Consider the following 72,089-nt stretch of genomic DNA (forward strand, 5'->3'; position numbering starts at 1 on the left):
CGAGTTGACTCATTGAGTTAGATCCAGGTCTTATTCAGTGGCATTCAAACAGGTGAGTGATCTCTACAAATTCATTACATTCCTTTTTGTTAAATTTGTTTATCGAATTCCTTTGGTATTATTGAACAGTCTGATTTCCAGTTCCTCATTGATAAAGTGGATATAAGGATCAATGGCTGGAATGCCAGATTTATTTCACAGACAGGTAGAGTGACGTTGATCAACCACATTCTAAGGAGCATCTCACTCCATGTTTTGGCAGCCGTCCACGACCCCAGGCAGGTCTTAGCAAAGCTGAAATAAAAATTTGCTCAATTCTTTTGGGGAAAATTTGCAGATAAAGTTAGATTCCATTGGGTGGCTTGGAAAAAAGTTTGCGCCCCTGCTGATGAAGGTGGGCTCGGTGTGAGAGGCTTCAAACAAGTCACCACAGCTCTCCGGATGAAAATAGCTTGGGCAGTTAAGTTTGAGGACAACACGAGACCTTGGGTGATGCTTATGCGTGCCAACCACCGAGCAAATATAGATAGTACGGATGGGAGCTTCCCCTCTAACTAGGCCTCTCTCTTGTGGAAGAAAATCAGAAAATTCTTGCCTATGCTGTTGGAGATTGCCCAATAGGATGTGGGCATCGGTGACCTTAACCTTTGGAAGATCAACTGGATGAGCCTGGGCCCCCTTCAACACATCGTTGTCAGCCCAATTCCTGATGCCCTTCTTTCGCTGAAGATCAGTGATTTTCTAGGCCCAACTGGCCCGCTCCCTCCATCCTTGGTCTTCAACTTCCTGCTGCTAGAAGCCACAACATTCATCTTTCATGGAGGGTTTGCCACTTCAAAAGAAAATCCCTCCTGCTTCTGGCTGCACACCTTGACTGGTCCGTTCTCGATTAAATTAGCTTGGAATCTGGTTAGAGAAAGACGCCCTTTCCAGCGATGGTCAAAATGGATCTAGCAGAAAGCCCTCCAGCCAAAAGTCTCCATCTTTATGTGAAAATTAATTTATGGTGTAGTCCCCGTAGATGTCAGGGTCCAATCCAGGGGGATCCACCTAGCCTCCTACTGCAGCTGTTGCACAATGACCTCAGACGGTCTGCCCTCTACAGAATCCCTTTCGCATTTGTTCCTCTATAGGCAGCATGCTTCCATTATATGGCAGCACTTCAGCCCCCTATTTGGCATTCCCCTTCTGTAGCAACAGTCAATCGAAGGTAGGCTTTTTCAATGGCGCAGAGCCTCTACCCTTAGCATCGCTTCCCCTCACATCCGCAACCTCCTACCCATGCTGATTCTATGGGAAACTTGGAAAGCTAGGAATGATGCAAGATTTGAAGGCAAACCCATGAAGATCGAGGCTATCATTGCGCCAATTAAGGCTAGTCTCAATTTGTTGTTCGGCTCTTCGCCGCTCAGATGGCCTTCTCTCACGCTATCCAGGGATGGTCCAGCAAATCAGCGCTTGTCTCGCCAAACCTTCCAGACTGAAATTATCAAATGGGCCAGGCCGGCTATAAGTTGGGTTTAATTATATGTGGATGGCTCGGCTAGAGGTAATCTGGGGCTATCTGGAGGTGGAGGGGCATGCAGGAATGAATATGGTAACCTGATCTTTGCCTTCTCGATTGGATATGGTACGGGTTCAAACAATCGTGTAGAGCTCCGAGCGATTCATGACGGTATTGCTATATGTTTGGAAAAGGGGCTGAACAAGGTGGAGGTTAAATCGGATTCAAAAGTGATGGTAGATATCCTATTGGGTAAGTCGAGTATTGCTTGGATTTGGAGACCATGGGTATCTAGGATCCTGTATCTAGTGAGTAAAAGCACCTTCTCCTTCAAGCTTATTAAGAGAGAAGGAAAAGGTCCAGCGGACGGATTGGCCCGTTATGGGAGTGAAAGGCAATCTTTCTCCTTCTATAACCACATGAGCGACCTCCCCACTAATGTGAAGGGGTTGCTTTTTCTGGAGAAAGCTGGTTTAGGCTACCTCAGGTCTTTTTCTTTCCTCATTTAGTCTATTTTGTTGTTTTCTTGTTAGCCCTTTTGGGCAGCTCTTTATGATAGGCGCCCCCCGCTCTTTTTGTCTGGGGCCGCCTGAATGTCCATTCCTGTAATTCTTCTTCAATTAATGGATCTTTCTATTAAAAAATAAAAAGAAAAAGAAAAAAAGAACTATATCACCCCCCCCCCAAGTTCTTGTTTTGCATTTTTCTTCCTTAACTATGTGTTTCAAGATCCTAGGTAAGGGATCTTTTATTGTCTCTCCTAATTTAGATTTTAATATATATTTAAGTTGCCTCTTACCTCGGGTCTAGTCACTTATGGAATCATCGTTTCCTTTTCTTTCGATTCAGGGGCTTTCCTTGGTTACCTTTACTTGATTTCCAAAGGTTTAAATATGTTCCTGGCATTGTTCGTCTCCTTTAGAGTTAGCCTCTTTGATTGCCTATCTTAAATCTTGAATTTCTTATGTTATTATCTTTGAAAATTCTAATCTTGTTATGTTTTCTTAGACTATATTGTAATCTTTCATTTTTTCGATCCGCTGGATTGTGAATTCCTCATTTAAATTATTGTTAAGTATAGATTAATATAAAGTTGTCTATTCATGAATATTATATATATCATGATTATGATGTGCTTGAATTTGAACCATTAACTACATTACACCTGTCTGAGAATTGATTTGATTACATCACCATGAAATGCATGTTATCGGGTTTGGATATTAGAATTGAATTTTGGATGGACAAAAAACTAGTGAGTATGGTTGATTTACTATCAGCATGCATGGTTGATTTATCATCGTACTGGATCAGTAGGTGAGCATGATCAATTTATAAAAGATTCCTAATTTCATAGCTATGTGAGATCTTATTTCTCCGTTGAATTATTGAGCATGGTTGATTTAGTTGGTTGGATCGATGAGTATGGTTGATTTACTTATCGGTGTGCATGCTTGATTTGCTACCTCGTTGGACCGGTTAAGTGAGTATGGTTGATTTGCAAAAGGTTCTTAATATCAAAGTTGTACAAGATCTTGATTATTGTAGTCATTTTACCAAACCAGTTAGGTGAGCATGGTTGATTTGTAAAAGGTTCCTAACATTTAGAGCCATGCAAGATTATGAAAATGTGAATTTAGGTTGATTAAGTGAGCATGATTGATTTGTAAGAGGTTCTTAATTACTATTGTCATATGAGTTCATGGAAAATTTATTATTTGAATTTAATTAAGATGGAATATACAATTGCATACACTATTGCATTCATGGCATTATGGCATCATAATTCATTCATGACATCTCCATGTGAATTTCATTCATGATATTATTTCATTGATATCCTATTTTGTCTTGTCTATTAGTTAATCATTCTATTTGGTATACCTTTTTGAATTCAACCATGGTGGATATATGATCTCACTGGACTTGTAGATCACCTAAATTTGACGACTCCTATAAATTTACAGGATGCAAGAGGAGTAGAAGTTAAAGAATTCCTAAATTGATACTTTTAGATCGATAGTCTTTGTTTTATTTTATTTATTTGAGAAATTGTAAAGAAGTGGAGAATTTTAATTAAGTGGTGGAAGTAGTAGTTAAGTAGAATCTTGAATTTATTAAGTTTAATTTAAAGTTTATTTTATTTTATTTTATTTTTTGGTTTGGATAATTTAATTATCACATGATTTAGATGTTTGATTAATCATATGTGAATTTGATGAATAAATGTACAAAATATTAGTTCACACTTTAGAACCTTGGATCCTGGTCGCCACACTTGGGTTTCGGATTACAGAGCATGGCATTGACGTTAAAAATATGGCTGTAGTGGGCTTATAATGTACTAGTTAGGCCATTATGATAGAGTAAATAGTCTCGGTCTTCAACACAACATTGAATTTTCAGCTGAATTGAGGATCCTTGGTTGGTACCTCTCTTATTTGGGGTTCCCATTAAAGCCAAGCTTTGATGGATAATTGGGCTAGTCATTATGAATGGCTCAGATTTTTCATCTATTGAACCTACCGATTGGCTAATCTCCAATGAGTGATTCAAAGATCTTGGCAATGATGTATGAGCTAGGAGAAGTAGAAGATCATTTTCAAGAGTTTGATTGGTGAAGATTATCTTAGCTGAGGTAGAGTGACAATGTCTGGATTCTACAACATTCACACTTGGACATGATTTTTACTCCAACCTTTTACATGACAGCATTAACTAGGATTGCCCCATTAATGAACTTCCATGTGAAGATGAAAATCTTTGTTGGCATTCATTTGCTCCATATCCATTTTCCCAAGTTTTAATTCTTTGGTTAGTCTAACTTAATTCCATGCTACCTTTGAAGAGAATTTACTTGACGAGGTAGCTATCCAAGTTAGACGATCATCTCTATTGGTGATCGAGATGTCTAGACCTCTCAAATGAGCTAGAAGATTGTTTAGAACACAATTAACAAGATCATCAAAATTTTAACCTTGTTCGCTGACCATCGCTTCTTTCAAATCATTTAGGACTTTCGCACCTTCCATTGATGATGTCAAGGTAGCATCGGACCAATTCTGGTCCTAAAAGTTTACCTAATCCTTTTTAACTAGTCATCTTGATTGATTTTTAACAAAGGGCAATTTTCAGGTTAAGCTTCACCTGGACTTCAACTAAACAATCTTGGTGGAATGAGGCTTATGAAGAAACTTAGATAAGTATTTGGCTCCCATATATCTACCAAGTTAATGTGCCTTTTAGGGGAGCGAAACTTGTCTCGATTCTTACACTAGCCATGATATCCTTAATTTGGCTAACCTCAAGCCTTCATTCTAAAGTGTGGATGCATAATTTGGTCCATCGAACCTAGTGGTTCTTGTTCTTACTATCCTTAACGCCTTAAAAAAAAAAATCCATAAAAGTTGATTAATTCCATTTTCTAACAAATTGAGGACAAGAGATATGTGGCTGCTGAAAGATGGAGAGAGAGAGAGTAGCTGGCTAGGACATGTTTTATAAGTCTTTTTGTAGGGAGAGAACTTTGGCCTTCCATCCATCTTCCTAGCATTCTTCTACATGAGGGGTTGAGAGACTAGTTCACACTTTGGCTTTAGATAAGGGAACTCCTAAGTAGGATAGCAGGAGCTTACTCTACTTAAATTCAAATACATACTTTATAATTTGCACTGCACTTGAGATGGGGGAGTCTTTAAAAGCATTACAAAACAACTTTTGGCATTGTTGATTCATTGGTGCTTCGTTGCAGTCTTTCAAAAACTTTTTTATTCTTTGCATCAATGATTTCTTACCATTTAAGAATAAGATTGTATCATTAATGAATAATAGTGAGAGGCAATTAGATTGGAAGGCGATAGGGGAGGCATGTCCCACTCCTCACTAATTGGGAGGCCACCTTAAAACCTTCATGGCTAAAATGAAGATAGAGCATGTGACATTGGGTTCCCTGGATGAAGCCCCCTTGATGGCTAGAAGAATCCAAGTATTTGACCGTTCACTTAAATGGAGAATCAATTGAATTTCCAACATTTTTCCACATTGTTATAAATGAATATGAGAAGCCAAAGTAGTGAAGAACTTGGGTGAGGAAACCTGTTCAGATCTGATATCTATAAGTCCCTCAGTTTGTCAATAACATGTCTTTGCGTGTCTTGAGTCAGTTAAGCCCCATTGGAAGCTAAATATAGATAAAGACTTGAAGATTTGCACATTAAGGCATGAAGACAATGTAAATTGAGGTGCCTTGGTGATCATAACCCTAAACCTATTTCGTTCCAAAATAACCTACCTCTAAATGATTCACTTAAATAGGAAAACTTTTTCTAATCATCCTAAGCCTAAAGACTTAAATATAAAAAAGTTCGGCTAGGCTTTTAGAGGTTCAAAACTTATGATAGTTAAACATGTAAAACAATAAAATCAGAGCTCTATCGATTGATTCGACAGACTCTGTCGATTTGATCGATAGTAGCTAAAATTGTTAAATGACCAAATTACTTAAATTAGAGTATTGTTGATTGATTCGATAGTCCAATCGATAGTGTCAATTCGAGTCGATAGAATCGATAGAGTTGTCAATCGAATTGACAGTAGCCATTATAGATCCGTTGGTGCTATTTTCTTATAAAATGGGAACTTGGACCTTTGAAAAAAATGATGGGGTTTTAATGGTTTTGAAGCTTCTATGCATACAACTCTTATCCTCCTCACTTAGGTTGTAATACATTGAGTTCAAGTCATCTTTTGTTGCGATTTAATACTTTATGTGAGCATTTCAAGCTCATCTTGAAGATATATATGTTCTGTTGTATTCTTTATAAGTTAGACACTAATCCCGTAGGTAAATCCTTTGTCTATCATCCTCTAAAATGTCCATATAAATGAATCCCCAATTATAACTATCTCATTAGTTTAGGATATTCGACCAACCCACTCTCCCGTTACCTTAGCATTATCATAGAAAGATTATTACAAAGAGCTGATTGTTAAAGCTAAATAAGATCCACTTCAAAGATTAGGAGAGCTAAAGAGAAGGCGCATCAAGATTAATTAAGTATCTCAAGACAAGTGCTGTCAAGTGACTCATCCAACTAGTAATATTTTTTATTTAGAGTCTATTGTCAAGTCATTTCTTGTGTAGATTTGAGTAAGTCTCTTTATGAGCCATCGTCATGGGTGTGTAGGTGTAAGACTTTGCATGAGCCGCTGATATGGGTGTATACGTGTAAGTCTCTATGTGAGCCACTGATAGGCATGTATGTGTAAGCCTTTGTGTGAGCCACCGATGGGTATATACGTATAACTCTCTGTGTGAGCCACCGAAAGGTGTGTATGTGGATCCTTGAGTAGGACTATAAAGGTCAATGATGAGCCTATAGAAATCCATATAAGATAGTGAAATCTGAAAAACTCAAGTTTGAGTTCATGATCCAGGAGTGGAGTTGAGATTTAATCGAATCACTATATATCGTTGTGTCTGCGATTATTGATAAGTGTATGCAATTCTACTTATTCTTGTAATTTGATTTTTTTTTTTTTAATTTTATATGATATATGAATGCATGAATAGATTGTATAATAGGTGTTTAAATTATTGTATACATTAGTTATTTCTATCTCACACCATAGGCTAATTAACATATATGGTTGTATCTTGTATAATTTATGATCTTAGACCCATTCTACCTTGTGGCTTAATTGTATGAAATTGATAAATATTATTAAATGGTTCTTATTCTCCTCTTGTTTAGGACTTAGCCATAATTCTAAGCTTCCAAGCTTTTGTTTGTGATATCATCTTAGCTAACTGCACAATTTCAGCATCCAAGCTTAGTTTCTTAAAACTTCACCAAATTTATCATGATCAAGGTGAAAAATATGGGAGCCACCATTTACACTAACTTTAATTGCCCATCAAATTTAATTTAGCAAAAGAGAAAACTTCGATACTTAAAAAGAGTGATGGATGATACATGTGCATGTAAAAATTGCACTGATGGTATACAAGTAGTCAAATTAAACAGTACTCTAAATTACAATACCTAGTGTAGATGCACCATGACCAAAAAAAAAATAATCTTATTTGATCCTTTAACCATCAAATTGGTGGACATTTATTGGACACTTAAAAATGAAAAATATCCACCACTTCTATTTCCATGGACAAGGGTCCTAAAATTAAAGGTTAGAATTGTTCAACCCATTTGAGAGTGGGATTAAGACTTGGTGATAGTAGGCTATACACTCTTTTTATTTTATTTTATTTTATTTTTATTTTTATTTTAGGAGTTAATATGTATGGGGTGTACAATTTCTAAGTGCCTGCATCTCAAGCATCGTGAGCAGACCAAGCATCATATAATTCCTTTTAGGACTCACAAATTACTATTTACTAATTACCATTACAAAGGAAAAGTGTCATCTATAATGACCCAAGATTTTGATGTGTGTGTATACATGTGCATACGTGCACACTGCATTTATCTAATCATACATGCATAAATCTGTCCATTCATTCATGCATTTATATATATGCGCTTCTGTAAATTTTTACAAGGTGACCATTGATATGTGTGGTATATATCTGCTTACTTTTAGCCATTGATTTTTATAATTAATGAATATATGACTCTGTGTGTATATAAATAAATATATTTATGTATATGTACACTTTTGCCTATAATACATGCAAAATTGATTGTTCACTAATAAAATCACCCAATTCTAAACAGTTAAGCATACCTTAAACTCACTCAATCTTCCACCTTCATGTGATCAACATATGCGACTAACCGCTTGTCTATCCATTCATATAATCAAATGTTTAGTCACTTAAATTAATAATGTAAACTATTCATTCGATGAATTATCAGACAAATCTATTCAACCCACTTCATATTTATTCATTCGTAAAATTGATTGTTCATTAATCCATTAATATAATTAGGTTTGTAACTATCTAACTATTTTACATGCATCCAATTATCTAATTGTACATAGCATTTATATCCTCCAACTAGATCATCTAAATATTGAAGCAATAAACCATCAATTTCATTACTCATAGGATGAAATTTTAATCAAATGGTTAGTTTTAATATGAGATGCCTTTGCACGTCACATGGGACCATAGAAAAGAGGAAACCATTAAAATTTATTTCTGACCACCCCTGAGGATCATAGATCAAGATTGTGCTCATTGGATAGAGCACGACAAGCTGAGGTGGGGCGTCAAGTTTTATCCCAATTGGACGGTCTAGTCTTGAACTACACATGATTCAAATTTATATACTAGAGGAATTGAGAAGTAAACCCAAACTCACTGGATTGTGTTAATTGAGGTTATCATCCTAACAAACTTAAAATATAAAATAAAATAAAATAAAATAATAAAAATAAATAAATAAAAAGTTACTTGCAAGGGGATGTGGGGCCACAACTCTAGCTCATGATATAAACCATCTAAATTCTAACTACTTATCCCTGGGTAAAATCTAATAGCTCAAATTATACAAATCTTAACCAAAATTTTGAGACAAGATACATGCAAAATCAAATGGTCCAAGCTCTAACCATCTGGTAATCAAAACCCAAAATCCAAATCCACTAGTTAGTATCCCAATGGAACCTTTGTGCATGTCACGTGAGATCTAGAGAGAGGGAGCCATTGAAATTCTATTTTCGGTCCACCATTAAGGATTATAGGTCGATATTAGACTCATTATGTAGAGCTTGTCGAGTAGTGGGCCATAGTCAAGTTCTACCCCAATCTAATGTTCGAGTATAAAATACATCAGATTAAACACTGAAAGATTAACTTGTAAAGTAAGTTGGTGTAAAAGTAATTTTAAAAAATGAAATAGAGAAGTATACGTGAGTGTTGCTCATGCACCCATTTCATTCATATCTAGCTATCCATTCTTCGATCCCATCAACTATCCCAACCATTTATCATCAAAGGCAATTCAACTTAACTTAGTTCTCCAACCACCCTTCAATCCAATCCACTTATTCATCTGCCCATCTAAACTATTCATATGTCTCAATCATCTATCGAAACCAAGTTTTCATTCTAAACCACTCTTTCACCTCATTCGTTCTTGCATGCTTATGTGCATTACACCTTATATGAATTTGTTACACACATGTACACTAATTAACCAGTTAATCACTATATGAGTGCGTGTGTCCATGTATAGCATACGCATGTGCTCACTTGTCAAACCAGGATGTGGGAGTCCATATCCCTTATTTTCCTCCAGCTCAAAACGATTTCTCTTATTATTTTTGTATTTTTTTTAAATAAGAAGAAGAAGAAGAAAAGAATGAAGAAATGAATGGTCACCCTGCCCAATTTCTCCCAACGTGTGGCCCACTTAAGTCTTAGACCTTCCTCATTTTTAGACTCACACCCTATCTTAATATGATAAATTAAGGGGATAGGCTGAATTTTTTTAAATAAACATCATAGTGGGTCATTGATTTTAATTGTAAATAATAATAATAGATAAAACATTCACAGTAAATATCACATGTTATCGCATGATGAGGAGAGTTTATAACATCCTAAAAAAGTCCGTACTGAGACCTGAGTTCAACCATGGATAAGATTGCCTAAGAGCTATACTCGACTAGGTGTGCATTATACATAACATTAGAGAAACTAAGTTCGGGCCTCCATTCCTACCAATAAATACAGCCCAGGATCACAAGTGCACTAGTGCACCACCATCCGAAAGCTTAAGGGAAATCCCGAGGGCCCGTCTCTCTTGGGAGTACCCTGAAACTTCATAAAAGACCTAGACCACACATTAGGGGTCCACTAGCCTTTAAACTATAGAGCAATGTCCGTCTTACTGGGCTCGACGACCATCACAGGAGTTAAGCTTGGATGGTGTCCAGGACGGCTCAACTTGAGCCAAAGGACTGGTGCATGAGAAGCGCGAATGCCCTAAAAGAAGAAGCTAAAACTTAAGTGAATTGAGTCATCCACTCTTACACAAAGTTGAGAATTTTGGACCGTCAGTTCATGACCAAACTTCACACGTAGGGTAAGAAAATTTTTCCACATACATCTGTATAACCGTGGCCCCGATTGAACATTTCTAATCATTTATCTGACACAGGCATCCCACGACTGATCTGTTTCTCCAATCACACCAAAATTGTATCCTAGCATTGATCCATTGATAACGAACCTATCACATGGTATAGATAAGCCCGCGGGCCCTCGTAAAGGCTCCGTTAGTCAGAAATGGTTGCCCATAGGGTATAAGTATCAAATAAAGTGGCCTTAGGGCCATTTACACACCATCTGGAGCTATAAATAGTTCCTAATTCACCCCATCTCCTCCAAATACGAATTTGAAACCCTAAGGTGAGAAAGAGAAGAGAAAAGAGAGAGATAAGGAAGAGAAATTGAAGGGGTGCTTGCTACGAAGGGTGATACTCTTCCATTGACTCACAAGCCTAACTACCATCACTCTTGCTACCGGAACTTCCCCGACTACGACCTAGCGTAAAGACTACAAACTCCCTTATAGATGTAGGTCTATAAATGGGCTTTCTCTAACACTAACTAACCCGTGTGCTCATTTAGGCGGCCAACGATTCTTCCTTGGAAACCTATTGCAAGCTGTAGTCAGCGTTGTCTATGTGTTCGATGAAATGCCTAAATGAGTAGTTTGTCAAAATTTGATTATCAAATGTTAACCCATGTGTTGTGAATATTTGTTAACATGATTTGAATAGGAATAAGACTACGAGAGTAGTCTAGGTAATCGGTAAATTTTCACATTTGGGTGGTGGAATTAGGTTGGCCACCCCGAGTAAATTCGAATGACACATGTCAGACATTGATAATTGACAGTGGCTAGGCCACATGAGGCACTCACATGCTCCATGCCGGTTATGTTAGTGTGCGCATGTGCCAACTGAAAATGACCAAAAAACTGATTGTCCCATTGTATGTTCACCTTCTATGAACGCAATTGCTTGAACCTAAGGTACCCCCTCACTATTGTAAAGATCCATCATTAACCATTGTACCGTGATCTTCAAGACTCGCGAGTCGGGCATGGTGGTATGGGACACCGTGTCCGTGCTATCGGCCTATGCTAGGGTGACAAGCCTCCCCATAGTGACCACAAGCATCACTTTTTACAACTTGCCTATCGTATGTATTTATCTAAGAGTGACGAGCCTATATGGATCAAGAACCTAGGCGCAGGACCGCTGTGGTCGTCCCATGCCTAGTGATTTTGTTGGGATCGATGTTTCAAAAGGAAGTATCTTAGCTTCTCCAAATTGCCAAATGAATAGGTATAATTAATCACTCGGCTAACATAATCATTCACCGCATTGCATTAGCTTAAAATGTGACAAAACATGTGTGATTGTTGCGTGATGAGGAAGTGTTGTCATTTACGAAACAGGTGGTCGAAGACACGTGTTGAGGGAATGTTGTATGGTAAGGGCATGCATCATGTTATGAACCCTATTTTTTCATTAAAAAGAGTAGTTAGGAAGTGGTTGTTTTATATTGCCTTATCATTACTATATTGATTGACTTGATAACATGTATAACTTTTGTTTTATGGAACCACTGAGTTGATCACTTACTCCCACTCTGGGACGGTGTTTTCAAACACCAACTAGATGCTAGCGTAGATGCAAGTACTGTGGATACCGACACACTAGAACAGGCGTTCATGGATGAGGAGGTGGAATTATTCTCCTATTTCTAGCTCTTGGATGGGCCGACATAGGCCATGCTGCTGGGCTTATGGGCTTAGCTAAATGTTACGTTACCACATTTTGGTTTTTTTTTTGGAATTGTACACACACACATACACACACACACACACACATTAAACCTAGCCGTGGACCCGTACTCTGGAAGGAACTTCAGATATATGTATATTTTGGTTTACACATCTGCTTTAATCACATTAAACCTGGAGTGTAGTAAGTTGTTTAGTATAATTCTATGCATGCTCAAATGCCAACGTGAAAGAAATCAGGATATTAATTTCCGCAAAGCATAAGTGATGTTTGAAAATATCGGGAGTCGAGCTTTGCTCGACCCTCGAAATTCGGGGTGTTATAGAGTCTTGCCCGAATTTCTCTATCGTTTTCGTCTTCTTCTCACCATAAGCTATTCGTGGGAACCACTACATCTTCATCATATTATGGTGGGGTGCAAACCAACGATCTGGACCATGATTGGACTGCCCTTCCTATATATATATATATATATATATATATATATATATATATATATATATATATATATATATATATATATATATATATATATATATATATATATATATATAACATGCATGTTTTCCGTCAGCATGTTACTACTAAGACTGTCCTTTCCACTATCCTTCCTCACATCTTTATGACAGTAATGACAAAGTAGATACGACAACTTAAAAAAATAATATCATCCAGAAACTGTCGGGAAAAACAAGATAGAGAGAGAGAGAGAGAGAGAGAGAGAGAGAGAGAGAGAGAGAGAGAGAGAGACGGTGCCATGAGACCATCGATAAGGTTATTTTTAAGATCAAATCCGAATCAATTATGGGACAGGTTCAGATAAATCCAATGAACCAGGTTGGTGATCCAATGCCAGATGTGAACTTTTTAGATACTTGTTTATATATATATATATATATATATATATATATATATATATATATATATATATATATATATATATATATATATATATATATATATATTTATTTTCCCTTTGAAATTTTCAAGAAATTCAAATTTATTTGATAAATATATTTTGTAGATGGGCACATGATTTTTTTTTTTTTTTTAAGAAGTGGGCTCTTACCACGATTTCATTAATCACAAAAATTTAGAAGCTCTTATGGAGGGACCCAACAAAAAGAGACAGGCCACACCTATCATGTAGCTACTAATTGAGCTAATTACACTGAAAAAAATGGAAAATGGCTGAAAAACTAAGGCTGATCTAACCACTCTAAGATTTAAGTTGAACCACCCTAAGACCCAGCCTATCAAGGAAAAGGCTACCTCTAACTTACCTCGGGAGGAGCGACGAGCGATGAAAGATCGAGGAAATCTGAGACTCACTTCCCTTGCGAGCCATTTCATCTGCTAGGCCGTTACCTTCTCGATAAATATGGCCAAAAATAATTTGACCAAACGATCGCCATCTAAGAATTCTCTCTATCCAATAGGCCCATTTCCAGGAGGGGCATGTAGTGCCATTGAGGAAGTCAACCATGGCATATGAAAGTATAATGATTATGTTAATCTCTTTAGAATAAATGAAAATTCTAGATTATATATTTTAATATATAAGTTTGTAAATGAATGAATTTATTTAAATTAGTAAATTTGAATTAATTTCAAAATATTTTTAATTAATTATTATGTTAATTATTAAATTTAATTGTGTAATTGATCTGAATTATTTATAAAAAAAATCAAGTTAAAAAGTAAATCAAAATTTAAATTCCAATAATTTATAATACTTAGAATTAATTATAATTAAAAAATTAAAATTTGAATGTATAAAAATAATAGTATCCAAAGTTCAAATTAAGTTTTATATATATATATATATATATAAACTAAATAAAATTCTGAATTTAGAATATTTGATCTAAAATAATTAGATTAAATTTTTTAATTTAATTTAGGATAGATTGACTTAAATTATTAAATAATAATTTAATTACATTGTTAATATTATAAATTTATGGAATCGGTGTAATATTTTGTTTCTGTAAATATTAAAATATGAATTTTAGTCCTAAGATTTTAAAGAGTTAATTAATTTAAATTTTAAATTAACTCAAGTTCAAGAAAATTTTTAAAATTTTGGAATTGAAGCTAAATTGTTTAGATTTTTATACTTTTGAATTTAGTGATTAATATATATTTAAACTTTATTATATGAAAATTTTAATAAAGTATAATATTAAATTTAAAACTTATAAATCTTCTCCCTGTAGTTCAAAATTTTTGTTTAAATTAAAATTTAAATAAATTTATCGATTAAACCTAAATATACGTTCTCAATGAATTATCAAAGAGATTTTTTTTTTTATATATAAAATAGCAAGTTATTTCAATATATATATAATTAAATTAACTTAAAAATCAGAATTTCATGACTTAATTATAATTTTCAGCAAATCAAGGGACTAAATTTTAACAACACTGAATTTCTGCAAATTTTGTATGAAACCTGTATTATTGTATGGAAATATAATTTACTGAATCATTTTATTAATGATTTTGAGTTCATTTATAACATACATGCATTTTTATTTATTATGGAACTGTGGAAAAAAAAAAGAGAAGAAAAAAAAGATAATGTTAAAAGCAAGCCGGGCGATCGTGTCCCTTAGGTGAAAGATCCTAAAGTTAGTAAGTAGGGCAATCGTGTCCCTTGGGTGAGAGACCCTAAAGCCAGCAAGTAGGGCAATCATGTCTCTTGAGTGAAAGACCTTGGAACCCGTTAAATCCTTAAGAGTCTCCTTTGTGTATAACGTATGAGTACAATTGTGTGCGCAGACATACGTCAGAGGTACAATTGGAGTAGTAGTCTGACCAGGTAACGTATAAACGGGTCCCTCACTACGAGGTACCAGTGTGTGCGCGTTAATTCAATGTAGTCATCCACTTGGGTACAGTATTGTAAGAGATGATAGTTACTTGATTTCATTATTTATGGAATTCATGGAAAGTATGGTATTTAGAATAATCTTTATGATTCCAACATTTCATACATGATATTCTTAAGATTTGTATTTGATTCATGTTTTGATATGAACTTTAAGCAAAGTATTTCATGGTTTATACATATGATTTAATTCTAGAAATTTCAAATTTGGGTTGGATAAGATTCTAAAAGCTGTTATGCTCATACCCAAAATAACAGTGTTTCAGGGCTCAGAGTTTAATCACGACATAGCGGAGCGAAGATCTAACAATTGGCTTAGTTGTAGTTACCTCTCTATTTGTATTTGAATATATATATATATATATATACATGCTCCCCTACGCACCTATGCACGTGCGCACCTTTGCACACGTGTCATGGGTGTCTAATCTGAATGGTCCATGTGATGCGGAATCCCATGAAACCTCATGTGAGAAATTTTGACCTTGATCTAAAATTCTAGTGGGCCATAGCAAAGAGAAATGCAAATCAAGGGAGGAAACTGTTTTAATTTTTCATGGCCCATCAAAGTTCTAGATCAAAGTAAAACTTGGTCTTGGGGGGTTTCACGAGGTTCTTCTTCACATGAACGGTTCAGATTTTGGATCCACATCACGTATGATGGGTTCTCAAAAAAGTTTATATGTAATATGTACGAACTAGTTCGCAGGTAAGCGTTTCCGTGTATATATATATAGATAGGGAAAAGGTACTATGCGCTATAGTACCATTTCCCAATATATATATATATATATAGATAGGGAAAAGGTACTATGCGCTCGACCTCACGAGTCTGTCCCATGAGGTCGAGCTGTGTGGGCCCCACCGTGATGCCTTTCGAACATCTAACCCATCAGTCAGATGCACCATTCCATTGTGGGCCTAGATCTCAAAAATCAAGTCAATCCGTGACTTGTGTGGGCCACACCACATACAGAAGTGGGGAGGGGCCGTGCACCATTAAAACATTCGTAATCAGTTTTTTGGGCCCACCGAGATGTGGTTTGCAAATCCAGCCCATCCATTATGTGTGTCCCACTTGCATGAGGGTTCAGACCAAGTTTTAGCAGCATTAAAAACTCAGGTGGGCCCCACCAAGTGCTTTTATATGTTTTAACGGTGTTTCACATGATTTTAGATGGTATGGCCCACCTGAGTTCCGTATACGGCTGATTTTTTGGGATATCCCATAATTTAGAGGGTACCCATCAAGTGCACGGTGTTGATGGTCGGCACACATCACGGTGGGGCCCACACAGCTCGACCTCACGGGAGCTAATCGTGAGGTCGAGCGCATAATACCTTTTCCCATATATATATATAGCAGAAATTCAGAAGTGAGTCTAGATTTATAGTGTTATACATTGTGTGTGTGTGTGTGTGTGTGTATATATATATATATATATATATATATATATATATATATATATATATATATATAGATATATATATATTAGTATATATAATCAGAAGTGAGTCTAGATTTATAGTGTTATACATTGTATTAGATTAATGTTTCTGTATTATAATAATTTTTTATTTTTATTTTTATTTTATTTTTAGTCAAATGCAATTGTGAATGTATAATATTAAATCATGATCTGGGATTTGAAGTTGGATCTGGCCAACTCGGGCATTGAATTTTGGAGCATGACATCATTATTACAGTTTTATCATAGCTAGACCAAACATGGGATGTAATGCATCGAGAGGTACATAAGTGAAGTAATCGTTACACTTTTCATGGCATTGCTGGAAAAATTTTGAATATGAATCATGTCATTAGCATATGAATGTAATAATTTGACATTTATACTAACAAAAAAATCATTATTAAAATTTTACTACTGGCATTTATACTAACAAAAATATCATCATTAAAATTTTACTACAGTTAAACCACATATAAAAATTGACTGCCAAATGTGGATGTTATTTGAAGAAAGGTAAAAGAATTTATAATAATTACACTGTTTCTTTACATTATCATCATAATTAGTAATTTAAATGGGCATTTAGTATGAGAAATTTTGAAAATCTTGAGATATTGATATTATTATAACATTTTAAAAATATCGGTAGATTTAAAATATCACATTGTTATTGTGATATCATCCAGTATTAACTCGAAAATTAGTAAAAACCTTACAATTTGTTATATAAATATTTATTTAAATTTTAAATTTATTTAATAATTTGCAATAAATAAAATTTATTTTTAAAAAAAAATTGGCAAGATTTTACCGGTAATATCTGAAAATAATAATAATAATAATAATAATAAAACCTTCAATTTTGAAAAATCTCCCAGGACAATTATGGCTAAAATGACGTTTGCCACAATGCTTAGGGAAAGATGGGATGTTTATCATTAATAAATGCTGTTGTGATTCATGCGATGAGAGATGGCAAAACGCAGGTCTAAGATTATTTCATTAGGTGTACCGGAATTGCCTATAACATTTCTTTTGGGCAGCACGTGAAACACCCAATCTCTTTGTGGCCCACCATGCTGAAAATATGAAATCCACTTCCTCCATCAGGTGATAAACCTAATAATCACAGTTCATAAGAAATATTAATTATCATGATAATATATGTATTGTGGCCTACTCGAGTTTTTGATCAGACTGATTTTTGTAATGTCCTTTTCACAGCCAGTCACACATGATGAACGAGCATTCCCATTGTTCCATGCCGTGTGGCCCACCTAGTTTGTGGATCTAACTTATTTTTTTGCCACAAAGCCTAGCATTGAGGAGCTAACCTGATGGACGGAGGTGATAGTACATATGCAACATGGTGGGCCAAAACTGCTTGATATTACATAGCATAGAGGATTCATGTAAGTCTCACTGTAAACAGAAATCATAAAATTCAAACCAGTCATTACTCACGTGGGGTTGTACGTGTGGGATTAAGTTATTATTAAACAAAGATAAATTATAATTATAAAATAAAGAATGAGATAAATTTGGAAGTGTTTTTTATTTGTTATTATAGCATTCAGGTTTTTTTTTTTTGGTCTAATTCAGGAACCTCCAATGTGATGTAATCTCTTTTCTAGCCGTCCATTTTTCTAATACACATGCGGCTTACCTAGTGAGTGTGTCAGCCTAACTTTTAGGCCATGGTATGTTCATGACGAGACCAACTTGATGAGTAGCTCGGATAACACACGTGTGACACATGTGCAGCGTATTGCTACTTCAATCTCCAGCGAATTGCCGGTGCAATAAAGCTCAGGTGCACCCTACGTGTATGCCAGCATGGGATATGGGTGCGAGATCCAATCCATCCATCAGGTTAGACGGACCTTGTACATGTTCTCCCTGAGTATGTGGGCCCCAATATTAAAACAGGTGGGTCCCAACAGCAAAGTTTTTATTTAGAGCCGTATATTCTTTTGGCAAACTGTCGCCCACCTGACCAGTGGATCATCCTGAGGTGCGGTCATAATGGATAGGTTGGATCTCGGACATATCATGCCTTTCTGGCACAGGTGTGGTCTGTACGCGAGCTTTCTTACACGTGTGGAGCTCATCAAAGCTAATTTTTCAGCTGTTTTCGAGAATTCGACAGAAAACCACCTAATTAATATGGAATTTACACTGTAGCATCTTTTTCAGAAAGATTTTCAAACAACTGCCTCATTAATAGATATCATTATCATTCAACCACCTTCGGTTGGGGCGCGGATTAGCCTGACAGGTTGAGTAGTGAGACTCCCTACTGAAGTGCCGTCACCAAGTTCTGTGGACCCCCACCATGATGTATGTTTTATATCCACACCTTCTATCCATTTGGAGAGACCATTTTAGGGCAATATTCAAAGAATGAGTTAAATCCAAAGATCCAGAGGACCATAGCTTAGAAAACAGTGGCGACAATGATGCCTACCGTTAAAAACTTCTAAAGGCCACGAAAGTCTTAGATCAAGCTGATATTTGTGTTTTCTCTTATCTCATGTCTTTTTTAACTTTTGAACAGGTTGGATTTCAAATAAACATTACAGTAGGCCTTAGGATAGTTTCAGCGGTTTTCTCCCCGCTGTTTTCTGTGGTGGGTCCACTACAGATTTTTATTTGCCTCATTCTTTGGTTAATGATTTAAAATGATATCTCAAAATGGATGTACGGTGTGGATATAACACATACATCATAGTGGGGCCATGGAACTTGGTGACATCACTTCAGTAGCACTCAGCAACTCAACCTGTCAGTGTCTAATCCGCGTCCCTTCGGTTGCACTTTCTCACGGGACAGCTGGGTGGGCATGTTAGCAAATGGGTCGGCTGCTTGGGGGGCCACCACCATAATGTTTATGTAAAATTCATTTGAACTGCTGGGTGCATCATCCCGTATTAAACCAAACGTCCAAAAATCACCCCATTAATGATTTAAGTGGTTGACATGCATGATTGGAAACAGTAGTGATTAGGCAACTATCACTTTCTACACTGTTTCCTTTGGTATGGGCTGCTGATGAGCCTGAATTTGAGGCCATGAGCTGAAAATTTTGTGTGGCATCTAATAGTTGAAGTGAATTTTACGTATTCATTTCTCTGGCTCTGTCTAAATCAAGGATGAATCTCTCCTAACTTCTTTCTTTGATGTAGCCTACTTGAATCACGAATTATCTTCATTTTTTAAGTTCAATACATTAATTGAAATTATGCATCTAATGGTGAAAATAAATCTCATATAAACATCTTGAAAAGCTTTGCAAAAGAATCAAGCAAGCATTTATTTTTATCACTACGCCAAAACTATGAAAAAAGGACGGTCCAAAACCGTCTCAAATGACCAAAAAGGACTGTCATGGACCGTCACAAGGGCCGTCAAATTTTGACGTGTCGTATTACTTAAAGGACGGTTGAAAACCATCATTTTTATTGACGAAAAAAGGACGGTCATGGACCGTCCTAAAAAAGGACAGTCTCGGACAGTCTCTTATGAGCCTTTACAGGACGGTCATGGACCGTCCTTAAAAAAGACTGTCGTAGACCGTCTCTAATGAGCCTTTTAAAAGGACGGTCATGGACCGTCCTTAAAAAGGACTGTCATGGTCCGTCTCTTATGGGCCTTCAAAGGACGGCCACAGACCTTCCTTTAAAAGGACGGTCATGGACCGTCCTTAAAAAGGACTGTCATGCTCCGTCTCTTATGGGCCTTCAAAGGACGGCCACAGACCGTCCTTAAAAAGGACTGTCATGCTCCGTCTCTTATGGGCCTTCAAAGGACGGCCACAGACCGTCCTTAAAAAGGACTGTCATGAACCGTCCCTTATAAAAGGGTCAATATACACCTGTTACATTATCATATTCTTCCTGATATACACCTGTTATATAATATATTTCATCATATTCACATTCACATCCATCTAAACCTAAACTACGTAAATCCAGCATAAATTACATTCATCCAAACATAAACTACATCCATCTAAACCCAAACTACGTAAATCCAACATAAACTACATTCATCCAAACATAAACTACATCCATCCAAACACAAGCAATCTTATCCACATTACATTCATCCACACATAAATACATATAAGTTTAACATCATAAATTAAAAAAGAAAAAAAATCAGTAATAATTTTCTTTTTGTCTTTCACCTGAAAAAAAAATTAAACCAATAAAACATTATAATTCAGAATCATGAAGAATTGCATAAACTTCTTCCAAAAAAGTGAGCACTTTTTAAAACTAAAACTGATCATTAAAATAGGTTTAGGTTTAGGTTTTAGGTTTTAGGTGTTAGGTTTAGGTTTAGGTTTAGGATTAGGTTTTAGGTCATAGGTTATAAGTTTAGGTTATAGGTTATAGGTTAAGGTTTAGGTTATAGGTTTTGGTTTAGGTTTAGGTTAAGGTTTAGGCTTAGGTTATAGGTTTAGGTTAAGGTTTAGGTTTTAGTTATAGGTTATAGTATATAGGTTATAGCTTTAGGGAGTTGAGAATAGGTTAAGGTTAAGGTTTAGGTTTAGGAAATCGGGTCCGAGTTCGGGATCGGGTTTAGGTTTGGGTTATCAAGTTTAGGTTAGGGAGTTAAGATTAGGATTAGGTGTAGGTTTACGTTCAAGGATTTGAAAATACATTCGATTTTAGGTTTAGGTTTAGGTTTTAGGCTTATGTCTAGGTTATAGGTTTAGGTTATAAGTGCAGGTAATAGGTTTAGGTTTATGTTAGGTTATAGGTTAAGGTTTAGGTTTAGGAAATTGGGTTTGGGTTCGAGATCGGGTTGAGGTTTGGATTAGGGAGTTGAGATTAGGATTAGGTGTAGGTTTAGGTTTAGGGATTTGAGAATACATTTAGGTTTAGGTTAAGGTTTAGGTTTAGGTTTAGGTTTAGCTTATAAGCAATAGGTTTTAGGTTTAGGTTTAAGTTATAGGTTACAGGTTTAGGTATAGCTTTAAGCTTAGGTTTAGGTTACAAGATAAAAGTTTATGGAATTGAGAATAGGTTAAGGTTTAGGTTTAGGAAATTGGGTTCGGGTTCGAGATCGGGTTTAGGTTTGGGTTTTCAAGTTTAGGTTTAGGTTTAGGTTAGGGAGTTGAGATTAGGATTAGTTGTAGGTTTAGGTTTAAGGATTCGAAAATACATTTTGGTTTTATATTTAGGTTTAGGTTTAGGTTTAGGTTATAAGCTATAGGTTTAGGAAATTGAGAATAGGTTAAGGTTTAGGTTTAGGAAATCGGGTTCGGGTTCGGGATCGGGTTTAGGTTTTGGTTTTTAAGTTTAGGTTTAAGTTTATGTTAGGGAGTTGATATTAAGATTAGGTGTAGGTTTAGGTTTAGAGATTTGAGAATACATTAAGGTTTAGGTTTAGGAAATCGGGTTCGGGTTCGGGATCAGGTTTAGGTTTGAGTTTTTAAGTTTAGGTTTAGATTTAGGTTAGGGAGTTGAGATTAGGATTAGGTGTAGGTTTAAGTTTAGGGATTTGAGAATACATTTAGGTTATAGTTTTATGTTTAGGTTATAGGTTATAGATTTAGGTTAAGGTATAGGTTTATGTTTCGGTTTAGGTTATAAGCAATGGGTTTAGGGAATTGAGAATAGGTTAAGGTTTAGGTTTAGGAAATCGGGATCGGGTTCGGGATCGGGTTTAGGTTTGAGTTTTCAAGTTTAGGTTTAGGTTTAGGTTATGGAGTTGAGATTAGGATTAGGTGTAGGTTTAGGTTTAGGAATTTGAGAATACATTTAGGTTATAGGTTTATGTTTAGGTTATAGGTTATAAGTTTAGGTTAAGGTATAGGTTTAGGTTATAAGCAATAGGTTTAGGGAATTGAGAATAGGTTGAGGTTTAGGTTTAGGAAATCGGGTTCGGGTTCGGGATAGGGTTTAGGTTTTGGTTTTCATGTTTAGGTTTAGATTTAGGTTAGGGAGTTGAGATTAGGATTAGGTGTAGGTTTAAGTTTAGGGATTTGAGAATACATTAATGTTTAGGTTTAGGAAATCGGTTTTGGGTTCGGGATCGGGTTTAGGTTTGAGTTTTCAAGTTTAGGTTTAGGTTTAGGTTAGGGAGTTGAGATTAGGATTAGGTGTGGGTTTGGGTTTAGGGATTTGAGAATACATTTAGGTTTTAGGTTTATGTTTAGGTTATAGGTTATAGGTTTAGGTTTAAGTTTAGGTTTAGGTATATATTTAGGTTTCGGTTTAGGTTATAAGCAATAGGTTTAGGGAATTGAGAATAGGTTTAGGAAATCGGGTTCGGGTTTAGGTTTGGGTTATCAAGTTTAGGTTTACGTTTAGGTTAGGGAGTTTAGATTAGGATTAGGTGTAGGTTTAGGTTTAAGGATTTGAGAATACATTTAGGTTTTAGGTTTATGTTTATGTTATAGGTTATAGGTTTAGGTTTAGGTATAGGTTTAGGTTTCAGTTTAGGTTATAAGTAATAGGTTTAGGAAATTGAGAATAGTATAAGGTTTACGTTTAGGAAATCGAGTTCGGGTTCGGGATTGGGTTTAGGTTTGAATTTTCAAGTTTAGGTTTAGGTTTAGGTTAGGGAGTTGAGATTAGGATTAGGTATAGGTTTAGGTTTAGGGATTTGAGAATACATTTAGGTTTTAGGTTTAGGTTTAGGTTATATGTTACATGTTTAGGTTAAGGCTATAGGTTATAGGTTTAGGTTAAGGTTTAGGTTTAGGTTTAAGGATTTGAGAATATATTTAGGTTTTAGGTTTAGGTTTAGGTTATAGGTTACAGGTTTAGGTCTAGGTTTAGGTTTATGCTATAGGTTATAGGTTTAGGTTAAGGTTTAGGTTTAGGAAATCGGGTTCGGGTTCAGGATCGGGTTTAGGTTTTAGTTTTCAAGTTTAGGTTTAGGTTTAGGTTAGGGAGTTGAGATTAGGATTAGGTGTAAGTTTAAGTTTAGGGATTTGAGAATACATTTAGGTTTTAGGTTTATATTTAGGTTATAGGTTACAGGTTTAGGTTAAGGCTATAGGTTATAGGTTTAGGTTAAGGTTTAGGTTTAGGTTTAAGTTTAGGTTATAAGCTATAGGTTTAGGGAATTGAGAATAGGTTAAGGTTTAGGTTTAGGAAATCAGGTTCGGGTTCGGGATCAGGTTTAGGTTTTGGTTTTCAAGTTTAGGTTTAGGTTTAGATTAGGGAGTTGAGATTAGGATTAGGTGTAGGTTTAAGTTTAGGGATTTGAGAATACATTTAGGTTTTAGGTTTATATTTAGGTTATAGGTTACAGGTTTAGGTTAAGGCTATAGGTTATAGGTTTAGGTTAAGGTTTAGATTTAGGTTTAAGGATTTGAGAATACATTTAGGTTTTGGGTTTAGGTTTAGGTTATAGGTTACAGGTTTAGGTTTATGCTATAGGTTATAGGTTTAGGTTAAGGTTTAGGTTTTAAGCTATAGGTTTAGGGAATTGAGAATAGGTTAAGGTTCAGGTTTAGAAAATCGGGTTGGGGTTCGGGATCGGGTTTAGGTTTGAGTTTTCAAGTTTAGGTTTAGGTTTAGGTTAGGGAGTTGAGATTAGGATTAGGTGTAGGTTTAGGTTTAGGGATTTGAGAATACATTTAGGTTTTAGGTTTTTATTTAGGTTTTAGGTTACAGGTTTAGGTTAAGGTTATAGGTTATAGGTTTAGGTTAAGGTTTAGATTTAAGTTTAAGGATTTGAGAATACATTTAGGTTTTGGGTTTAGGTTTAGGTTATAAGTTATAGGTTTAGGTTTAGGTGTATGTTTATGCTATAGGTTATAGGTTTAGGTTAAGGTTTAGGTTAAGGTTTAGGTTTAAGTTTAGGTTATAAGCTATAGGTTTAGAGAATTGAGAATAGGTTAAAGTTTAGGTTTAGGAAATCGGGTTCAGGTTCGGGATCGGGTTTAGGTTTGAGTTTTCACGTTTAGGTTTAAGTTTAGGTTAGGGAGTCGACATTAGGATTAGGTGTAGGTTTAGGTTTAGGGATTTGAGAATACATTTAGGTTTTAGGTTTATGTTTATGTTATAAGTTATAGGTTTATGTTAAGGTATAAGTTTAGGTTATAAGCAATTGGTTTAAGGAATTGAGAATAGGTTAAGGATTAGGTTTAGGAAATCGGGTTCGAGATCGGGTTTAGGTTTTGGTTTTCAAGTTTAGGTTTAGGTTTTGGTTAGGGAATTGAGATTAGGATTAGGTGTAGGTTTAGGTTTAGGGATTTAAGAATACATTTAGGTTTTAGGTTTATGTTTAGGTTATAGGTTATAGGTTTAGGTTAAGGCTATAGGTTATAGGTTAAGGTTAAGGTTTAGGTTTAGGTTTAGATTTAGGTTTAAGGATTTGAGAATACATTTAGGTTTTAGGTTTAGGTTTAGGTTATAGGTTACAGGTTTAGGTTTAGGTTTAGGTTTATGCTATAGGTTATAGGTTTAGGTTAAGGTTTAGGTTTAGGTTTAAGTTTAAGTTTAGGTTATAAGCTATAGGTTTAGGGAATTGAGAATAGGTTAAGGTTTAGGTTTAGGAAATCGTGTTCGGGTTCGGGATCAGGTTTAGGTTTTGGTTTTCAAGTTTAGGTTTAGGTTTAGGTGAGGGAGTTGAGATTAGGATTAGGTGTAGGTTTAGGTTTAGGGATTTGAGAATACATTTAGGTTTTAGGTTTATGTTTAGGTTATAGGTTACAGGTTTAGGTTAAGGCTATAGGTTATAGGTTTAGGTTAAGGTTTAGGTTAAGGTTTAGATTTAGGTTTAAGGATTTGAGAATACATTAAGGTTTTAGGTTTAGGTTATAGGTTACAAGTTTAGGTTTAGGTTTATGTTTAGGTTATAGGTTATAGGTTTAGATTAAGGTTTAAGTTAAGGTTTAAGTTTAGGTTATAAGCTATAGGTTTAGGGAATTGAGAATATATAGGTTAAGGTTTAGGTTTGAAAAATTGAGTTCGGGTTCGAGTTCGGGATTGGGTTTAGGCTTGAGTTTTCAAGTTTAGGTTTAGGTTTAGGTTAGAGAGTTGAGATTAGGATTAGGTATAGGTTTAGGTTTAGGGATTTGAGAATACATTTAGGTTTTAAGTTTAGGTTTAGGTTATAGGTTACATGTTTAGGTTAAGGCTATAGGTTATAGGTTTAGATTAAGGTTTAGGTTAAGGTTTGGGTTTAGGTTTAAGGATTTGAGAATACATTTAGGTTTTAGGTTTAGGTTTAGGTTATAGGTTACAAGTTAGAGGTTTAGGTTTAGGTTTAGGTTTATGCTATAGGTTATAGGTTTAGGTTAAGGTTTAGGTTAAGTTTAGGTTATAAGCTATAGGTTTAGAGAATTGAGAATAGGTTAAGGTTTAGGTTTAGGAAATTGGGTTCAGGTTCGGGATCGGGTTTAGGTTTGAGTTTTCAAGTTTAGGTTTAGCTTTAGGTTAGGGAGTCGAGATTAGGATTAGGTGTTGGTTTAAGTTTAGAGATTTGAGAATACATTTAGGTTTTATGTTTATGTTTAGGTTATAGGTTATAGGTTTAGGTTAAGGCTATAGGTTATAGGTTTAGGTTAAGGTTTAAGTTAAGGTTTAGATTTAGGTTTAAGGATTTGAGAATACATTTAGGTTTTAGGCTTAGGTTTAGGTTATAGGTTACAGGTTTAGGTTTAGGTTTATATTTAGGTTATAGGTTATAAGTTTAGGTTTAGGTTTAAGTTAAGGTTTAGGTTTAGGTTATAAGCTATAGGTTTAGGGAATTGAGAATAGGTTAAGGTTTAGGTTTAGGAAATCGGGTTCGGGTTCGAGTTCGGGATCGGGTTTAGGTTTAAGTTTTCAAGTTTAGGTTTAGGTTTAGGTTAGGGAGTTGAGATTAGGATTAGGTGTAGGTTTAGGTTTAGGGATTTGAGAATACATTTAGGTTTTAGGTTTTTATTTAGGTTATAGGTTACAGGTTTAGGTTAAGGCTATAGGTTATAGGTTTAGGTTAAGGTTTAGGTTAAGGTTTAGATTTAGGTTTAACGATTTGAGAATACATTTAGGTTTTGGGTTTAGGTTTAGGTTATAAGTTATAGGTTTAGGTTTAGGTGTATGTTTATGCTATAGGTTATAGGTTTAGGTTAAGGTTTAGGTTTAAGTTTAGGTTATAAGCTATAGGTTTAGGGAATTGAGAATAGGTTAAAGTTTAGGTTTAGAAAATCGGGTTCGGGTTCGAGATCGGGTTTAGGTTTGAGTTTTCACGTTTAGGTTTAAGTTTAGGTTAGGGAGTCGACATTAGGATTAGGTGTAGGTTTAGGTTTAGGGATTTGAGAATACATTTAGGTTTTAGGTTTATATTTATGTTATAAGTTATAGGTTTAGGTTAAGGTATAAGTTTAGGTTAAAAGCAATTGGTTTAAGGAATTGAGAATAGGTTAAGGATTAGGTTTAGGAAATCGGGTTCGAGATCGGGTTTAGGTTTTGGTTTTCAAGTTTAGGTTTAGGTTTAGGTTAGGGAATTGAGATTAGGATTAGGTGTAGGTTTAGGTTTAGGGATTTAAGAATACATTTAGGTTTTAGGTTTATGTTTAGGTTATAGGTTATAGGTTTAGGTTAAGGCTATAGGTTATAGGTTAAGGTTAAGTTTTTGGTTTAGGTTTAGATTTAGGTTTAAGGATTTGAGAATACATTTAGGTTTTAGGTTTAGGTTTAGGTTATAGGTTACAGGTTTAGGTTTATGTTTAGGTTTATGCTATAGGTTATAGGTTTAGGTTAAGGTTTAGGTTTAGGTTTAAGTTTAAGTTTAGGTTATAAGCTATAGGTTTAGGGAATTGAGAATAGGTTAAGGTTTACGTTTAGGAAATCGGGTTCGGGTTCGAGTTCGGGATCGGGTTTAGGTTTTGGTTTTCAAGTTTAGGTTTAGGTTTAGGTGAGGGAGTTGAGGTTAGGATTAGGTGTAGGTTTAGGTTTAGGGATTTGAGAATACATTTAGGTTTTAGGTTTATGTTTAGGTTATAGGTTACAGGTTTAGGTTAAGGCTATAGGTTATAGGTTTAGGTTAATGTTTAGGTTAAGGTTTAGATTTAGGTTTAAGGATTTGAGAATACATTTAGGTTTTAGGTTTAGGTTATAGGTTACAGGTTTAGGTTTAGGTTTATGTTTAGGTTATAGGTTATAGGTTTAGATTAAGGTTTAAGTTAAGGTTTAAGTTTAGGTTATAAGCTATAGGTTTAGGGAATTGAGAATAGGTTAAGGTTTAGGTTTGGAAAATCGTGTTCGGGTTCGAGTTCGGGATCGGGTTTAGGCTTGAGTTTTCAAGTTTAGGTTTAGGTTTAGGTTTAGGTTAGGGAGTTGAGATTAGGATTAGGTAAAGGTTTAGGTTTAGGGATTTGAGAATACATTTAGGTTTTAGGTTTAGGTTTAGGTTATAGGTTACATGTTTAGGTTAAGGCTATAGGTTATAGGTTTAGATTAAGGTTTAGGTTAAGGTTTGGGTTTAGGTTTAAGGATTTGAGAATACATTTAGGTTTTAGGTTTAGGTTTAGGTTATAGGTTACAAGTTAGAGGTTTAGGTTTAGGTTTAGGTTTATGCTATAGGTTATAGGTTTAGGTTAAGGTTTAGGTTAAGTTTAGGTTATAAGCTATAGGTTTAGAGAATTGAGAATAGGTTAAGGTTTAGGTTTAGGAAATCGGGTTCAGGTTCGGGATCGGGTTTAGGTTTGAGTTTTCAAGTTTAGGTTTAGGTTTAGGTTAGGGAGTCGAGATTAGGATTAGGTGTTGGTTTAGGTTTATGGATTTGAGAATACATTTAGGTTTTAGGTTTATGTTTAGGTTATAGGTTATAGGTTTAGGTTAAGGCTATAGGTTATAGGTTTAGGTTAAGGTTTAAGTTAAGGTTTAGATTTAGGTTTAAGGATTTGAGAATACATTTAGGTTTTAGGCTTAGGTTTAGGTTATAGGTTACAGGTTTAGGTTTAGGTTTATATTTAGGTTATAGGTTATAAGTTTAGGTTAAGGTTTAAGTTAAGGTTTAGGTTTAGGTTTAAGTTTAGGTTATAAGCTATAGGTTTAGGGAATTGAGAATAGGTTAAGGTTTAGGTTTAGGAAATCGGGTTCGGGTTCGAGTTCGGGATCGGGTTTAGGTTTAAGTTTTCAAGTTTAGGTTTAGGTTTAGGTTAGGGAGTTGAGATTAGGATTAGGTATAGGTTTAGGTTTAGGGATTTAAGAATACATTTAGGTTTTAGGTTATAGGTTACATGTTTAGGTTAAGGCTATAGGTTATAGGTTTAGTTTAAGTTTTAGGTTAAGGTCTGGGTTTAGGTTTAAGGATTTGAGAATACATTTAGGTTTTAGGTTTAGGTTTAGGTTATAGGTTACAAGTTAGAGGTTTAGGTTTATGCTATAGGTTATAGGTTTAGGTTAAGGTTTAGGTTTAGGTTAAGTTTTAGGTTTAGGTTTAAGTTTAGGTTATAAGCTATAGGTTTAGAGAATTGAGAATAGGTTAAGGTTTAGGTTTTGGAAATTGGGTTCGGGTTCGGGATCGGTTTTAGGTTTGAGTTTTCAAGTTTAGGTTTAGGTTTTGGTTAGGGAGTTGAGATTAGGATTAGGTATAGGTTTAGGTTTAGGGATTTGAGAATACATTTAGGTTTTAGGTTTAGGTTTAGGTTATCGGTTACATGTTTAGGTTAAGGCTATAGGTTATAGGTTTAGGTTAAGGTTTAGGTTAAGGTTTGGGTTTAGGTTTAAGGATTTGAGAATACATTTAGGTTTTAGGTTTAGGTTTAGGTTATAGGTTACAGGTTAGAGGTTTAGGTTTAGGTTTATGCTATAGGTTGTAGGTTTAGGTTAAGGTTTAGGTTAAGTTTTAGTTTTAGGTTTAAGTTTAGGTTATAAGCTATAGGTTTAGAGAATTGAGAATAGGTTAAGGTTTAGGTTTAGGAAATCGGGTTCGGGTTCGGGATCGGGTTTAGGTTTGAGTTTTCAAGTTTAAGTTTAGGTTTAGGTTAGGGAGTCGAGGTTAGGATTATGTGTAGGTTTAGGTTTAGGGATTTGAGAATACATTTAGGTTTTAGGTTATGTTTAGGTTATAGGTTATAGGTTTAGGTTAAGGTATAAGTTTAGCTTTCGGTTTAGGTTATAAGCAATTGGTTTAAGGAATTAAGAATAGGTTAAGGTTTAGGTTTAGGAAATTGGGTTCGGGTTCGGGATCGGGTTTAGGTTAGGGAGTTGAGATTAGGATTAGGTTTAGGTTTAGTTTTAGGGATTTGAGAATACATTTAGGTTTTAGGTTTATGTTTAGGTTATAGGTTATAGGTTTAGGTTTAGGTATAAGTTTTGGTTTCAGTTTAGGTTATAAGCAATAGGTTTAGGGAATTGAGAATAGGTTAAGGTTTAGGTTTAAGAAATCGGGTTTGGGTTCAGGATCGGGTTTAGGTTTGGGTTATCAAGTTTAGGTTTAGGTTTAGGTTAGGGAGTTTAGATTAGGATTAGGTGTAGGTTTAGGTTTAGGGATTTGAGAATACATTAGGTTTTAGGTTTAGGTTTAGGTTATAGGTTATAGGTTTAAGTTTAGGTTTAGGTTTGGTTTTGGTTTTGATTTAGGTTATAGGTTATAGGTTTAGGTTAAGGTTTAGGGAAAGGTAATAGGTTTTAATTTAGGTTATAGGTTATAGGTTTAGGTTTTAGGTTTAGGTTTAAGTTTTGATTTATGTTATAGGTTATAGGTTTAGGTTAAGGTTTAGGTTTAGGTTATAGGTTTTGAGATTTAAGAATGGGTTCGGGTTTAGGTTATAGGTTTTGGGATTTGAGAATGGGTTCGGGTTTAGGTTATAGGTTTTCGTTTTGGTTTAGGTTATAGGTTTTCGGATTTGAGGATGGGTTCGGGTTTAGGTTATAAGTTTTGGTTTTGGTTTAGGTTTAGGTTATAGGTTTTTGAATTTGAGAATGGGTTATGGTTTAGGTTTAGGAAATCGGGTTCAGGTTCGGGATTGGGTTTAAGTTTGAGTTTTCAAGTTTATGTTTAGTGTTCACTCCCCAAGTGTAGGGTTGTGATGTAGTAATAAACTCGGTAAGACCGAGGTCGAATCCACAGGGACTGATACCTGTACGTTATCTGAAACCAAGTAGAACTAGAACTAGACTAAGATGCGATCTAAACAAAAATAGAATTTAAGAAATAATTGTGGAATAATTATCTAAAACTTTAAGTAAGTCAGAGGAAAGAAACTAGGGATTCAGAGGATCCACTTGTAGAGATCAGGGAGATCTTATGCCTGCATCAAGGATTATAGAATTCAAACTGAACTTACTTGATCTGATTTTCAAGAGATGAAAGGTATATGAATTAGAATGGATTCCATCATCAAACCATGCCCAGGAGACAAAGTAAACAACAGAATTAAACTAATTACCAACCAACCAACAACGTATGAAGATCAGGAAGGGTACTGTCATCCTACCATGCCCATGGAACAATGATGAACAACAGGGCTTCCTGACTTCATAAACATAAAAAGGGGAAGAAATAATTAAAGCCATTGCAAACCCATTGTAATTTCAGTCACAACAGACCATTAAAGACTAAGAAAACTATTCCTTGAATAATCAACTTAAACTCAGTTCAGAAATTTAAAGTGCAGGGAATTAGACTCTCCCATCTCGCTACAGGCTTCACCTCTTAGCCCTAGCTAAGAGGATTAGCCGAGCATGATATGGGCTAAATTCTAATTAAGAAGAAGAAGAAGAAAAAAAAACATTAAAGGAAAGAATTACAAAAAAAACCTCTCTCCTCAGCCTTTTCTCTTTCTGTTTTCTCCCTTCCACGTCCAGCCTTTCTTCAACCGTCCAAAACGAGAACTCCTCCGCTGCCTCCAACTCCGAGAGCTCCAAAGCTTTTCCAGCCTCTTCCCAAGCCGTGCACAGCAGCAGCAGCAAAACTCCCTGTTGCTTCCAATCCTCCAACCGAGCACACCCCCCCGTTTCTCTCTTTCACACGCTCCTTATAGAGCTGTCCTCCGAGAGTCCTACCGGAAATAGGACGCGGAGATACTCCTTACGCAGCCAGGACCGGTGGAGAGCTGGAGTCCGCAAACGAGCCAGCTGCGGAAGCTTTCTCTACGCAGCGTGCGAAACAGGGCCGGTTCCGTGTTCGACGCTGGTGATGATGGGCCCCAATTATAGTATTTCTTTCAAAAATCAGAGCCGTTTAATGTATTTGTAGGACCGATTTAGGCCATGAGCGAAAATCTGGAATGAATCCAAATCTTAGGTGGGCCGCAATATCAATCAACGTGGCGTCCTTTCCTCCCATCTTCCAATCTTGCTGTTGTGCATGGTTGCAAAAGAACACCATGGTTCTTGTTGAAATCATTCCTTGGACCCACTGGACAGCTCGGATCATCCATCTAGATGATCTTTGTGGGCCACAAGAATCCAACCCGAGCCCCTGTTTATGATTTTCGTCTCTGCTTCGGATTCCACGGAAGTGCAATAATCAGTGGGGCCACTATGGAAATCTTCTAGAAAATCAGCTCCGTCCATTAGCTTCCTCATGAAAAACCGGTCAGTCCTGATCAGTTTTGGATCAAAAACCGTGGTAGCCCACCTGTCGGATCTTTCGACCGTCTAACCTGCGTTTACACGGTTGAGACGCCATTGTCGCTGGCATTTTGAAACTCTTCCACCTAGGCCTTGGTAATACGGACCTATCTGGTCTAATGGACGGTGCTGATTAGTCCTTAGAATCGTGCTGGCGGCCCACAATAGAGAACCGCGATCCCTGTTTCTTCCGCAGGAGAAAAAATTCGAATTGGAGAGGGAGACTCGGTCAAACTTGTTGCCGTGCACGGCGAGTGCACCTATGCTGTACATGTGCAATGCACATGTGGGTCCCACGCTGATGTATATGAGAGATCAGCTCCGACCAACCTGGTTGCCTTATAATTTAAACGGTTGACACCAAACTTGAAGTATTTCAAGATAGCAGGCGGGCCCCAGATTGATAATTTGTGGGCTAATTTGTCTGTTGGGACATTTCCACAAAGATCCACTGGCTGATTTTTGACGTGTACGGTTAATTTATGGTCTTCAGGCCGTGTATGAAGTTTTGAACCAAGCAGATGGCGGAAACCCAATGATCTTGCATTTTGGCTGACTTTCAGGCCGCTTGAGCTTCAGTTTCTCAATTTTCGCGGATCCCAGGAGTGTAATTCCGTTGATCCTGGTCCCCTGGAGTCCGTCCCTTGCTCTGATGACTTCGGAGTGTCAAATTCATGCTTTTGATACTATTTTTCAGTCCACGCTCCTGATTCCACCTTGCAACAGAAACATGATTAAAATGAGATATTAAATGGTACCATGTTTATAAATCTAGGCAACAACTGGGTCCGATATGCAATATTTGACCCTCAACACAACCCCCAACCAGCATTTTGCTAGTCCCGAGCAAAGTATGCGAAAAATAAGTTGAGAAATACAGGACAATTTTTTTATGAACTCAAGCGATTTTTTTTTTATTTAAAAAAAAAAAACAGTCTAGATTCGAAAATTCTAAGATGCATGAATGTTGGATATTACTTCCTCCTGGAATCAAGTGCACAATAAATTTCATAATCAACCTTAAAGTATTTATGCATTTAATTAGAACAATTCTAAACAATGAGTATCATGAGTGTATAATAAAATCTCGGCTTATCATCATTAAGAAATCCAATGGATAATTTTTATGATAACATTGATAATCAAAACAGTATTTAGAACACTCAAAACTTTAAACCAGAATTTGCCTTTCAGTTCTTTTTTTTTTTTTTCTTTTATCGAGGGAGAGGAGAATTGAATCCACACCTATAGGGAGCAAACCTATGGTGAAAATTATTCGCCTCACCTTTTCCAAAGGTATCTCTCTCGCCCCTCTTTTTTTTTTTTTTTCTTGACGGACAAATTTTCCAAGCTGGTTCCTTACATGCTTCGTGATTACCAAGTTAACCCTTTAATATCAAACTGAAATCTTAATGTGGAAGCGAGATGCGACATGTGAACTCATAACTCAATCAATGTTTAAAACTTCCAATTATAGATTAATACTTCAAATTAACTGTGAAATCTAATATAATAGATAACTGAATCTAAGAGTCATAAATTACCAACTTCACTTATCTTGTAATTTTAAATCCAAAATGGTTATCAAAATCACTTCAAATTCAACAAAATGTCAGAAAATTTTTAAAATTTTTCACAACTTTTGTACAAGACCAAGAAAATGCTGATTAGGTGACCTAATCTCCCACCCCCAACCTAAAATCTACATTGTCCTCAATGTAAAAGAAATAAGCATGCGATGCACATGGGACAAAAAGTAAATGAGAAGTGATGGAAAGATAATACCTGGATGAAAGAATCAAGAAGCTTTTCAAAGATTTCTACGTAAGAGCGGTCAGCACAAGGGAGAAACCAACAGAAGTAAGATAAAATAACAAAAATACAATCCTACCTATACCACTTTCGTAGGTGCTCTCGATTGCATTTAGCGTATGCAACAAGCCTTTAAACCCCTAGGTTACCCCTAGTGGACGAGTTGTAGTCTCGTGAGGGTTTGCAGCAATGTTACCCACAAACATTGAACTGACTAATGATAAAAATGATATGAAATGAAGAACTGGGTTGCCTCCCAGTAGCGCTAAGTTTACCGTCTTCAGCCAGACAAATAAAGCAATTACCCTAGTCCTAAGAACACAGGAATCCTACCTATACCTCCATCAGACTAGGAGATCAATCCTGGTAAACAGGATCAGTCAGAGGCATGGACATGTCCTCTGAATCAAATTTCTCGACAAACGGTTTCAATCGATGTCCATTGACTTTAAACTCCTTGCCATTGTCGGGATCTCTTATCTCAACGGCCCCATGCGGAAAAACAGTGACAACAATGTAAGGGCTGGTCCAACGAGATCGAAGCTTACCCGGAAAGAGATGTAATCGAGAATTGTACAAAAGGACCTTACCAGGCGTGAATGATTTTCGCAAAATATGTTGGTCATGAAATGCTTTCATCTTGTCCTTGTAAATTCTCGAATTATCGCACGCATCATTCCGAATTTCTTCAAGTTCATTCAATTGAAGTTTGCGTAGCAAGCCAGCGTTGTCCAGATTGAAATTAAGATTTTTGATCGCCCAGTACGCTTTATGTTCCAGCTCCACGGGCAAGTGACAAGCCCTCCCATAGACAAGTCTAAAGGGAGACATTCCAATAGGGGTTTTGAATGCAGTACGGTATGCCCATAAGGCATCGGTCAATCGAATTGACCAATCCTTACGATCAGGGTTAACCGTTTTCTCCAAAATGTGTTTAATCTCCCTATTGGAAATCTCAGCTTGTCCACTTGTCTGTGGATGGTATGGGGTGCTCACCTTATGAGAGATACCGTATTTCTTCATTAAGCTCTCGAATGGTCTATTACAAAAATGTGAGCCCCCATCACTAATGATGGCTCGAGGCGTTCCGAATCGGGAAAGGATGTTTTCTTTTAGGAATTTAATGACCGTGCGATGGTCATTCTTTCGACACGGAATCGCTTCGACCCATTTAGTGACATAATCCACGGCTAGCAAAATATACAGATTTCCAAACGATTGGGGGAATGGTCCCATGAAATCGATGCCCCAGCAATCAAATGCTTCAATGATAAGGATGAGATTCAAAGGCATCATATTTCGACGGACAATGCTCCCAATTTCGACAACGCTCACAAGCTTTGCAAAACTCATGAGTGTCCCTAAACATAGTGGGCCAAGAAAAGCCACCCTGCAGAATCTTAGCCGTGGTCTTTTTAGCGTAAAAGTGACCACCACAGCCTCTGAGTGACGAAGGAGATGACGCCTCGATGCTCATCGTCCGGTACACATCTCCTTAGGATTTGGTCCGGGCAATATTTAAATAAGTAAGGATCATCCCGGAAAAGTTGCGCACCTCGGTGAAGAATTTCTTCTTATCTTCGTAGTCCATATGTCGGTATGGCACTGTAGCAAGATAGTTAGCAATATCGTGAACCAAGGTGAATGGGAGACTCTAAACCAATTGTTCATCGGGGAACATATCATTGATATGGGTCGCCTCAAGGGACTCGAGAGGTATTAAGGCGAGAAAGGTGATCGGCCACTACGTTCTCTACTCCCTTTTTATCTTTAATTTCCAAATCAAATTCTTGGAGTAGAGGGATCCATCGTATCAAGCGGGGCTTAGAATCATTCTTAGAAAGAAGATGCTTCAGTGCTGCATGATCCGTATAGATAATGATCTTGGATCCGATCAAGTAGGACCTAAATTTGTCCAAGGCGAACACTACGCTAAGAGTTCCTTTTCCGTAGTCGAGTAGTTCACTGGGCGGGATTTAGAGTCCTACTCGCGTAATGAATGACGTAGGGCTTCTTATCTTTCCTCTGGCCTAAGACCGCCCCAAGAGCATAATCGAAGCGTCGCACATAAGCTCAAAAGGAAGGCTCCGATCGGGTGGTCGCATGATAGGTGCGGTGGTTAACGTGCCCTTGAGGTTGGTGAAAGCTTCATGGCACTGCTCAGTCCTCTCGTCTTGAGCATCCTTTTTAATATGATTACATTACGTACGCTAGAGGAGACTAAATTACTTTATGAATCGCCTGTTAAATCCTGCGTGTCCTAAGATTGATCGCACGTCTCGATGTTCTTGGGTGGAGGTAGGTTAGAGATAAGATCGATTTTTGCCTTATCTACCTCGATTCCTTTGGACGAGATGATATGCCCAAGGACAATTCCTTTCCTGAACCATGAAATGGCACTTCTCCCAATTAAGTACCAATTTCTTTTCTTCACATCTTTTCAGCACACATTTAAGGCTTTCCAAGCACTTGCTGAAAGATGGACCGTAAACAGAGAAGTCGTCCATGAAGACCTCTAGATATTGCCCCACCATATCAGAAAAGATACTAAGGATACATCGCTGAAAGGTGGCAGGGGCATTACATAGTCCGAATGGCATCCTTCGATAGGTAAAGGTGCCGTAGGGACATGTAAATGTGGTCTTTTCCTGGTCTTCAGGGGCTATCTCTATCTGGTTGTAGCCCGAATACCCGTCAAGGAAACTGTAATAGGAATGACCAGCTAACCTTTTCAGGATCTGATCAATGAATGGCAAAGGAAAGTGGTCTTTCCTCGTGACGGTATTCAACTTCCTGTAGTCAATGCACATTCTCCAACCAGTAGTGACTCTAGTTGGCACGAGTTCATTATTAGCATTGGCTACGATGGTGATTCCGGACTTCTTAGGGACCACTTGAGTTGGACTCACCCATTGACTATCAGATATAGGGTATATAATACCCACGTCCAGTAGTTTAAGAACCTCGGCTTTAACCACTTCCTTCATGTTTGGATTTAGTCTACGTTGTGGTTGCCGAGCGGTTTTTGCATTATCCTCAAGATATATGTGGTGAGTACAAATCGAGGGATCGATTCCTTTGAGGTCCGCTATCGTCCATCCCAGGGCTCCTTTATGCTCAATGAGAGTAGATATAAGCATACTCTCCTGTTCTTTCTCCAGGTGGGCAGAGATCACCACTGGGTATGTCTCATCTTGACCCAAATATGCATATTTCAAATCAGAGGGCAAAGGTTTTAGGTCAAGCTTCGGCGGCTTGAGGTTAGACGGTAGAGGCACTACATCAGTTTGTGGTAATTCTTCAAATTGTGGCCTCCATCGGTTAACTTCAAGTACCGGTGCAGTATCAAGCAAGGCGCACGTCTCCCTAATCATGTCATCATCAAAATCATGGGAGTGGGCCAGACACGTCTCTAGATGGTCGGAGGATAAGGTCCGAGGTGTCGTATCTTCCACGAAAGAGTCAATCATGTTAATGTCGTGGAAATCGTCATCATCCTCTCAGTTTCTGCCGTTATTAAAAAAAATGTTTAACTCCAATGTCAAATTTCCAAAAGACATAGTCATGATACCATTCCTACAATTGATAATTGCATTTGACGTGGCAAGGAATGGGCGACCAAGAATGACAGGAATCTGAGTGCTCATGTTATTGATGGGTTCGGTGTCCAGGATGATAAAATCTACAGGGTAGTAAAATCTATCAACTTGGACCAACACATCCTCGATTATCCCTCTTGGTACACGAACAGAATTAGCAAGTTGTAGTGTGGTTAGGGTGGGTTTTAATTCACCCAAACCTAACTGTTTGTATACCGAGTAGGGAATCAGATTGACGCTCGCTCCTAAGTCAAGAAGTGCGTGATCAATTCGATGGTTCCCGATTACACATGATATGGTTGGGCTACCGGGATCCTTGAATTTCTGCGGCACGTCTTGCTTCAGGATGGCACTCACTTTCTCAGTCAAGAAGATTTTCTTTTGAATAATTTTCCGTCGCTTGGTCGTGCATAAGTCTTTTAGGAATTTGGCATATGAAGGTATCTGTTTAACGACATCAAGTAGAGGAATGTTGACTTTCACTTGTTTCAACACCTCTAGGATATCCTGAGAGTTAGAGAGAGGTTTTGGTGAAACCAACCGTTGGGGGAATGGAGCAACTGGCTTCTCTAAAAGTTCTGGTTCTACTTTTTGTGGGGCATCACTGGATCCATCATTGTTGTCCTCTTTTGGTTCTTGAGGCTTTTCGGGCCTAACCGGAAGAGTTTTATCAATGATCTTCCCACTCCTAAGAGTGGTGATGGATTTAGCATGCCCCATTTGATTTGAAGAGCTGGGATCATTACTCTCGTACTGCGGTTTAGGATTGGGGAGAGGTTGTGCAGGAAGCATCCCCTTTTCTATAACCGTCATACGAGAGTCTATCTTTTGCATAAAATCTGTAATTTCCCGCATTGCCTGAGCCAGCTCTTGTATGGGATTTTGAACCGGTTCCTCTTGAGGTTTCACTTGATTTGGATTTTAATTGAAGAAACCTGGAGGAGTCGCCGTTTGTCCATTCCTCCAACTAAAGTTTGGATGATTTTTCCAGCCAGGGTTGTATGTATTGGAGTTAGGTCCAGTAAAAGGTCTTTGATAGTTGTTTACGGCATTGGCTTGTTCATTCAACACTCCTCGAAAGGCGGGTATTGTAGGACAGTTTTCAGTTGTGTGAATGTTGCAATCACAGATGCCGCAAACAATTTCATTAACCTTATCCTTCCTTCCTTCCATAGCCTCAACTTTCCTTATAAGCGTAGTCACTTTACACTTGAGATCATCCTCTTCTTTCAAGAGATATAATCCCCCTTTCTCCTTTAATTGAGTCGGCCTAGACGTGGTGTTCGCCATTGGGTAATAGTCCCATGATTGTATTTTTTCAGCGAGACTATCGAGGTAATCCCATACCTCGTCAACATCTTTGTTGATGAACTCTCCATTACACATTGTCTCGACCATTTGGCACATGGAAGATGTTAGTCCATCGTAGAAAAAATTTGTAATGCGCCACGTTTCAAATCCGTGTTGTGGGCATGAACTGACTAAATCTTTGAACCTTTCCCAACATTGGAAGAATGTTTCATCTTCCTTTTGGGCAAAGTTCATGATCGCTTTTCTGAGGGTAATTGTTTTATGATGTGGGAAGAATTTTTTTATGAATTCCCTCTGCATATCGTTCCATGTGCCAATGGATCTAGGACGCAGTGAATGTAACCACGTCTTAGCTTTCTCTTTTAAGGAAAAAGGAAAGAGTTTCAGCCTAATTGTATCCTCAGATACATTAGAAAAACATAATGTAGCTATTATCTCATCGAACTCTTTCAAATGTAAATATGGACTTTCAGATTCAAGTCCATGGAATTTGGGAAGGAGTTGGATAACTCCTGGCTTGATGTCCATTTGTCCTGTATTTTCAGGAAAAATCATGCATGAGGGCATACTCACTCCCGCCGGTTGTAGATAATCTCGTAAAGTACGAGGCGGGGGTGCCTGTTGCACCTCATTCTCATCTTGGGTATCCTCCACGCTAGGTGGAAGTAGAGGAGGTTGGTCTTCAGCCATAACCTCAGTTAACTCAGGGGATTTCGAGCGGTGTCTAATCCTGCGATGGATAGTCAACCCCTCAACCAATCCTCCTTCAGTCAAGAGACGTCGAGTGTCGTCACGGGCCCACTTGGGCATGAAAATACTCGCAGCCCTCAATTAAAAACTTAACCCTAGGAAAATCTAGCAAGAAAGAGAGAGTTGGAAAGAAATTACCAAATTGGAGTCCTGAGTTAAAACCTGCAAAATAAAATAAAATAAGTTAGATTCTGAAAAGAGAAGAACAATTCTTTAAAAGAAAGATAGAAGTGAACTAGCTTCTAAAAGAAAGAATTCCTAAAAGAAAGTGAAAATTTCCAAAATAAATTAAGAGAGTCCTAAACTAGAAAGTAGATTACTAAAAGAGAATTGAAAAATAGAAAGTAGGGAAGGAGCTTACCGAATTAGAGATTTCTATCTTAAAGGCCTACAAAATAAGAAGGTTAGTTTCTAAAAAAAATTCTAAAACTAATTTAGGAAACAAATTAGATTTTAAAAGAGTTAAAATTAGAGAGTTACTAAAATAAAACAAAAATAGAAAGTTAATTTCTAAAAAGGAAAAGAAATAACCTAATTTCTAAAAATAAACTATTTCCTACAGAAGGGAGGATACTAGAGTTAGAAAATTTCTAAGATTTAAACCTTAATTCTAAAAACAAAAGAAGTAGAGAAATTAGGAAGGAATTACCAATTTAAGAACTTATGTCAGGATCCTACAAAACAGGAAAACAGGTTAAGTTCTAAAAATAGAATAAAATAAAATAAAAACTTCTATCCTAAAGTAAGTAAAATCCTAATCCTAACCTAATTCTAAAACTAATTAATTTCAGAAAAATGTAACCGTCAGGTAGTTAGACCACATGGGTTGTTCACTCCCCAAGTGTAGGGTTGTGATGTAGTAATAAACTCGGTAAGACCGAGGTCGAATCCACAGGGACTGATACCTGTACGTTATCTGAAACCAAGTAGAACTAGAACTAGACTAAGATGCGATCTAAACAAAAATAGAATTTAAGAAATAATTATGGAATAATTATCTAAAACTTTAAGTAAGTCAGAGGAAAGAAACTAGGGATTCAGAGGATCCACTTGTAGAGATCAGGGAGATCTTATGCCTGCATCAAGGATTATGGAATTCAAACTGAACTTACTTGATCTGATTTTCAAGAGATGAAAGGTATATGAATTAGAATGGATTCCATCATCAAACCATGCCCAGAAGACAAAGTAAACAACAGAATTAAACTAATTACCAACCAACCAACAACGTATGAAGATCAGGAAGGGTACTGTCATCCTACCATGCCCATGGAACAATGATGAACAACAGGGCTTCCTGACTTCATAAACATAAAAAGGGGAAGAAATAATTAAAGCCATTGCAAACCCATTGTAATTTCAGTCACAACAGACCATTAAAGACTAAGAAAACTATTCCTTAAATAATCAACTTAAACTCAGTTCAGAAATTTAAAGTGCAGGGAATTAGACTCTCCCATCTCGCTACAGGCTTCACCTCTTAGCCCTAGCTAAGAGGATTAGCCGAGCATGATATGGGCTAAATTCTAATTAAGAAGAAGAAGAAGAAAAAAAAACATTAAAGGAAAGAATTACAAAAAAAACCTCTCTCCTCAGCCTTTTCTCTTTCTGTTTTCTCCAGCCACGTCTAGCCTTTCTTCAACCGTCCAAAATGAGAACTCCTCCGTTGCCTCCAACTCCGAGAGCTCTAAAGCTTTTTCCAGCCTCTTCCCAAGCCGTGCACAGCAGCAGCAGCCAAACTCCCTGTTGCTTCCAATCCTCCAACCGAGCACACCCCCCGTTTCTCTCTTTCACACGCTCCTTATAGAGCTGTCCTCCGAGAGTCCTACCGGAAATAGGACGCGGAGATACTCCTTACGCAGCCAGGACCGGTGGAGAGCTGGAGTCCGCAAACAAGCCAGCTGCGGAAGCTTTCTCTACGCAGCGTGCGAAACAGGGCCGGTTCCGTGTTCGACGCTGGTGATGATGGGCCCCAATTATAGTATTTCTTTCAAAAATCAGAGCCGTTTAATGTATTTGTAGGGCCGATTTAGGCCATGAGCCAAAGTCTGGAATGAATCCAAATCTTAGGTGGGCCGCAATATCAATCAACGTGGCGTCCTTTCCTCCCATCTTCCAATCTTGCTGTTGTGCATGGTTGCAAAAGAACACCATGGTTCTTGTTGAAATCATCCCTTGGACCCACTGGACAGCTCGGATCATCCATCTAGATGATCTTTGTGGGCCACAAGAATCCAACCCGAGCCCTTGTTTCTGATTTTCGTCTCTGCTTCGGATTCCACGGAAGTGCAATAATCAGTGGGGCCACTATGGAAATCTTCTAGAAAATCAGCTCCGTCCATTAGCTTCCTCATGAAAAATTGGTCAGTCCTGATCATTTTTGGATCAAAAACCGTGGTAGCCCACCTGTCGGATCTTTCGACCGTCTAACCTGCGTTTACACGGTTGAGACGCCATTGTCGCTGGCATTTTGAAACTCTTCCACCTAGGCCTTGGTCATACGGACCTATCTGGTCTAATGGACGGTGCTGATTAGTCCTTAGAATCGTGCTGGCGGCCCATAATAGAGAACCGCAATCCCTGTTTCTTCCGCAGGAGAAAAAATTCGAATTGGAGAGGGAGACTCGGTCAAACTTGTTGCCGTGCACGGCGAGTGCACCTATGCTGTACATGTGCAATGCACATGTGGGTCCCACGCTGATGTATATGAGAGATCAGCTCCGACCAACCTGGTTGCCATATAATTTAAACGGTTGACACCAAACTTGAAGTATTTCAAGATAGCAGGCGGGCCCCAGATTGATAATTTGTGGGCTGATCTGTCCGTTGGGACATTTCCACAAAGATCCACTGGCTGATTTTTGACGTGTACGGTTAATTTATGGTCTTCAGGCCGTGTATGAAGTTTTGAACCAAGCAGATGGCGGAAACCCAATGATCTTGCATTTTGGCTGACTTTCAGGCCGCTTGAGCTTCAGTTTCTCAATTTTCGCGGATCCCAGGAGTGTAATTCCGTTGATCCTGGTCCCCTGGAGTCCGTCCCTTGCTCTGATGACTTCGGAGTGTCAAATTCATGCTTTTGATACTATTTTTCAGTCCACGCTCCTGATTCCACCTTGCAACAGAAACATGATTAAAATGAGATATTAAATGGTACCATGTTTATAAATCTAGGCAACAACTGGGTCCGATATGCAATATTTGACCCTCAACATTTAGGTTTAGGTTAGGGAGTTGAGATTAGGATTAGGTGTAGGTTTAGCTTTAGGGAATTGAGTTTAACTTATAGGTTTAGGGAAAGCTTAGGTTTAGGTTATAGGTTTTGGGATTTGGGAATAGTTTTAGGTTATAAGTATAGGTTTAGGTTAGGTTATAGGTTAAGGTTTAGGGATTTGAGTTTAGGCTATAGGTTTAGGTTTAGGTCTAGGTTTAGGTTTAGGGAATTGAGTTTAGGTTATAGGTTTAGGGAAGAGTTAGGTTTAGGTTATAGGATTTAGGATTTGAGAATAGTTTTAGGTTATAAGTATAGGTTTAGGTTAGGTTATAAGTTAAGGTTTAGGGATTTGAGTTTTGGTAATAGGATTAGGTTTAGGTTTAGGTTTATGGATTTGAGTTTAGGTTATAGGTTTAGGTTTAGGTTTTAGGTTTAGGTTTAGGTTTAGGTTTGGGTTTTGATTATATGTTTTGATTTAGGTTATAGATTTTAGGTTTAGGTTTTAGGTTTTGGTTTTAGGTTTAGGTTTCGTTTAGGTTATAGGTTTTGATTTAGGTTATAGGTTAACGGTTTAGGTTATAGGTTTTTGGATTTGAGAATGGGTTCGGGTTTAGGCTATAGGTTTTGGCTTTGGTTTAGGTTATAGGTTTTGGTTTAGGTTATAGGTTATAGGTTTAGGTTTAGGTTTAGATTATGGGTTATGGGATTTGAGAATGCGTTCGGGTTTAAGATATAGGTTTTGGTTTTGATTATATGTTTTGATTTAGGTTTAGGTTATAGGTTTAGGTTTTAGGCTAAGGTTATAGGTTTAGGTTAAGGTTTAGGTTTATGTTAAGGTTATAGGTTTAGGTTAAGGTTTAGGTTTAGATTTAGGTTTAGGTTATAAGATATAGGTTTAGGGAATTGAGAATAGGTTAAGGTTAAGGTTTAGGTTCGGGTTCGGGATTGGGTTTATGTTTGGGTTTTCAAGTTTAGGTATAGGTTTAGGTTAGGGAGTTAAGATTAGGATTAAGTGTAGGTTTAGGTTTAGGGATTTGAGAATACATTTAGATTTTAGGTTTAGGTTTAAGTTTTAGGTTTTAGGTTAAGGTTTAGGTTTAGGTTAAGGTTGAAGTTTAGGTTATAGGTTAAGGTTTTAGGTCATAGGTTTTAGTTTAGGTTAAGGGTATGGTCCCTGCAAATACAGATATAAATACGGCCATCCGACCAAATGGCCAGGCCCCTCCAATGCTATCCATAAAAAATGGACAACTTCATCATGGTCATAATAGCGGTTCTCTCTTTCCAGGAACCCGCTCTTCCGAATAGCTCCGACGCACATCCGGGTCTGCTCCATTAATTTCGATCAAATACATAAACACGGCATGTCCAAATGGCCAGGCCCCTTCAATGCTGTCCATAGGAAATGGACAGCTTCATCATGGTCATAACAGCGGTTCCCACCTTCTATGGACTCCCGCTCAACATCCGGATAGCTCCGACACACATCCGGGTCTGCTCCATCAATTTCGAGTTAATACATAAACATAGCCTGTCCAAATGGTCATGCTACTCCAATGCTGTCCATAGGAAATGGATAGCTTCATCATAGTCATAACAGCGGTTCCCCCGCTCAACATCTGGATAGTTCTGACGCACATCCGGGTCTGCTCGATCAATTTCGATCTAATACATTTAAAAACAACATAATTATATCGAAAAGCATTTGGATACTTGGGGAAGGCCTCCCATATTCGTATTGTTGGCTACTCATCCCTTTGTCCATAAGCCACAATTGACCAACACTTTCTATTGCTACCTGTACTCTGAAACCAATATAAATATAACTGGGAAATAATATAAGGAATAATAAAAAATGAATTTACCTGCGCACATCATTAATGTTTCCCTATAAGGAGATGATATTATATCTTTGATAGCCACAACCTGTATGACAGAGAAAAATGCAACCGATACAGTCTGTTACAATTCAAAGGAGAAAAAAGATTTGTGGCTGCACCGATATTCTAGTACATTACGAACGACTGCCTACGTACCCAAAAAGTCAGATTGAGATCAAGCCACTACGTAGTTCTTTTTAATTAACCAAGTAACTAAAGGTCATAAATTTCATATCTAACAAAGTATCATTGAACGTCGTCTCAAATCGTTTCTGGTTGGTGCATTTAAAAAAATTCAAATACACAATCAATGTATATTCTTGTTACATCTCGTACTGCAACAAGAGATAACGTTCTATCAATACTTCAGTTACATTTGAAATTAAAATCCTTTAATGACTTGGTTAATTAAAAACAAATGACAACAAGCCAAAATTAATAAAAAGGATGCTAAAGATTAAATAAATAAAAAAGGCAACTTGATCAAAAAAGGATTTCAGTGAATAATCAAGTTTTCGTCATACAATATGTCCTAGAGTTCAAAAAGTAAAACAAAACTACTGAATATTCAAATTCTCATCAGGAACTTGGGCCAGACAACAATTTCACCCAATTGAATATCTTCAAATGTCCTGTCATCATTAAACAACTCTGCTATGCGAACATTGATATCATCTATTACAACTCTGATGCATTCTGGAGGGATGCCTGTAGTATCTGACACCATCCGCCCACTAGCAACAGTTCAACCACGGATATCTCTCAATTGGCAAATTTGTTCCATCGATGGAGTTGTTGCAGAGTCTTCTCGAATACTTGAGGGCTCACCAGATCGACGGTGGGCCTATAAATAAAATAATGGTTTCATGTAAATAATAATGCTACTTTTATCTTTAAAAATAATAATTATATCATTTGATCGCGGCAAATGCAGCACCTGAGATGCAGCTGTATCAGGGGAGCGGTGAAGTAGTTGGCTTTGATAAGTAATTTGTTGCCTAAGTTCAGCAAATTGTTGCTCAACAATCGTACGAAATTCTTGCATTTGAGTCATTAATGCTTCAAATTTAGCCTCAATGGACATACGTGCATTCCTCTCCGACCGAGCTTCTATGATGTAGGGGGTGGCAACCTTCATAGTAGTCTTAGAAATACCCAAACCCATGCCCCTAACCCGGCCTCTGCTATCACGACCACAAACCTAACCAATAATTTTTGAGTTTAGTGATGTGTGTATATTATTATTAAAAAAACCAACGACAATGTTTGTAAAGTGAGTAGAATTGATGGAAAACCTATGAAACTGGGTCGTGGTCTAAATCCTTGTGCTTACTGGAAGGATCACTGCCAGCTATCGATAATATTCTTTCCTATTAGAAGATAATTGTTAAAATAAATCCTTCATTGTACTTAAATAAAGAAATGATTAAAAATTGAAAAATTATTCTCACCGCTGTTTCAAGATGTGTTTGTGTTGGGTAAGACCCATCAGATCTGCTATGAGTGGCGACAAACAAATCAGTCTTCGTGATGATAGTATTTGGATTTTCTTTTCGCTGTAATTATATAAGCAAATTAGTCAACAATAATTTATATTCATCAATTAAATTGTTAAAAAATGTAATACAAATTACCATTTTCTCTAATGTCCTAGCAGCACCTCGTCTTCCAGTCGTGTGAGGGCATTTCACCTGTGCTCTGGAAGTCTTTCCCTTCTTACGAAGATTGATTAATAATTCTGTGGATTGTAGATTAATGAAAATGTCCCAATCCTCTTGCTTCACACCAATGGGACAGTTTCTTCTTCTTTCTACATCATTATCAAATTTATCATATTCCTTTCGCAGATTGTATTTCCATACCTTCCAAGCTTTGCTTACTTTTGAAAATGCATATTCTTTTAACTCATCATTGATGTCATACGTGGCCTATTTCATTAAATTAATAATCAAACAATCTTATTGAGTAAGAATTAGAAATAAAATCAAGAACAAATATGCTCACCAAAACCATAGACCAGATATTATCTTTAATTGCACCAGGCACTTTGCGCCAATCAGCAAATGAAATTGGAGAATGTTCCTGCCAAGTTGCCCTAAAAATGTGTTAAAAGGTGCTGATGTTTCTCCGACTGGTTGTTTATATTCATTTAATTCAAGTCTCTTCCTTGTATTGCTTCCTTGGGCTGAAGCTGATGAACCACCAAAATCCGACATGATTCCTGCAATTTTATAAAACAAAACAATATCTCATTATTATGTAATTGGCATTCTATTAATATTTTGATAGCTAAAAAATTATAACAATCATTACTAAATAGAATTCAACTTACTTTCAAACTGATTTGAATCTTTTTAGTTTCTTTTCCGTTTCCTATGACCTGAGGTACTCAGCTCACTCTCTACCCATGATTTTTCCTGTACATCTTTTTCTTCATTTAAATCATCGATTAATGAAAGTGCTGAAGAACCTACATTCCTTTTGGCCTCAAACTCAAGTGGATCTTCAAATGTATATGCATCTTTCGTCAATCTCTTAGGAGCATCCAGTACAACATGCCAATCATCTCTAGTTGGATCCTTACAATAGAAGACCTGATCTGCCTGAGATGCAAGAATGAACGGCTCATTGTCTTCCTTTAAGTTCTGTCTAAATCTTCCTAGATTGAAAAATATCAAATTTGTTTCGGGATCTATGAAACATCCATTCATTTTATCTTCAATATGCACCCAATCACAATAGAAGAGTACTACTCTGAAGTCGAAGTAGTTCAACTCAAGAATTTGCCTAATGATGCCATAATAAGTGACTTCTTCTTCTATAGGATTCTTATCCCTGGCGCTTGCCCTGAAGCTAGTTAGGGCTTTCATTGAGACTCCACTGTTTTGTGTTGTTCTATTCATTTCAGAATTCGCAGTGCTAAAAACATATCCATTTACTGAGTAAGTATTATATGATATGCATTTGAAGTCAGGACCATCGGCAATTCTCTTAAATGGAGACATTTCTTGATTATGTAGTTGATGTCTTAACCAAGGAATGTATTCCATTGGTTTTCCTGCTGACAGATTACCCTTTCGATTTTGTCCCGTACGTGTTTGGCCCTGGATGTATGTTTGGTACTTCCTACAAATTCCACATCATAGCAATTTTATATATATATATATATATATATATATATATATATATATATATATATATATATATATATAACAATGTTTATTACCATAAGCCATTTAAAAATATAAAAAAGAATAATATACTTCATTAACTTACTCCTCCCATTGATGATTTTCAACGTGATGTTGCAAAACCCATCTACGTGCTTGTTGGTATTGCACTGTAGTAAGATCATGAACTTTTTCTTTCTTATCATTCTAGGAATCACCAGCATTTTCATCATCATTGAATATTTTTAGTCCTTGCTTATGACCTCTTATTATATTATCAGGATAATATTCCATGCAGTACATCATAGATTCCTCTATAATGTAGCGTTCTGCAATACACCCCTCTGGGTAAGCTTGATTCATCACATACTTCTTGTATGTTCTCATCATCCTGCTAAATATTAAAATTAGGTATTGATGAAAAAATATATGGTATTTTGAAAAGGTTAATAAATTAAAACAGTTAAAGTTACCTCTCAAAAGGATACATCCATCGATATTTGATAGGTCCGCAAACTTGTGCATCCTCCCCCAAGTGCACAACAAGGTGTGTCATAGAAACGAAAAACGACGGTGGAAAATACTTTTTGAAAACACATAATGTTTCCACTATTTTATTTTTCATTTCTTGAAGCTCCATACGATGAATTTCTTTAGAACATATGACGTTAAAAAATCTTGACAATTGTATAATGGCAGCGCGTAATGACTTTTCTTTCTGGAATAAATGCATCAATAATACAGGCAGTAACTGCTGCATTAGAATGTGATAATCATGTGACTTAAGGCCCTTGAGATGATAGTCATCCATACTGATATAATATTTCTAGTTTGCACTATACCCTCTTGGAACTTTTAAATCACTCAAGGTTCGACAAATGAGTTCTCTTTCAGATTTGGATAATGTGAAAGGAGCCTTAGGCATTAACAACTTACCATTCTTTTCCTTTGGCCAATATTTTGATCTTATCTTCATAGCCATAAGATCCTGACGGGCTTGTAAACCATCCTTAGACTTGTCCTTCATGTCCATGATTGTTGCAATAAGGTTCTCAGTAACATTTTTCTCGACATGCATCACATCCAAATTATGGCGAATGGGCATATGCTCCCAATACGGCAAAGTAAAGAAGATTGATCTTTTCGACCAAGCAGTAAGGTTAGAATCCTCATCTGTGGTCTTCTTCCTCTTATTTCCTATATACTTTCCAAACTTGGTTTGTATATTATTCATTTTAACCAATACCTGTTCTCCAGACAAACGCTTTGGAGCCTGTCGATTTTCATTATTCCCATTGAATCGAGATCCTTGTCTCCTAAAGATATGAGCTCTTGGGAGGAATCTTCTGTGCCCCATATAAGCAAACTTCTTTCCATGTTTTAGCCAAACAGAGTCAGTCTCCTCACTACAAATTGGACATGCATACTTTCCTCCTGTCCTACACCCAGAAAGATGTCCATAGGCTGGAAAATTATGTATTGCCCATAATAAAATCGCCTTCATTGTAAATCTGTTCTTCCCGAATGAGTCATATGTTATCGACCCTTTCCACAATTCATTTAATTCTTCGATTAATGGTTGTAAATATACGTCGATGTCATGCCCTGGACCATTTTTTCCGGAAATTAAAAGTGTTAACATAATAAATTGCTTCCGCATGCATAAATGAGGTGGAAGATTGTATGGAACAACCATAACAGGCCAGCAACTATATAAGATGCTCATATGCCCAAAGGGATTGAATCCGTCTGTTGCAAGTCCCAACCGAACGTTACGTGGATCCGCAGCAAAATCACTAAATTTTCTATCTACAAACTTCCACATAGAAGAATCCACAGGATGACGCATGTACGAGTCATTTTTAGCCCCCTTTGAATGCCACAACATATTCTCTGCAATCCATGATACGCTATAAAGTCTTTTTAAGCTTGGTGTTAATGGGAAGTATCTTAACACCTTCCATGGTACATGTTAGACTCTTGATTTTACAACACTATTCACTTTCCTTCTGCTTGCTTTACATGTAGGACAACTTTCCTTATTAGCATGCTCCTTCCAGTACAGAATACAATTGTTACGACATGCATGTATCACCTCATAGTTCATACCCAACGAACTGATCAATCTCTTTGCATTATAGGTACTATCTGGCAAAGAGTTCTCGCTTGGCAAAATCTTCTTGAGTAGTTGTAGCAAACTCGTAAAGCTATTATCTGACCACTGATATCTAGCCTTCATGCTCATCAACTCAACTGTCACTGACAACTTTGTATACTCACGTTTACACGATAGATATAGGGGTTGTACCGCATCCTCCCTTAATTTATTGTACTGAGTATCATTGTCTATGTCATCTTGAGGCTGACTACCATATTCCTCATTGACCTCATTCATACATGCATCTAAGTCATCGGGTTGAACACGACCAAAAGTATCATTAACCAAATCAACTATTCTGGGTAATAGCTCTTCATTACAATCAGTGGCAGATGTACTAGGAGCCTTAGCATTGACACCATATTGGGAAGTTGTTCTCCATGAAAAAACCAAGTTGTGTATGTCTGATGTATACCATTCATAATCAAATGCTCAGAAACTGTACTTAGTATTTTCTTCCCACGCACATTACGACATCTAGCACAAGGACAACTATACCAATCAACACCTCTCGAATTCCTTTTTGCAAAAATAATAAACGATTCAACGCCTTTAATGTACTCATCACTCAATATATCTTTCGTCATCCAATTCTTGCTCAGGGGCATCAAATCCATTTCTGATATCACGTGCATGTAGCATATAAAAAGTGAGACACAATAAAAAAGAGACTTTTCATAAACTGTTAAAACATGTCACACATGTGGTCACCAATTACAAAAAAATATAGATCTATATATATCCACAAATATATGCACATGATTAGGTGTAGGTTTTAGGTTTTATGTTTTAGGTTTTAGGTTATAGGTTATAGGTTATAGCTTTAGGGAACTGAGGATAAGTTAAGGTTTAGGTTTAGGAAATCGGGTTCGGGTTTGGGTTTGGGATCATGCATACATACATAAATGCATACAAACATGCATGATGATACATCCATCCATCCATGCATGCATACATACATAAACACATGCATGATGACCCATCCATCCATGATCTAACAATCCATCTATCTATCCATGCATGCATACACACATACACACACAGGCGTGATGATCCATCCATCCAGTCTTCCATCCATGCATGCATACATACATACATATACACACACATAAATCCATCCATGCATGTATGCATGCATACACACATGCATAATCTGTCCATCTATGCATGCATGCATACGTTTCATCCATCCATGTGCACATGCATGCATATACACACATACATACATATGTTTTATCATAAAACCATACATGATGCATCCATACAAAAAAAAAATCAAATGAAATTATTTTTTTACAAACAGATTTTTTTAATATTATTATAAACAAAAATAGATTTTTTGCATATTATTATAAACAACTGTAAATGATTTACAGTTAACCCCAACAAAGAGTTTGAATTTCATTTGATAATACAATTGATAACAAAGATGTAAATGATTTATAAAATGATCTGTAAAAATGTTTAGGATGCAATAAATTGCAGTCCAACTAGTTGGACTTGAGACTTCTTAATTCTAAATATTTAAGATGCATTAGATACTTTAGTATCTTTGGTTTTTCTCAATCCTTCTGTCATCCTCTGTCTCTACAACTTGAAAGTATTTGGCCCATTCATCAGGTGTAACCTGCTGAGAACATGCCTTGGAAAAAAAAATGAAGAACGCTGGTCTACTATCAGGTGGGACCCACATGTATGAGAAAAATAGATGTGAGTAAGATGGTTCATTGAGTGCTATCCTTTCTAAAGTGGGCCACATGAAAATCCAAACATACAACCCACATGTGTTCTTTTAGTGCCTTCTTTTATTATCCTCGATGAAGCAAACTTTTTGTGGGGCCCGTTTGGATGAACCACAAATTTCAATCCATTGGCCTTATCGTGGGAATGGATTTTTTTTCTCCCAATGTGCTTTTGGTTGGAGTGACGTGGAGTAGAAATCAAATTCCACGGATTGTGATTTTCTATCAATTTTGATCAAAAATGACTATACGAGAAGAAATCAATTTTATCCACTACATCAGATCTTCACTTATACGAGAAGAAACCAAATTCCACTACATCAAATCTTCACTTATACGAGAAGAAATCAATTTTTTGATACATGGATTTTAAAGGATTTTAGATGTGGAATGGTGCTGCAGCTGGAGTTCTTTGCATTGCTCAAATGTTGTTAGCTTACCTTAGCTTTTTGAATACATGCTCAAATGCTTAATTTTCATGATGCATACAGGCTCAAGTGGAATGCTCAGTTCTTGATACTTTGTCTGAGATAGATGGACTCCACATTCAATGCTTAAGAAAGGTATTGGTCTGTTCATTTTAAAACGTTTACGTGAGATACAAAATATAGAAGTGATTTGTATATGTGGGTTCTAGTTGCATGCAGTGGGCTGTTGTATAAATACTGGTTGGTTATTCCTATTCGTCAGATTAATGGCCTTAAAACGAGCAGTTAAATAAAATGGCATTGGATCACATTCAGTGGAAAAATGTTAGGCAGTTAGGATTGTCCTATCAGTTTGATTTTTTTCAACCATTAGTTGTCATTTTGTCCCATGAGATGGACAATTTGCACACTGTTGGAACCTTCCTAAGGTCTAACATGAAGTATATTTTGATCATATTATGCAGATAGCTGTATCTCTACAATGTTGATGATGCAGTTCTTTCTGCTTTTGGGATGATTCTTCTCTCTCTCTCTCTCTCTCTCTCTCTCTCTCTCTTCAGAAAAATCTTTTGCTTGAACTGAAAACAAGGTCTAAAAACGTGGGGTCATGAACAGATAAAAGCCCCTCATTTTTTCTTTTTCCTTCTTCTTTTTCTTTTAGCTTTGCTTTTTCTAAAGATAAAGGTAGGAGCCATTGTGAAAATGGGGGAAAAAAATAAAGAGCCGGCACTTACAGAAAATTACAATAAAATCATCATGTGACATTCCATGGTGAAGCAAGATAATAAAAATGATGGACTATAACAGTATCTTGTGCGCTCGACAATATAGCTATAACCGTAAGAATGTTCAATTCCCACTGTTTCCTGTGGTGGGCCCACTTGAGCACTGGATATGCTTCCATTTAGGCTCATGCCATAAAATGAGTTGAAAAATAGATGGCAGAGACCAGCAGAGACTCTCAGCTGGACCACACACAGGAAAGAGTGGGGATTATGACATCCACCGTTGAGACTTTCGTAGGGCCCACAGCGATGTTTATTTATCACCCAACTTGTTCATAAGCTGACACAGACAGGGAAAACACAAATATTAGCTTGATTCGAAACTTCTGCTGCCCTAAGAAGTTTTCAACAGTGAGTCTTCGATTCCCACTGTTTCCTGTGGTGGGCCCACTTGAGCACTGGATATGCTTCCATTTAGGCTCATGCCATAAAATGAGTTGAAAAATAGATAGCCTGCATGGATAAGACACACACATCGCAGTGGCCCCATAGAGTTTACTCGGATGCTTGAGTTGCAAAGTATGTAATCCACCTTCTCCCGCAGAGACATTTCATCAAACACATGTTGTGCACACCTTAAACATTAACAACAAATGAGTACCTGGCTGAGGAAGAGATGAAGGGCAGGGGCTGCTGGCCGCACGAGATCCGGAGATGATGCAAGTGAGGAAGAGAGAGAGAGAGAGAGAGAGAGAGAGAGAGAGAGAGAGAGAGAGAGAGAGAGAGAGAGAGAGAGCAAGGAAGAGAGAGAGAGAGAGAGTTCGACAGGAAGAGAGAGAGAGAGGCCGTCCGGCGAGAGAGAGAGAGAGAGAGACCGGGACGGCGAGAGAGAGAGAGAGAGGCCGTCCGGCGAGAGAGAGAGAGAGAGAGAGACCGGGACGGTGGCTAGTGGTCGATGCTTGGTGGGCCCCACCATGATGTAAATGTTTCATCCATTCGGTTCATCCATTTTTATAGATCATTTTAGTGCTTGATGCAAAAAATGATAGGGATATAAATCCTAGGTGGGCCACACCACAGGACAAAATTAATGAATGGATATTCACAATTAAAATCCTCCTAAGGCCCATTGTACTGTTTATTTGACATCCAATCTGTTTAGTTGGTCATAAAGACCCAGATGAAGGGAAAAAACAATATTAGCTTGATCCAAAACTGTTATGGCCCCCAAAATATTTTTAATGGTCAAAATTCATTCAACACTATTTCCTGTAATGTGGTCCACTTGAGATTGAGATATAAGTCATTTTTTTATCATCTCATAAAATGATATATATAAAAATAGATGGATGGCATGGATGGGCCCCATAGAGCACCGACCACCAGCCATTGGCCGGTGTCGGGGGGAGTAGCCAATCTGTTCCCCACCATAGCAAATACATGTGATTTAATCTCCATGTTTCCTACCGTATGGTCTACTTTAGCCTTTAATCTAGATGATTTTTGGTTTCATGCCCTATAATAATATTTTAAAATATATAGACGGCTTAGATAAGACATTTTTAGGCCCTATAGGGCCCTTATACCCTAAGCATCCTGTGGGGCCCACTATGATTTATTCAATTTATCCACTCCATCCATCCATTTTAACATATAATTTTATTACGTAAGGTCAAAATTGAAGCCCATAAAAATCTAAAGTGGACCATATCATAGGAAACAGTATAAATTGAACGTCTACCATCGAAATTTTTTGGGAGGTCACTGAAGTTTTGGATCAAGTTGATATTTTAGTTTTCCCTTCATCCATGTATTTGTGATCTATTGAACAGGTTGGATGACAAATCAAAATCACTGTAGGCCATAGGAAGATTTCAATGGTCGAAATCATTATTCCCACTGTTTCTGTGGTATGGTCTACTTGAGCTTTAGATATACTTTGATTGTGGACTCAACCACTAAGAGCCTGTTTGGATGGGTGGGTTGGAAGGGATTGAATGGTTTTAGGGTGGATGGCATGGATTTCAAGGTAATGATAGCGTTGTCAATGGATTGTCTTAAGATCTATGGAATTGCTATATTCCCCCAGATTGCTATATATTAAGTCTGTTTGGCACACTCGCCCAATCCCAGGATTAAACCTTCCCATCCCTTCCAATCCCTCGAACCAAACATGTCCCAGGCAAATTTGACCGGATTAGGGTGGATTAGATGGGATTTAAAGGTAATGATGGTGTTGTCAGTAGATTGTCTTAAGATCCATGGGATTGTATATCCCGGGATCAGATCACCTAGTTTGTTTGGCATGCTCGGCCAATCTATAGGGATTTAACTTCCAATCCCTTCTAATCTACTTGTCCAAACGGGCCTTAAAATGATCTGGAAAAATGGATTGACGATGTGGATATCATAAACCGTAACTTTAGGCCACAAGCTTAAAAATAAAGTCTAAAGTCAATCCATGACTGGGATGGGCCACACCACATATTATAGTTGAGAGGGTTACCCTCCCATTAAAACATTCATAATCATTTATTGGGCCCACCTAGATGTGGTTCATAGATCCAGCCCATTCACTATAGTTGATAGGAGTCAACCCAAGTTTCACACACATCGAAAACTCATGTGGGCCCCACCAATTGAATGCTTTTATATGTTTTAGTGATGTCTTCACATAGTTTTAGATGCTATGGCTCACCTGAGTTTTGTATACGACTGATTTTTGGACTTAAATGGGACACATCAAATGCATGGTGTTGATGTTCTACATACATCGTGGTGGGGCGCACACAGATTAACCTCATGGGAGGTTGAGGTGACCTTATAGTACCATTTCACTATTTAGATAACTCCTTCATGGGTGTTACTCTAACCGTGTATGGCCCACCTTGATATATTTTATGTATATCGACATCGTCCATATATTTTTCCATCATATATTTAGGATGTGATTTCGAATCATAAGAACTCAATAATCTCAGGTGGGTCATGAAATCACTCTTATGATAATTTTTTCACGTTTGGATTTTGTTGTTTTGATGAGGCTGTATGTTGAATTTTAGGGGTTGTAGGGTTTGATTTTGTTTTCTTGTTAAAGATTGTTTGATTCTACTAGTGGTGTTTGGAAACTAACCTCTGATATTAATTTAATTTCATTTGGAAAAAATTCTGTTTGTGTCATTGTCTTGTGTTTCTGCAAGTTCTAGGGTTTTTAGTGAGACTTATGTATTGTGTTTTACTGTTTTGGAGTCCTTGGAACTAATATGGGCCATTGTGGATGGGTGGAGAGCAGGGAATGCCTTTCATGGAACAATCTCTGCCACCTGATTGGTAGACTTAGTACGATTAGATGGATGTCGGTCGTCTTTTTTTTTTTTTTTTTGAGATTCCATTTGGTTTAAACTATATTTCAGTTCCTCTTTAATTAACAAGCAACTTAAACTATATCTAAGCTGTGCAAGTTTACATCTCATTGCTTTTGAGACGAGTTAATAGCCGAAAAGTGATAACATGAGAATGACCCATATTAATGTATGCATTTGGTACCAATTCTTAATGTTGACAACACCTGGCATACCTGTACCTCTCCAAAGGTCACACTGATTGGATGATCTTAACTGTCTGAAATTGCCATTGGATTAATTTGGACCATTTTCTTTTTGACTATCCTGATGAATAATATTAACTTGTATTATTCTTTTTAAACATCTATATGCTTCAATCTCCTTTGGTCTGCACTTGTTGAAGGGCACATCTATTCTGTTGGGTAGAACACTTATTTTAATATCACGATGATTGGATAATCTCAACCATTTGATATTACCGTTGAATTTAAACCATTTTCTTTTTTACCAAGGTATTAAGGAACTTTGATTTGCACTCTTGTTTCTTAAACATGTATATATTTTTTTTTAACCTCGAGTTAACACTCTGCTTCTTCTTCTTCTTTTTCTTTTTTCTTTTCACGTTTACATGTTTTTAATCCCACCTTGTGTATTGTAGGCCACATCCATTCAATTTGGTATAGATCCTTTTTTTTTTTTTTTCCAATTTTTCTTGTCAAAATACAAAATCTAGTTTTCTTTTTTAAAATATATATTTTTTTTACATTTTTTTTTAATTTTTTCACAATTTTGTTTAATTTAGTTTTTTTTTTTTTTCAAAATATCAATTTTTAATCTCACTTTTGTTATATAACTTATTAATTTTTGTTGTCAAAATACAAAATCTAGTTTTCTTTTTAATATATATATATACAATTTATCAATTTTTTCACAATTTCATTTAATTTTTTAAATTTTCTTTTTCAAAATATCAATTTTTTATCGAAATCTTGTTATGTAACTTTTTAATTTTTCTTTTCAAAATACAAAATCTAATTTTCTTTATATATATATATATATATATATATATATATATATATATATATATATAATTTACATATATGTTCAATTTTTTCACAATTTTGTTTAATTTTTAAATTTTCTTTTCAAAATATCATTTTTAAATATCACATTACTAATATAACTTTTTAATTTTTCTTATCAAAATACAAAATCTAATTTAATTTTTTTTAAATATATATTTTTTTACAATTTGTCAATTTTTTCACAATTTTGTTTAATTTTTTAAATTTTCTTTTTCAAAATATCATTTTTAAATTTGTTATACAACTTTTTAATTTTTCTTTTCAAAATACAAAATCTAGTTTTCTTTTAAAAAAATTTTTACAATTTGTCAATTTTTCACAATTTTGTTTAATTTTTAAATTTTCTTTTCAAAATATCATTTTTATAATCTCTTGTTATACAACTTTTAATTTTTCTTTTCAAAATACAAAATATAGATTTCTTTTTTAAAATATATATATTTTTTAATTTTTTGCAATTTTTACAATTTTGTTTAATTTTTAAATTTTCTTTTTCAAAATATCATTTTCTTATTGAATTGATGAGCAGATATGGCCTTCCAAGTAGAATTAATTTTTTTTCAAATATAATATTTATATATATTAATATATATTATATTATATTATTAAAATTTATTTTTTATCTTTTTAATTTTTTTTCTAATTCAAAATATCATTTTGTTATGAAAGTCTTGCTGGAGTCATAGAGACGCTTAGACTTCTTATTAGAGACGGTCATACAGTCTCAAATCAGGGACTGCTAAATACCGTCTAATGAGGTTATTTTTATGGCATATAAGACGGTCCATCGGCCATCTATAATTAGACGGTCAATTTACATTCTGATTAAATTTACGTCAAATCGTTTAATAGAACGTTTATTTAAAACATTGTAAGAACGTCCTCTAATTTAGTTACTGGCATCCAAAAGCAAAAACCAACGCTTTCTTTGAGACGTCTCAAAGTCTCAAATCATCATTTTACAATTTGTCAATAGTTTTATACAATTTTGTTTCAAATTCGATATAAGATTCTTCTTTTCAAGTCAATGTCATTTTTGCAAATACTTTTTGTCTATAATATTTTTTTTCAAATTCTTTAAAAAATAAAAAAGAATGGCCGTCTAAAAATTTAGAAACGGTTTACGGCCATCTCTAAAGCGTCTTTAAACCAAGCAATTTTAGAGATGGTCCAAAACCGTCTCTAAATCAGTCATTTTTTCTCATTTTTCACGTAGTGTATCTATACAAATATAGATTGACTATTAAAAAAAAAATCAGAATGATATAGCCGTTCTTCATTTTGATAGGTCCATTGTAATGTTTATGCAAGATTCACTTTGACCATTAGATATTTAATACAGTATTGAGCCCAGATAGAGAGAAAAGAAGGCTGAGGGTGATTCTAGTGGGCCACACCAAAGGAAACATTTGAGAGAGACTTTCACCCTCATTTTTCACTGGCCCACCATGATAATTATATAAAATCCATTCCAACCATTACATTCAACACAAACATTTAGACTTGTGTGCCCAAAAACATACTCGTCCATGATTCACGCAGGCCATACTACGAGAATTAGTTTGGAGGGTGTGCATTACCTCGTGTCATTTTCAATCATGTGGTCCACTTGAATCACGAAAGTATATGATTTTTAGACTCTTGAAGTAACATGGGGTGACAGATCTGATGGTCAAGTAGATTTTATGTAAACATTATGGTGGGGCCACCTAAGCTACCCTCTCATTTGGTCCTACCTCAGCTGTGAACAAATGTAGTAGATTAATAGACTTCTTGAAAACCTTTTTGAAAAAGGCAGAAGAATGTAAATTTCGTGTTAATGAAATAAATTTTTTTTCTTCTTATTTTTCTTGAAAAGTGTGTCATCAGTGACCAGCATTTCCAATTTTAAATGCTGGAGACATCCGCTGCAAGCCTGGCATGCAACCAGCTCATCTGTACCACCCAAATGGTGGTCCCCTTAGCATACGGAGCATACTTTAAAAAAATAATCTTAGCTGACTGGTAACCATACGCATATGACATAACCAGTTGAATTTTGACCGATTTCTCGAGTTGTGGCGTCTCATACACCATATATGCGGTGGGCCACACCTTCATGCCAATAAGGATGGTCCGATTTGTGGACCCCAATGTGGGGATCATAGACCCAAATATACAAATGTAATAACATTTTTCACATGGCACGTGTACTGTTCATAATAAAATCTTGTTTATACCTTTCTAGTTTTTGAAGGGTGTTCTGCAACTTGGGTTCAGGTCAACCGAACTTGATTAACACAACCTGAGTTTGTGTAACACTAACCCAATTGGAATTCAGGTTGAGTCCAGGTTGAGCAAATTCAGGTTGGGTTAGGTCAGGTTGGGAATAATCACATGTATTTAAGTTGGGGTCTTGTTGATGATAAAATCTAGACGACTCCCCGCTTTGACTAGCGAACCCCGAACCGCTCCAACCCCTTGGACCTGCACACTTGAAATAAGCAAAGGAGACCCTGGCTAAGGCGGGGTACACTCCGAAGCCTAAGTCAGGTCAAGAGAATCTGGGTCTAATTTGGGAAGTAGGGGGAGAGTGTAAGATGTTGCATACCTATAGTAATGGAGTCTTACTGTATTTATACCTGACCATCAGATGGTCTGAGTCCGTTTATCTCGGCACGATTTACTCAATCAATGAGATTTTGAGATCATGGAGATATTGCACGCAATCCAGGGATCGTATAGCATATCCATGGGCGAGGTTATCGGTCACGACTGCATTAGGCAGTTTCTTAGTTTAGCGTTTGAGATGAGCGTTCGAGATGTCTTCATTTCGCTTTAACCTCGGCTCGGGATATCCTTCTTCAGATGAAGATGAGGACGAGGACGAGCCCTCGGCTCGGCCAAGCTCACCTCGCCTGTCCCAAGGTCGTCGCCTAGAAACCCGTTTGCCCATGACGTGATGCTCTTTTCCTGAAGCCTTATCGTTAATTTGTTAGACGCATATTGTATCATGAGTCCGAGCCAAGCTTCGGTTTGGTCGGAGTTCCGAGCTCCGAATCGAGCGGCAGACCCGTTCAGTCGAGGTGAGTTTTCCCTTAACTGATGCGAGTTCATATCTGGTCGGTCAGCAAAGGATTGGCTTGGAGTATTCAGTCTGAGCACTACATTATCTGCTCTGGTCTCAGATCATTTTGGGCAGATCACTAGTCTCGGAGTGGGAGCGCCACCTCGCATCTTTCTTCTCCTCAGGTCCTCGGGATTGTAAGGGGCTCAGATCTTCCCATAACAGGTATGATTTAAGTTAGGTCGGATGAGCATAAAGTACTTCAGGTTGTGAACTACGGGTTGGGTCCTCTTATGGTCAAGTCAGGCTTAGACTGACCCTAAACCAGGCCCAATCCACCCGAGTTGCACCCCTATCATATGCATGGCAATGGTGGTGGGGCATCCTTTTTCCAAAGGGTCCATCGTAAGGATTTAGTAATGTTTATTTACCATCTAAACTATTGATAATGTCAAGAAAGCCTGATTGAATGAAAAATACAAAGATCAGCTTAATCCAAAAACTTCCGTAGCTCACAAAAAGTTTTTAATGGTCATTCATCAATAAGAGATGAAAAAACAAATGGGATGACAAGATGACGCTGGGAAGGACGTGAGCTCGAGCACCATCTTCCTCAAGGGTATAAATGTTTTGAATCTACAGAACTTCTCTGGACTCCTTACAAAGACTTCTTGAATCAACGAGGAAAAAAACAAGAAAAATAGAAAATAAATTCTATAAAATTCAAAATTGATTGATGAATAAAATAAACGAGTCTATAACCTTTTAAATAGGGATAATAAGCCATGGAAGAAATTTCGAAATCAAAATACAATTAAAACTCTTAAAACTCGCGACTTAATATAAATAGTGAACTTATTATCTATATGTGGTCTTGATGTCTACTAGTGTGTAAGGTAAGTGTCCTATTTGGCTTCACCACGCTGTTCTCCTCACTTTTTATGTTGGCACAACTCCTAAAGCCCAACGGGTGAAGAGTTATAATTAAACAAAAACTTACTGTTTATAGTAAAAATGGAATTAAAATAGGGAAATGACCGTTGAATTGATATGATAGAATGTCGTAAATCCAGCTTGTGCACCGGGCGTAGTGGGGTTGGGTGGCTCGTCCTACTCCCAAATCATATATTTTACGCCTGATAATTTATTCCAGTTTGCTAGATACATTCATTTTAAGTTCTGACGGTTTGGATCATCTTCATATCTGATTGGGTCTTTTCTGATCCATCTTAGCCATGAAATTATCCACAATCCACTCTGGATCACATGATATTAGGGGTGCACACGGGTCGGTTCGGTTCGGTTCTGGGGTGAAACCCGAATCGATCCGTTCCTAACCGTTCTACAATGTTTGGGACCGGAACCGGACCGTGGAAAACGGTTCGATTTCGGATCGGTTCCACGGTTCTGGGCTTTTAAAAATCCAGCCCGGATAGATAATGTTCATAGCAAACTCACCCCTAATACCAGTGGCTGCAACCTTCCAATATGGAAGGAATGTTCTCCATCACTCTCCATTTGTGACTACTCTTAAATCTACTTCAGGTGACTTGTTCTTGAATTTTCTTCTACTAGATTCGGGGCAATTGTAGGATTCGAGTGAATAGTCACAAGTTATGAGATTTTAAGACTGCCTGATAAATCAAATGTATGCTTGACTTTCATATGCATGACCTCTCATTCTATTTGCTCAATGATCCATAAAGAACTCCATAGTTATCTTTGAAAGGAACAAGAAATTGTAACAGCCACTGCATAGACATGTTTTGCATGCATTCACATGCACATGTATCTGTAGGTATTCAAGCAAGCGTCCTTAGTACACAAATACATGTGCACATATATTTTGCTGTGGAGATAGATGTTTATATATGCATAATGAATCATTGAAACCCATCTATTTATGTAGCTTTCTATCCATTAATTGTTCACAGTTTGGATCCACGGTTCAGGCGGCAGTTTGGATGTACGGTTCGGATCAACGGTTTGGTTCACGGTTCGGTTCGGTTCTATAGAGACCTAAATCGGAATCGATCCGTATCAAACGGTTCTCGAAATTTTGAAATCGGAATTGAAACCGGTGCTGTCTAGAACCGGACCAAATCGGACCGATCCAACGGTTCTGATCCGGTTCCACGGTTCAATCAGTTTAAGGTGCACTAGTTTGATGTGCACCCCTATAATATACAATAAATATAAAGATTTTTACCATTAAAATTTTCTGCATCTTGTTTTTAATTTTTAGCCAGGGGGGTTATGCAACACGTATAATATTATAATTGGAAGACAAGCACACTTATCAAATTCCTTGGAAATTGGGATTTTCCCCGGTGAAGTCTCCATCAGTGGAATCATTAAAGGTTTAAATTACCAAAATACCCTCATTTATTTCCTCTTTGGAATTGACGAGGCTGCGAATTGTAGGGGCATGATCGGGCGCGGATTAAGCCACTGAGAGGTTGAGTAGCGAGACTCTACTGAAGTGACGTCACCAAGTTCCGTGGGCCTCGCATGATGTCTATTTTGTATCCATGCCATCGATCCACTTGTAGAGATCATTTTACGACAACATCAATGAGTTAAATCCAAAACTCCAGTGGACCCAGCACAGAAAACAGAGGGGACAGTGACGCCTATCTTTAAAAGCTTGTAACGGCCAAAAACAAGTTTCAGATCAAGCTGATATTTGTGTTTTCCCATCTTTCGTGTCTCTTTTTAACTTTTGAACAGCTTGAATTTCATATAAACATTACGGTGGTCCTTATGATAGTTTCAACGGCGGAAATCACTCTCCCCACTGTTTTCTGTGGTGAGATCCATAAAGTTTTTTATCTGCCTCATTTTTTGGTTCATGCGCCAAAATGATATCTCAAAATGGATGGACGGTATGGATACAACACATACATCATAGTGGGGCCCACATAACTTGGTGACGTCACTTCACTAGCGGACTCGCTACTAACCTGTCAGTATCTAATCCGCGTCCGGCAAGCTCGGTGTGTGTGACATCCGGCAGTCCCAACGCACGAATCCCACCGTGAAGATACAGTGGATCTAAGGCGCACCACACGAAATAAAGTAATATAACCAGTCCAAAAAATTCCGGGCTTAGCTACGGTGGATCGTGATCCACCGAAGTGGGTGGATCCCTGCCACCCTGATGGATGTTATATACGCCGTCCATCCATTTTAACTACGCATTTTATGGCATGAGCCCAAAAAAGAAGTAGATCTACATCTTAGGTGGTCTACACAACAGGAAACAGTGGTGAAAGAATATCCACCATTAAAAGCATTATGGGCCACCGAAATGTTTATTTTTCCATCCAACCTTTTAATAAGGTTACAAAGATCTAGATGACATATTTCAAATCAAGTTAAACCAACTAAATTGTGGAACTCATTGCAGATGAGTTATGGTATGAAAATTAAATGCTTCGACATTTATTCTTTCAAGTAAAAGGCTGAGTATTTTTATTTTTAACCATCTAACAAATGTCCAACAATCTTATGGTTAAATAATCATAAGTTGGAGGGTTTTACTTCCAATGGGAGTGCGTGACTGACTAACTGAGATACCATTGATGTGGATGACTGGTGCTATCAATGTTTTAGTTGGATTGCTCTTTGCTTTGGTGTGTGCTGCAAAGTTAGTGTTTGATGTAAGATCTTGATGCAGAATAGCAGGACCTTGCTGTGTATTGGATACGGAGATTTGAAGAAATAAACAATTCACCTTGTTGTGTCGCTATTGCTGTGAAATCGGATTGCCGAGATCTTTCTTTCCTTACACTCTTTAGAGAAGCTGTGATGGGACTGTAACTTCTGTTTGTGTTGTTGGATTGAGGACCCATCTCTAATTTATATATTCGAGAGGGCAGAGGAGTTTGAAACTAATCAAAACTCCTCTCCCGAAAAGGATCCACACGAATTGATAATCTCAGTTTGATTAAGACATTGTGTGCGTGTCGGCAATTAGCCTAGTGAATTAGGCAGGGCACTTGATGAAAGGGGGGCATATTGAACAAGTACGAGAAATTGGCCCCGCTCCGCTTTATTAAAAGCAAGGACTGCTACGGGAGGTCGAACCAAGGACCTATGGAAGTCGGGGCTGTCCCCGGAAAAAAGCCCTCATTTATCGAATTTTAACTAATGACTTGCACACTCCACTCGTTGCGTACTCCACTTGTGACCACTGAATAACGAAGCCAGGAGCGGAAGGAGGGAATTGAACCCTTAACCTTAGCCTTGGCAAGGCTATGCTCTACCATTAAGCTATTTTCGTCAATCTACGGGCCGGCCACCCCCGACCGTTCACATGAGCATAGGGAATCTGTACTTGAGCGTTTGACTGGGCCCTTGACAGGATAGGTGAGGAATCACTTGATCTGATCTATTAGGGCCTACAGCTTGGCCGAGCTGATTAGCATCCCTTTCCACTGCGCATTTATCGAACAAAGAAGACGACTATAGGATTGAATTCGCTTTCCGTGGTGAACTAGTCGTCTCATACCTTCTGCGTGTCTTATGTGTGTGGAACTAGGCCAAAAAACGTGAGTGGTTCGCGTGAGCAAGCAACGGCTAGCTTCAAAGCTTATATAGTCTACACTAATTCTAGATGTATCACAACTTAGTCGGGTCCACTGGTGCACCCAATCCTATTATCCAATCTTTAGGACAATTCAGACGGTTGATCAATAAGGCCTACCTTATAAAGTTCTTACATTTGATGTCAGTTTGATTGAGGTTGATGACCGGTGTGGGATGAAGCCTTTTGCAACTAGTGGCGCGATGGTGCGTGGTTGTCAACTCTGCGGCAAGATCAACTAGCTGACTGGGTTGCTTCAATTGATGCTTATATGGGAAAGCAGTGGGTCTTTACTTTGGGTGAAATTCAGATGTTCTTCTGTCTTGATGCTTGAAGCAGTTTCTCCGAAGCATTGCCCTGTCAAGGAGGGCTGTTTAATCCCGTTTCTAACTTTTTTTTTTTTCCTTCTTACGTTTATGCTATTTTCTGTCTGCTGATTAGGCGATATGATAGGCGAGATCCAATGTTCTTGTGGAGCCGATCTGAAAGTCTAGTTTGTACATCCTTGCTTGTAATTAACAAAGATATAAGGGGCGTGTCCCCATTCGTTTGAAAAAAAAAGTTGGACAATTTTATTTAAATTACTTGTACGCTAAGTATGTAATTTTTCTTTTAATTTATAACTCCCTATGTATCATCCATAATACTCTGCCAGAGTATCAAAATATTTCTCTTCCTTTAAGCAACGTGAGGTTTTCTTTTCTCTTTAATTATTATTATTATTTACGAAGGAGTTATTCTCTTTCATTCTTTCACAGGAGTTAATTCTCCGTTAAAAACACCGACTGCAAGCCACACCGTCATACCATGATACCATTGAAAATAACGGCCGTTACATAATAACAGATCTTCATGGACATGTACGGATACGAAGGCGTAGAGAAACCGTGTGAAGACCTTTCTAACGGGGTAACAGTGTTACGGTCCTAAGGTAACGGCCATTGTCAAACAGGAAAAGTATAAAAATGAAAGAATGGAAAATGGCGTTACATGCCATGATGTTGAAAGAAAAGAAAAGAAAAGAAAAGAAAGAAAAAAGTCTTTGAAGTACATTACAGCTGTTATCCAATTCTTAAGGAAACTTCCTCGAGAAAAGATGTCCATTCGTTTAGAACGTAACCGGTTTTATTAACTTGTATTCCTGACCTAAGGCGAAGACTCCGATGGATGGGTTGGATGTGATGCATGCACCATGTGGACCCCTCATATACTGGTACAACATAAGCTATGGCGGTACAGGTAGGGGTGGGTCCAGGTCAGAGACAATGTGTCGTTTTTTGTTACTATGAGTTCAAAAAATAAGCCTAAATGGAAACTCAAGTTAAAAAGGAACGCCCATTGTGGGTCCCACGGCCTTTCAAACCCTTAATCTGCCATGGATAAAGGGTTGGGAAAAATCAGGCACTTATGCAACTCAGGTGGGCCACCAGTGAGAATCATGGGTTAGGCTTCCCCTCCCATCTTGTTTCTAATGCTGTGCCCACCAACGTTTTGGATTGTGCTGATTTTTAGGCCATGTTGCACTCGACCACACCTCTTAAAGCAATGTACAGATTGCCATTGTTTATATTCAATTTTTATACCCCTGGACATATAAGATGCCATCATATGTTGGCACTATGGGTTTAATAATGGATAGAATCAAACTTGCCCTTGAGGTTTTCTTTTACCCTTTTCCTTCAACGATACATCATCCATTATAAACACAATAATATCGAATCGTACGTAGGTTTCTTGAGGAATAACATAACGAGTGACATGTAGCCCTAATTCTTATAACATGTGACCAAAAAAGCATACTCAACATGTCTATAAAAAGACCCATCAAGATAAGGATCCTATATATCTCATATTTGTATATGCTTGGTAAAGTCACATCTCACAATTCTTCAAAAATGGGAGATCTTCCCAAAGACATTCGGAGCTCTCACTGTGATTATTAAAATTTAATCAATGGATTGAGACCCGATCTGGATTTGGTGGGACCCAATTCCACCAGTTCAATAAATATTCACGGTCATGATAGAGAACCATTAAGAAGAGTCCATGATCGAACCAGATTCAATGAAATAGAGCCATGAAAATGATTTCTAATATACGAAAATCATTGCAACCATACTAGTAAGATATTTGAAAATGTTTTTAGATTTATGAAAATCTCTTGCTGGAAGAGTATATAAAAAGTTGTAGTTGTCAAAGATCTTAAACTAACAAGGAAACCCAATAATAGTTTTGCCGCCTCTAGAACCTATAAAAAGAGAACGTGATGAATAGCTCCAAGCTCACGCTAAACACAATTTATCTTTATAGTATTTACCTTTACCTTTATCTTTTATCTTAATATAATCTTAGATTGCTACTATCTATCTCTATCGCTAAAGGACAGTAGAAATTGTCTAAATATCCATAATCTTCTATTATTGGATCTCAATCAACCGAGTCTGTACTTGAAAGATTAAACATCTTAGTCACATCCTGACCATTCTCCTAGATCGTCTGTCTATACGGATTGGTTAAGTATTTATCTCTTTTTATTTGTTCTCTACTTTAGTTATTACTCTGTCAATTATAATGAATATTATTTATAACAATTTAATTTCTTTTCTTTAGCTTGCTCATCTTTTTTCCTTTGAGAAATACATGTTAATTGCAATTATTAGTAAAAGAACAAGTTCTTAAGAAATAGGCAAAAAAAGAATTTAATAGGAAGGACTAACACATATCCATTTGCAAATCGCTTGATCAATGTTATAATCAGTGGCTGACAAGGGTGGCTGAGTCATTGAATTTGATAATTGTAAACGGTCCATCTTAGTGTAGGGTCACCAACGTTCAATTAAATATTAGTTCAAGTATGACTCTGGCATGCCCAGACTTTCTAATTACACACATAAACTGAATTTAAGCCCTTTCTCACACTTGTGGTCTTATGTTTGATTGAATTGCGCAAACAACCACATGTGTGAATTGATTCATGATAAAAGATATGACTATATTGGCCCAAGACTGGCCTCAAAATGGCCCGGCATGACATGACCAGTTTTCAATGATGACCAAAATGAACTGATTTTCAGTCCCTGTTCTTCATCAATAACAGGAGCAAGGCGGCTTCTTCCTCATCAAATTCTTGTAAAATAAACTTATTCTGTCTCCAGAAGTTATTCACCACCTCGTGCACTCAAATGCATTGGGGCCACCATCTTGTTTGTATGCTATCCAACCCACTTGCTTATAATACACTTAAGTTTGTGGGGGCTGCCATTTTGTTTGTATGCCATCCAACACATCTTTTAAGTGGGATCTGCCATGATGATGGGATGTGCAAAAAATCAAGCCCATCCAATAATTAAGCAGACACACCTTATAAAACAACGGATGTCCACACAAAAATCTCCAAATTCTAGTAGCAGCTCACATGATGGTTGGATATTTATAACTTTTGGGTTGTGAAACTTTCATGGTTGGGAGACCTTGTTTGATATGTTGGATGCCATATACATTTCATAGTGGGCCATTCTCAACCTTAAGCTTCAATTACAAGGACCCTTAAAAGGGACCCACTTGCGCGAGGGAAAGTGATACTTCCTGTTATAATGGCCGTTGGATGCTTTGCATTTATCTTTTTTTTTTTTTCGGAAGATTCTAAAAGGCTCACTTGGCCGTGAAGTTGTGTGGGTAGATAATGCTTTTCATGAGATGAAATAATGGAGAATTAATCGTTTGCAATTGGGTGTATGCATGCTAACTTAGTATATGGTCCCATCATGGTGTCTAGAATATCCTATCCATGTAAATAGTGGGCCCCACTGGGAAGATAATCTCGGGTGGAAACTAGGCTGATTCACTCATCGTGTGGGTGACATTGTTAAAATCAATTGATGGATGATGATCTGATAACCTACATGTGTGGCCCACCTAACAAGTGAACCACAACTCTCAAGACAGGTGACCTTCATGATGGGACCTATCTTGCCACCGTTTTACATGGCTCAGATGTTTCCAAAAGCAACGGTTTGGAGGGGAAAGATGGGGCTACATGCTAAGCTCCCGAGTACTCAATCTTTTGCATTGTAATGAATCTCATTCCCCTTTGAAAATTTCTTGTGAGATTTTCAGATTTTGATAATTTCTCGTGATATCCTTGGAAACTGATCTTGCTAAAATGAAAATATTAAAATATTTATTATTTATTAATTAATGTATATAAAATTCTAAAATTTTCCCAAAAATGAATTTATTTAAACTTTTAAATATTTCTTTTCTAAAATTGAGATACTTAATTGATAAAATCAGGAGAAATTAAAAAATAGTGAGATTTTGAAAATCTCGATTATTGTCACGGTAATACCATTTCATTTATTTTCTTGAAAATATCAAGAGATTTGCAAAATATGGCTATATATATTCTCACAATAGTATCATTTCATGTATTTCCATGAAAATATCCCGAGACAATCTTGGCGATATTTGTGTGTACTTTGCCGTTGTAATGTCACCGTTATAAAGTTTTCTATGAACAGTTTGATTTCTTTCTTTCTTCACGGTAACAAGAAATCTGTACTATGCTTGCTTTCGACCCAAAAATAGAAAACAAAAAATAAAAATTACTGAAAAGAAATCCGGTCAGATTTGGCTTTCTCGCCAGTTGCCCAGATTTTAGAATCTAATATTTTAACCCTCATTTTGAAAATTACAAACTAGTCTATTTCTTTTAAGAAAATGATGCCACGGGGCCTTTTTTTTTTTCCCACCAAACCTTAAGACACACTTTAGGACATTGATTATAAGTTGTCATAATCTCATCTTAATCCGTGTTTGTGGAAGTATACTTTGAATTTGCACCACATGACAATGAGCAAATGCAAACAAAACATACACAAGTACACATGAATTTTACATTGAAAAATTTTTGCAGAAAAAACTACGACACAAAGTGACAATGATCACTTTGAAAAGTATAAGAGGTGATGCACTTACAAATCAGAAAACCCTCGTTTTCTCCTCTCCCAATCCTATAAACAACTTAGTCTCGATTAGAATACCCTAATCCCACATTACACCCACATATATTGGGTTACACTCAGAATATGAAATAATATTTGTACAATTATGTGAAACTGAGCGCGCTATCGATCTAAGCATTGATCGATCGACATTAATCGAGCAATCCTCGATTGATCGAGTTCTCATCTATCACGCCTTGAAATTCGATACTCGAGTTGGCTAGGCCCGAACCCGAATTCCAGGACTATGAGTTATACTTTAACAAAATATACATCGCAACCCACATTATTTTCATGCACTTTCAAGACAATCAGAGCAATTAAAATAATAATAATCATTGTCATTAAATAACGTCTGCTAATCAATCCTTGAATCTTTACTTACATTGATAAAAACTAATAATAATAACAAAATACATTGAATTTTAAGAAATCCTCAAATATACAAAAGGAAAAGTCTTTAATATTGTCCAATTAGCTCTTCTTACACAGACCTTATAAAGCAATCTACAAGAGTGTGAGCGCGACGGCTCGTACGGTCACATTATTTTCAAAATTGAAAATTCTACTTTAACACCAGTACAACTCAATAAAATAAATAGGATTAATTATGAGTATTGAATTAGCATTTTTTTTTAAAGGTGGACATGCACCACCAAATATTATTAAATCAAAGAGATCAAATGTATAACCCTTTCGGCAATATGTATTGAATCAACATTTTACTTGACAACAATAACAATTTGTTTTTCATAATATCAAAATAAGATAATACAGTTATCTAAAATCTGTTTTGGTTCAATAGAGGGCAGCACACTCGTGTGTGTTGATTGTTTAGGGAATGACCCTCGGCAGAGCACCGGTGTTGATCCTTTTAGGGAATGACCCTCGGCGGAGCACCTGGTGAATACACTTTTAAAGTAAATACCCATGACAGAGCATCTGTGTGTGCATATCTTTTAGGGAATCACCTAGGGCAGAGCACCCGTGCTGATCCTTTCAGGAATGACCCCAGGCAGAATACCTATATCGTGCCGATCCTTTCTGAAGTGACCCTGGGTAGAGCACCTATATCAAAATAACATAATGGTCCTTTTAGGGCAGGGCACCCATAATATAGTTAAAAGAAATTAATAATAATCAAATGAATTTATTCCACATATTAGAAATCAAATAAACGCATTTTACATCATGTAAAACTAAAATCAAATAACTTAAATCAACAATACGAAATAAATAATCAATGAAATCAAAGTATATATTAATGTAGTCTTTTTAATTGGAAAAATCACCTACCTGCTATTAGAGTGATAGATTTGATGTGATGATGGATTCTAGATATAGATGGTTTGGGTCCGATTTTGCATAAACTCAATTCGACGCACTTAGACTAGTAACACTTGGTAAATATTTTCAACGTAAAACGATGACATCCCTACACAAATCATACATGCTGATTTATTAAGACCTTCACTAAGGTTTCTAATTATCTAATATTTAAAATATAAGAAATATAACACGTTAAATCATTGAGTTGACTCGGTGAGTCGATTTGAATTAAGGTTACTCTAACGTATAAAATTAAAGGATGAAGATAGAAACTAAGCTGATAAATGGCTCAAAGTCAGAATCTGGAATCAGCTTTGATGATCGGGCCAACGGGTCATCGGGTTGACTCGCTGGGTCAACTCAATGAAACTGCCTGCTTGTCTTTCTTCCTTGTTAGATGATTGATGCAAGGCGTTGATGTTGGTGGTGCAACGACTAAACCCGACACTAATGGGTTAACTTGGATGCTATGTGGAGTGCACACCCTCTCTCCCTCATTCTAAAACTCTCTGGCTGAGCTATCTCTCTGGAGTTTTAGATTTACGTTTGCAGGTGTTTATAAGAGCACAGTTACAGAGTTCGTATCCCCGCCGCGCAAGGAAGCTGTTGAGAAAATGCGTGAGAAAATCGGAATTGCACTCAAGGTTCGTCACAACACTTTGATTTTGGTTGATTCGATGGTTGTATTATGATTAGGTAGGCCTTTTGGGATGATTTA

At 36.9% G+C, this 72,089-nt stretch overlaps 1 protein-coding gene, 1 non-coding gene and 1 pseudogene across 2 annotated transcripts; 1 reads left to right on the forward strand and 2 right to left on the reverse strand.

Annotated features, from left to right (window-relative positions):
* Positions 1-31,426: 31,426 nt before the first annotated feature.
* Positions 31,427-49,280, reverse strand: LOC131238997 (uncharacterized; annotated as a pseudogene).
* On the forward strand, positions 39,055-39,161 carry LOC131241552 (small nucleolar RNA R71). Its single transcript, XR_009169113.1, has one exon. It is a non-coding gene; the product is annotated as a small nucleolar RNA R71 (small nucleolar RNA).
* On the reverse strand, positions 45,403-45,950 carry LOC131238657 (uncharacterized). The gene is made up of 2 exons (XM_058236282.1): positions 45,691-45,950; positions 45,403-45,597 (listed from the first exon to the last, which is right to left on the reverse strand). The coding sequence occupies exons 1-2, from the start codon at positions 45,916-45,918 to the stop codon at positions 45,499-45,501; spliced, it is 327 nt and encodes a 108-aa protein (XP_058092265.1). The 5' UTR covers positions 45,919-45,950; the 3' UTR covers positions 45,403-45,498.
* Positions 49,281-72,089: the final 22,809 nt, after the last annotated feature.

The sequence above is a fragment of the Magnolia sinica genome, chromosome 3, assembly GCF_029962835.1.
Source record: "Magnolia sinica isolate HGM2019 chromosome 3, MsV1, whole genome shotgun sequence".
Classification (NCBI taxonomy): Eukaryota; Viridiplantae; Streptophyta; class Magnoliopsida; order Magnoliales; family Magnoliaceae; genus Magnolia; species Magnolia sinica.

Excerpts from the sequence above, each read along its gene's own strand:
- LOC131238657 (XM_058236282.1), bottom strand. The coding sequence starts at position 45,918 with ATGGGTTTGGGTATTTCTAAGACTACTATGAAGGTTGCCACCCCCTAC. Across the intron at positions 45,598-45,690 it reads CTGATACAGCTGCATCTCAG|GCCCACCGTCGATCTGGTGA; the intron begins GTGCTGCATTTG and ends TTTTATTTATAG.